This window comes from Nesoenas mayeri (genome assembly GCF_963082525.1).
Source record: "Nesoenas mayeri genome assembly, chromosome: 1".
Classification (NCBI taxonomy): Eukaryota; Metazoa; Chordata; class Aves; order Columbiformes; family Columbidae; genus Nesoenas; species Nesoenas mayeri.
The window spans coordinates 149,026,067-149,098,155 of NC_137541.1; the positions used below are offsets into that span (position 1 = coordinate 149,026,067).

A 72,089-nucleotide genomic window follows, 5' to 3' on the forward strand; every position below is an offset into this window, starting at 1 on the left:
TTCATTTTAGAATAAAACTGGCTTTACAATATTTGCCTCTTTTCTGTAATTTACTGGGAAAGCTACTTGTCAGCCTATCTGTCCATTTCCATTTGAGACTTCATTACAATTGTGGGCAGAACTGACAAGCACCTTCCTTGTTTCATGCCATCTGCAGTTAATCATCATTCACTCAATGCAATATGAAAAAACCAGCGCTCCGAAACAAACGAAAACAAATGTTTTATTTACAGGAAAAAATCTGTACACTGTGCATACATAAAAATATACAAAATCATAATAGAAAATATAAAAAGTGTCAAAATGTATACAAACACTGCTTAAAAATGTGACTCCTGTAAAATCTTAAGGTTTGTTATTAGAGTACACATTCATTTAAAAAAATCATCATAGAAAATAATTCTCAAAGCTATTAAAAAAGTACACAGTCTATATTTGTATAGTTCCATTGACTACATATTATAAGAGTGATGAGATGATATGGATAAATGTAAGGCTTTTACACACAACTCTTAATTCTAAAACAAAACTCTGAACCTGATCACTAAGCCAGAGATAAGAAATTTGCAGTGTCAAAATTAATTCAATGATGCAGGTATGCCCAGAGATGGCCTGCTTTACATTTGAAACATCTAAATCAGTTACCCTCCTTGTGAGAGAGAGGAAAGCTCCCAGAAAAGCTCCAGATACTTTCTAATGACAGCCTTCTGAATTACCTACTTCAAGAAACAATTTCATTTATTCAACATGCATCAACTTCAGAGAGCATAAAGGGAAAAATAGTAGCCATTTATTTTTGCAGTCAATGCATCTAATATTCCTTCCATGGTAGATCTGTGTCACTGCCCAAATGACATTTTCCATCCTTATAAACTGCTGAAGAAAAAGGAAATGAAAAAGAAAAACCTCGCTATGGATTGGCTTGGTCTACATGTTTTTTGAAACCGTTTAATTCAATCCATCTCTAAAATGACTGTTCTGTCTGCGCAACCACTGAGTGTAGACACTTGTCTTCATTTAAGAGAAAAAAATGTCTTGGTTTTGCTGACTTTGGCAAGAGATCTACAGCAACAAGTTCAGAATTTGGGTGCTCTCACCAAAGAAAGTGTCCTGACGAAAGGCATGCAATGATTTAGCTAAATTTGTAAAGAGAGAGTGTAAATTAGAGTGTGTAAACCACTCCCTCTCTCTCCAAAGGTATATACTTCCTATATCATTGTAATCTCACTGACTTCACCAGAGTTTCAGAAGTATAAAACTGCACAGCAAGGTAAAAAACAAGATGTAGTAGTTTAATCCAAGGAATGTCTGACTGAGCTGTGAGTTTATGCTCAGGTGAGCTTTAGAACTATAAAGTAATGGAACAATTAATACTTTTTAAGCAAAAAAATATTTTGGCTCAAAATGAGGCAAAATATTCCATTTGTTTTTTTCTTGAATAAACAGAAGAATACCTTGATTTAATCATCCAAAGGATGAATGCATAAAATGATAGAGCACCACAAGTCAGAAAAGCTACAGAATTCACATTGGAAAAAAGAGCGTAATGAAATTCAGCATAAACTCAGCACATTCTCTTAAGCTGCTGCTGCATTTCTGGTTTGTTTCAGCAAAGTGCAACTGTTGTCCACAGCACCAGGGCACAGAAATTAAGCTCAATAGCTTTTGAAGGCAACTTACTCCTACTTGTCAGTAAAACTCCATAAATTTAAAACCTCCATCACTGCAACGAGTGTGAAGGGAGCTCAGAGGTCCACTAGTGAAGCCATTTGCTTGGCTGATGATGCACTTCAAGAGCTGCGTTTGGGCAAATGTCTCATCTACAGTGCCATTCCCACTCTTTTAGAGTGTGACAGCCACAAGGGAGAGCTATGAAGCCATGCCTGTATCTTTTTCCTAATAACAACCCAGAATCTGGGTGGAAAAATGCATTTCCTTTCACATTGTCTGCATTTAATACATGTATCTAAAACCAGCACTCTCATGTGCTGTTATTATTATTATTAAAAGATACACAGGTCAGTGTTACCACACACATTTACTGAATGTGATTCTTGGTAACAATCTCTCTGCCCTTGTGAGGGATGGGGAAACGTCCATAAACACAAAAGTACTTGGTGGGCTCTTATAAAAGCCACCAACACCAATGCCACAGAGTGTAAGCAGTGGTCAGGGGAGCACTTCTGCAGGTCCTTTATGTTCCCTCGTTATTTCTGTCCCTTGCCCTCTTGCAGCAAGTGGAGGTGAGCCCTCAGATCAGGCACACTTGTGCCAAAAAGCGAAGGAGGACATGACAAGGTAAGGGAGTAAAATCTCTTTAAGCAGCCACAAGGTGTTTGAGCAGGCCGATCAGTGAAACATCACAGTGGAAACCAGTGCTGAGAAGCCACACAAGGAGATCCTTATTTTTTCAAAGAGGTGGGCATCACAAGTTGGTCCTCCTCTGAGAAAGCAAGTGTTTGCAGCACAGCTTTGTGGCATCTTCTGAGGTGATGGTGCTACAGCACTCACATTTGCACTTGCAGGAGGAGCAGTGACTGCCTTATGCATCAGGATACAGCAAAGAAAAAAATTCTGCTGGGAGGACTTCAATGTGCACAGTCCAGTATATTAAAAAACAGTTAATTTTATGACATCTTAGACCTGGTTCTGCATTGTTATTTAAATGATGTATTAAGTAGTTATGCTTAGCACTTGTTACATGAAACTTCATCATTTGCCTTGCTCTGTACAACAGCTATGTTGATTATTCTGACAAAGTACTGAGGGAAAAATACAACATAATCCTGCTCTGGGTAGTTGAGTAATACAGTTAGTATTTTTCTTCTTCATGAAAATCAAAGTTAAAGGTTAGTGGTTGCAGACCAGTCAAAGTGATATGTTGTTTTTTTTTTTTTTTCTTGTCAGAACTAGAGAATTTCCAGCTTATGGAAAAATAATATATTCACTAGTCCTAGAAAGCTAATCAGCTTCCTTCCTTTACAAACATGTGGTAGCTAAACCAGCATAGAGGAAGGAGAGACATGTTGAATGCACTGTTCAAACTTCATATGTTTTGCAAACAAGGTACCAAACATATGGAAAAATAATTAGTTCTATGTAAGTTATCTATTCTCCACAAGATTAAACAACAGTGTTATTAACTTTAAGAATAAATGTTCCTGCCATACATAACATTAAAAAGAAATCAGTATGTAATATATCCAGAGTCTAAGGCTAGTATGATTAAAACCTATTCATTTTGTTTTATGGACATAACTGTCCACATAATACAGAAGTATAGTTTTTAGATCATCTGGACATACTTTCTGTTAACAAAAGGAATCTTAAGAGGATCATAAAACACAAATTAAGAGACTACATGGGAAGAGAAGGCTATGTCCTATTAAGACACATATTCTTCACTTTTGAGGAAGGAAAATCATCAGACCCAAAGAGCAGAGTGACAGAAAAAGGATTCTGCGATTATACTTACATTACTATTGAAGAGAAAATAGTCATTACTATTGTGTGCACTCTGCAATTGCCTTTCTGTTGTTTAAGACAAAACACAAAAAGTAATTTCCACCACAATCATTCATGAATTCTTTCCAGTGCCTCTTCAAGCTGTCTGCCTTCTCGCTGAACAGACATGAGAAGGACATGGCTGCTTTTGTATACATACGTTCCTACTGAACTTACCCTAAGAGAAAGGGTATAGTTGTGTGAAAAAAAAGGCAAAACACTAACCTCCTGCCACTTGGAAAATCTGAAACTCAAGTATTGCCATGAAAAATAATGCTTTAAATGTGTTAGCAACCAGGCAGATTTTTAGAAGTGCCTTAGAGAATATTCTCATTCTGTGTTATGAAGAAAAATATCAAATTATCTCCATATGCAATCCGTAGTTATTTTTTTGCTGGCATTAGAGCTTCTCTGGAGTATAGTCTTTCAAACATTACATAAAAAATGCTGATATCCTCTTTTGTCAGAAAACTCCCTATACTCTCTTAATAGCAGTAACTTGTGAACAAGTGAGTTTGATTTGGATCCCAATGAAATGCCTGACAAATGATGTCTGTCATCCTGCACGCTATCTTTGCTTCAGAAAGGTGAACTCCCTCTGTGCTTGCTTTCAGTGTGATGTGCAAGTGCTGCACAGCCTCCTTTGGCTTTCTCTGGATCTTCTTCATCTGTGCAGACCAGGGGAAGGCATTGTTTCCACCTCACACCCTCTCAATAGGCCTCCCAGGGAGAGTTGTGTTGGTTTTTTTTTCTGAATGGGTTACGAGTATATTTGTTGTTCTCTAAAGAAATGAGACATTTCTCTTTTCCCTCTGCCCTACGCAGTCAGTGTGAGGGGTCTGGCATCAGAAGTACATCCAGTAGTTTAACAGTTTTGGCCGTGTGTACAGCCACCTCCATCTGCACTGATTTTGCAGCCACCATAAGGCCCCCTGTACAGTTCCAGGCCTGTAACTGAACCTTTGTATGAATGGGAATTAACGTCTAGCCTAGTCAATGACTGCACAGCTCAGAGTAATGATTACTTCATTCTTGGAGAGTGTGAAAATCCCATGGAGCCACGAGAAATGCTGCATTGTTCAACTGGCCGCTCTGTACATGAACAATAGAGGCTGTTTCACAATGCCAGGTTTGACAGTTAAATAAGTTCATTAAAAAAAATTACAGCCTAACATATGTGGCATAAGAGACCACCGACAAATTCTGACAGTCACACCCACAATACATTATATTTCTGCCTAAGTATGTCCTTTGCACCTTTCATGAACTAAGCCTTTTTATTTTCTTTAACTATTTGCAAAGCAGTAATAAATACTCAGGCTTAGAAAAGAAGTATTTCTCATGCCTGCTACTTAATTACAATTTATAGACTCAAGACTAGATTGGTCTAAGATACATTTTTCAAGTATTCTCTTCTTGTTTATAGTACGACAGTAGTACCTTATTGCACATTGTTTCTGAAGGACTCTCTTCTACAAGTGTGGGAAATTATTTCTTTTGGGGCACTTGACAGCTTTGAACCCTGGCAAAATGACTTTCCCCTTCCGATATAGATCATCCTGCAAACCTTTGTTCATCCTCTGCACCAGCAGCTTCTCGTAGAGCAGTGGGTGGTAGGCCCCTAAGGTACAGGCTGCATCGTAGTAGAGTTCATGGTAGTGACACAGGTCAGTCTGTCGGACAGAAGGGATGTATTCGTACACGTGCACCTCGTTACACATGGACATCATGATGAGGATACCTGGAGCAGAAAATGAAACTGAAAGTGAACCCCAAACTTCACCTTTCTCACAGAAATTTCCCTGCATTCAATCTGTTTTTCTTCCCTGCTTTCCTTTGCTGTTGCACACCTAAGCATTACTTCTGTAAAATCATTAAGAGAAGCAGTAGTTCCTTTTATGAGAGCAGCTTTCACTTGTCCCTGCTACATAAAGATTGTGAACCCTGTAGAGGTGACGGTGTAGGACATCACAAGGAAAGAGTAAAAAGCCTATAAAGGGCTTGCATACCACCGTCAGCCTTCTTGAGTGAGAAGACTGCTCTTCCTCACCTTGCCCCATTTACCCCATCCTGTCCACAAAACATCCCCCACAAGAATCAGGGGCCTAATGCAGCTGCATGCCATTTTTTTTGAGTCAACCGATCACTTCTCTTGGTTTTCTTGCATATTATCAATTCTTGCTGCTATTTTGCAAGACAGACCAGGTCTTTGCATTCACTTGCAGAATACAGAACACACAGATACACACAGAACAGTCGTTTGTTGTTTTTAAAGAGGTCTTCTTGGTACTTCTACCACTTCCACAGCTAAAACCTTATTTATGCTTATAAACATCTCAAGTGTGGGTGTCAAGAGGATGGGACCAGACTCTTTTCAGTGGTGCTCAATGACAGGATGAGCGGCAATGGGCACAGACTGAAACACAGGAGGTTCCATCTGAATATGAGGAGAAAGTTCTTTACTTTGAGGGTGCCAAAGCACTGGAACAGGCTGCCCAGAGAGGCTGTGGAGTCTCCTCCTCTGGAGACATTCAAAACCCATCTGGATTCACTCCTGTGCGATCTGCTCTGGGTGAACTTGCTTTAACAGGTGGGTTGATCTAGATGGTCTCCAGAGGTCACTTCCAACACCAACCATTCTGTGATTCTATGTAAACGCTGACCTGCCACGTGCAGGAAATAAAAAAAAAAAAAATCTAGATATGCCCATTCTATCCTCTGTGCTTTTGAACATTTGTGTCCTACAATATTTACATACATGCTAATCTTCAAGACCATGAAGAATTTGACTGATTTCCTTTTCTTTTTTGTACATCGTGGGAAGGAGAAACAAGAATAGAAAGATGGGCCAGTATCATCCACGTCAATGCCAGACTATCATCAGCACCATCAATAGCAGCTAAGGCCATATAAAAATTAATTTCCAGTTTAACGACAGAAAAAGGTTCCTAAGACGCTGTAACTCTCATCCCATGATCAAGGTAGACCAGGATAGATTCAGGAGAAAGATATGTGAGCTTATGTAAACTTTGTTTTTCTACAGCACAATTGTAAATGTGTACTAACAGAAGGTCTTCATAGCTTTGAAATGAGAGAAAACTTACTGTTGCGGCTGCACATTTTCAAAGGGACTAATACCAGATACTGATCATCAGCACAGTCTAAATTGCAATACTTTTACATCAATCACAGCTTTGGAAGCCTTTTCTGTTTCAGATAGCCATGTGAAAAGAAAATGACAAAGCAAGCCTTGGACACTAGTTTGTTGTTGTGATTTGTGTGGTGGTTTGTTTGTTTGGTTTTCTTTTTTAAGATTTCACTTAAAAGATAAAAACATATAGAAAATGTTTTGAAGCACTTGTTGTACTACTCATATGTCTATCCATTGAATATGACTGTCAGTTCTCCGAGGAGACAGCTATCTCATTCTGCTCACTTTGCACTTACAAATGAGAACTGATGTAATTGTTAGTTGTTTGTTTGTTTTTTTTTCTGTACAACAGCTTTGGAATAATAAAGCATCAAAGGTGTTCTGGGTAACTCTCACAAGTGAAATGAATTTACATTAAAAATTATTTTGGTTTGTTAATTAAGCAAAACCATTTTCTGAATTTTAGTTTGCAGTTTGGGAACAGGGAGATTTCAATGGCTTGTTAATGAAAAGAACCTTATGTTCTCCCTGCTGTGTATCATTAGATTATCAAAATGATTTTTTCCCTGCCTGACGTGTGAAGTAACTGAAAACCAATTACTTCTGTGATTAAATTTTCTTTTATCATAAATGAAAGGTTATGAAAATGTTCTAGATGGTTTTACAGCTTTACACTCTACGGAGTCTATAGCCTTCAAAAAGCTAAGTATATCAATTTCAAAGGAAAAGTCCCCAAATTTAAGTGAACTTTAGTCTTAAGCAGCAAGAAACAGGGATTCATGGTGAAAACACATTTAATCCCTATTTGAGCAAGAAGGACAAGCTTAATAAACCACGCTTCCTTGCCTCCAAGCTGTTATAAAGATGCTCTGAATTGTAGCCTGCCTAGCAACCAGGTCTAGAATTGTTTGTTTGTTGTTTCAGTTTTACAAATGCTTCCGCCAGCTTTTCCACTGCCAACCTCCTTCCTCCACTGATGGAGAGCCCACCAGCCACTCCAAGGTAACCGTTATCCAGCTGAATCAGAGGAAAGACGGTGGAAGCACGTGCAGTAAAGAAGCAAATCCAGAAACAGACAGTAAAATGACTTCTCTCCCGCACCCAGAGCCAAGCCTGGAGCCAGTTTCAAAAGCTGTACCACCAACGTGTTAGGAAAATTGGCTCTGACGGAAAGTACAAGCCTTAACCAGAGTGTGTTTCATTTCACTGCCACATTACCCAGCTGACCTTAAAATTAATAAAGGAAGTTGCCACTTGTGGGATGAGAAAAATGTCAAGAACAAATATTGGGACTCTCTTATAATTTCCTTAATAACATCACTGCAAATATGATTCAATAATGACAAAATTTTAAGCAACATCATCGACTTTCCAGTAAATTAGTTAACGGAGCACTTAGAAGTGGTAGAGTTTCAGTTCTTTGTGATCTGTGGATCAATGTCCTTCAGAATCAACCTAAAAGGCATGCTGGGGTATCTAGTTTAGCTCCTTGTCTTTCCTGCCTTATTCCATCCAGTCCATGTCTTGGGATTTCGCATTAGGTTGCTCACAAATAACCATAATTTTTGACAGTCCACTCAAGTTTTTGCTCATGCTGGACAATGATGTTTTGTGGGAGGAAAGACAGTGACTGGACAGGCCAGTTTCTGAGTGGTAACAGCTAATTTACAGAACATCTTTGTGTTCAAGTCTAGGGTAAACGAACTGAAAGATGAGCTAAGACAATGAGTAGTGATCACCACATACATAGGTGTCCCTGGGCTACAGAGACTTATCTGTCCTGGTGGAAATGGGAGCGCTCCTGAGACTTCCAGACCTGATGCACATTTTCAATGCCCAAACTGTACTCTGGGGAAAACTGGTGATCAGTGCCAAACCTTTTCTCCTTTTAGCACCTCTACCACTGCAGACCCCCAGCCAAAGAGGCCAACGGTGCAGTACAACCAGCATTCCCATCCCAACCACCTATGGATGAGATTCCAGGGCATGTAGCACTATACACTCAACCTACGCGAACCCAGGAAGGTTGGTTCCTCCACCTAGCTGTCACAGCCCCCAAGTTTTCCCTTGGAATGATCTGATCCTGGTGTTTAATTCAAAACCAGAAGGTGAGATATAGCACTGTATTAAAGACAGAGGGAAGGAGGAAAAAAAAAAAAAAAGCAGCTTTTTTTTTAAAAAGAAGCTGTTTTCTTTGTATGAATAGAGTTCTCACTAAAATAGGGAATAAATGGGTTCAGTTCTGTCCTGTGCCTTAGAGGATGTGAACCCTCCTTCACAGGGGACAGCCCTCATGTTGCAGTGAAAACTAAGTTCACAAAAGCCAGGAATCAACTGTCTTTGAAAGAACAGCAGCAGTTTAAACTGTGAGGACATTTACACCAGTCCATGTACTAGGATATATTCAGGTTTTATTCTCTTTACTTTCTAATGCCATGCCTGGCTTGTTTCCCTCAAGTCCCTAAAACACGGCTGTCAACAGAGCTCCCCAGGCTCTTTTAGGGCAGTATGCCCTAAAATGGCTCAGTAAAAACTTGATTAACTAGATTAATCCAATTAATCTACTAGCAGTATTACTACTGTGCCTAGGGGATTTGGTCAAGAACCCATAAAACTCCAGTACAAACCAGCAGAAATATTGCCAGTCTGAGTGATGATGTTGCCATGAGACCTGTGGAGGGGTCTAGAGAGAGCTGTACCAGGGTCTCCTCAGAGCAGGGACAACTTTGAAATTAAAGCAGGTTGTCTGTGGTCCTGTCCAGCCCAGTACTACCTCCAAGGCCAGAAATGGAACTGTTGAACCTTTTCAGAAGTTTACTGAAGCATGCAAAAATAATACCATAGCCATGAACCTGAAACCAGCAAGTAAGTGCGAAAATGACCATCAGACCTGTTCTCTTCCAGATCTGATACTTAAGCTTTAAAACTTTTAGATCTTAAATATCCAATATAAATTTCATAATAAGGAAAAAGTCAGGTTATCTGGCATGATTTTAGCTTTGACAAACATGAATTGGTGCAACCGTACATTCAAAATCACAACTGAAGATATTTCTGTATAGGCCACTCTAATTCTAATACTCTTGCTGGATTTTCAAAAATCCCATTTGAATTATAAATGTGAAAATGGAAAAATGCAAAATAATTCTGCTTGTGTGGAGAGAAGTTGTTTTATAGTAAATCATTCAAAGGTGTGTTTTATGAATGTTTTATAGCTGAATGGTAATGTTCCTGAATAATGCATTGGAACAAAAAAAAGGATTGTGAGCACAGAATATCCTTTTAAAAATATTTTAACATATATTATGCCAAAGAAACGATGTGGCTGTCAAAGAAACAGTCAACATTCAAGTTTGCTATAGAATTACAATATTAGATAATAATAAAGCACTATGTGTTTCAAAATATTACATATTAGTATTTCAAAATCCTTAGAAAGGTGTGTTACTTTTTCCTATTTGGCTGGTATCTATGGTGTCAGAAAGTGTTTGGTATGGTTTAAACTCAGTCCAATTGGCACAATAAACTCCTGAGGTTCTACAATCTGCGCTGAAAACATTTAAACCAGAATTAAATTAAGATTACATTCCTTGCATGGATGGCTTATACAAATGAACATATACTATGGATTCTACTTAAAAGGAGAAAATGTTTTTCAATTTGTTCTTGGCAATCTTAGTGACTCAAGAGGTTCTGAATTTCCAACATGCATCTTTTGTACAGTACAATTAGGCTTTGTGTTTAGCACACTAATTTAAAAAGAATGTTCTCTAGTTTACAAGTAAATAATATAGTTCAATATACCTGAATACAACAGATGCTTTATGAAAGCATTTAGAATAATAAGTGTAATTCAAACATTCAGCAAGAACTCAGCATCATTTTAACAAAATGTAAGAGATGCTGAAACATTTGAATACACATAATCTGATTGTTATAATGTGTCTCATTTCACACAGAACACAAATTTAGTTACAGAAAAGAATTTAGCTAGACACACTAATAAGTTTATGTTTGATAATCTGTGCACTTGAAAGCATTACAAATAAACATAAAGAATTTATAACATATAGTTTTCTATATGTTAGTCTACTTCTGTAGTCTCTCTTGACTGGATTTCAGGTACCACAGCAAAATCTTTTGCTCCTTGAAACTGGGCCAAATGTGCCTCAGTTATTCTTTGGAATATATACTAAAGGTAGCTTTGGCTTTTTAAAATACTACAGTTGCAAAGAAAAGAGTTCTTTTACCTTCGTTTAGTTCATGAACTATGGCAAATAGTAACCACAAGAAAACCAAATAGGAATTTAGCTGTCACCAAATGGCCCTGTGGCTAACCTTCATAAATTGTGCAATACTTGTCACCTTTGATGTATAGATACTCGCATTATATAGTAGACTTAGAAAATTACTTATTTATCACTTAACGCTGAATGCAAAAAGCTGTACATTAATCATAGTAATATATTCTGTAATATGAGAGTGCACTGGCAAATGCTGACCAGTAATATAATATAACTTTAATTGTGTTATTAAATTTTGGGTGATACACTAGAATAATCAAGAATTTTTTAATGTGATTTGGAGTTCGGTAAGAGAAGAGTTTGCACTTTTATCTCCATATTTCAGGAAGCAGGAGATGCTCAAATTTCAGAGTGCTTTTTATTAGAATAAGAATTTAAAGCTTACATATTTGGAGGTATTATTTATTTGTGTAATAATACTTGGATAAAACTGAGCTGGAAAAAGTAAGCACTATTCTGTTCCTTCACCAACTGCTGGAAAACAGCTGAGTCAGTAACAATAATAAAGGCAACCTCTTAATATTTCAAATAGTTTCTTTCAGTTCATACAAGTGTATTTTTTCTAAGCAGAGCTGGAGATCAGCTGCATTTTTCCATTCAACATCCCCTCTGAAGCCATTTTAAATTTAAGTTCTTAGTCATACAATGATGCATAGACATACAATGTTGCAGTGTAATGATAGTCTTGCTTGTACTATTGTCTCAATGCACGCAAATGAGGATTAAAATAATGTTATCAACTATTAATGACGCATAACTGTTAAATTTGTGATGTCGACTGTAAAGCCTCAAACAAGCCTTTCTTTCTCTCACAACAATAAAGTAATCTGGCCTTAGTTATCATTTTGTGTACAGTGGTTCCTGCATTACGCTAAAAGCTGCAACACTTAGCAAAGACTACCACCTACACTGCCAAGCTAAAATGTAAAAATCTACAGAGAACACATTTTGATTTGGGACTAAAACCAAAATCGAATACTGCAGTCAGAGCTTTCAACTAGCTTCTTAAAACAGACAAAAGCTGCTGGGTATATAAGGGTATAGAAATGTGCATTTCAAGTAAAACCACCTCAGAAGAGGTAAGCTACCAAAGAGTACTGACGGACTAGGGTTAAGTACAAATTCATGGCAAATCCAGTTAGTAAACAATAGAGAGAAGCAAAATCTTAATTGAAAAGCCTGTATATAATCAAGACATTATTAAAAAGTCCTCAGACTTTCCAAATGCTAATGCACCATCCCATGGACACAGAAAAGACTTATGGTCAGATGTAGGTCTGTGTGTCACATTGTTAAGGTGCAGTCTGGCACCGGTGATGGATGGGCTCCCACAAGCTGACACCCTCCTTAGAAGAAAACCAAAGACAGAAATATCTACAGGTTAGAACCTGATGGAGAGAAGTGGAGAAATTCTGTTCTTGGTGGATGATGATCTGTGTTGCGTTATATTAATCTCACCTGGTTTTAGACCTCTGTAGTGTATGTGTGTTGTATGTTACTATTTTAGAAGTGGGTGGAAGCAGTGACATATTTAACAGGCTTAAACCAGTAAGTGTATGTACACAAAATGCAATATTACTAAAGAACTCTAGACTTGTGATTTATTTTGAACGTAATCTGTAAAGCACAACCAGTCCTTCCAATTCTCTCCCCATCCTTTCCATTCCTCTGTATTTGGGACACACGCTCTACTTCCCTCACCCCAACCAACAGCTATTGCAGTGCTGTTTTCTCTGCTCAGCAACATGCCAGCACAGAGCTAATGTATCACAGATGCATAGATGTCCTGAGTAGGAAGTGACCCACAAGGATCATTGAGTCCAACTCCTGTCCCTGCATATGACAACCCCACAGTTCACACCATGTGTCTGATGGTGTTATCCGATCACTTATTGAACACTGTCAGGCTTGGGGCTGTGACACCTCCCTGGGGATCCTGTTCCAATGCTCACCACCCTCTGGGTGAAGAACCTTTTCCTAATGTCCAACCTAAACCTCTCCTGGCACATCTTCCTGCTGTTCCCTCGGGTTATGTCACTGGTCACCAGAGAGAAGAGATCTGTGCCTGCCCGTTTTTTATTCTATGTTACCCAGAACTCCACGCAGTGCTCCAGGTGAGGCCACACCAGTCTAGAGCAGAGCGGGACAATCACATCCTTCACTCCACTGGCAACGATGTGCTTGATGCACCCCAGGACATGGTTGTCCCTCTTGGCTGCCAGGGCACACTGCTGGGGTGCTTTATGTAGAGTTTTAGGGAATCAGTGGCTCCAGAAAAGAGTTATGGTGAGACAGGGCATCCCATGCCCCAAAGGAAGCACAAAAAATGTTCTTTGCCCTAGCTCCCAAGTGGTGGAGAAGCCAGGGAAAAAAAGATTCTACCTCTTCTCACTCATTCCCCTAAAGCCACAGGATGCAAGAGACTCCCTCTTCCACACAAATGACCCATTGGCCTCTTTTCCAAGAGACTTAATAATATTGTGACTTAAGTACTTTAATACAGCTATTAACAATGCTAAAAGATTCCCCTGACATCAATCATGGCTGAGGGATGGTGACTCACTGCTGCAGAAGAACACAGTGAGAACACATTCCACCAAGTATTCTTCCCTTTGGGAACACTCTTATAAATCGTGCTAAATGGTAGAAATAGATACAATTGCCACGTGAAAAATTTAAATACTGAAGAAACAGTCTAAGATCACCCTAAAACATTTCTGACATTCCTGAAAGGAAACAGTCTGATGTTTCCATGCTTTAATTCATATGTTTTTCCAATTTTGTAAACTGAGGCTAAAGAGGCTTGAAATTGAAGTGCTTCACTTGATCCAGAACCATTTTTTTACCTTTTCAATGTTACTGGCAGCAGCGATGTGAAGAATCGCTGCTTTTCCTCCACGAGTAACTGCAGGTCACAGAGAGCTGCCTGACTTTCTGATGGTGCAAATATGGACAAACCAGATTCTTGTGCAGAGCCCATATTGGGACTAATTGCAGAGCACTGCACACAGACCTCGAGTAAATTATTCTAATAAAGTGATTAGAATCACTCTGGTCCATGCTTTAAGAGCTTAGATTCAGGGATATAGGTCCCTCTGCCTGTGAAAATTCAAACCCTCTATTTAACAACAACTTATCTTCCTTCATATAGCTGTTTTCAGAACAATGGTATTAGCAGAGTGGCCATTTAATAAACCCTTTTCCCATATCTTCCTGCAATTAAGATGCTCACATTTTATAATGGTCATCATTTACCCATTTTTTTCTATTAATTTTACAGGAAATATTTTTGTAGATTTTATAGGAATAAGCTCAACATTCAGAATCTGCTTTTCACTCAGGTGCACTCAGTTGTGTCTGACAGATTCAGTTCCAACTGGGTATGTGCTGCCTATGTTGTTGAGAGATACCTAATCTGAAGACCAACATGACTTTTCAGACTTCTGTCAAGCTATATTATGTATTTTATGCTTTATCTTGCCCTTTTTGTCCAACTTCGACAATACACAGTCGCTGTTTCTGTGCTGTGTCCCAGTTTGTATTATGTTACATGTGCAATGCATGGACACCCATTCAATCAGGTTACTAAAATAGAAAGCCTCTCCCTACTAAAATATTTAAAACGCATCTATAAGAACAGTAGTTAGTTATCAAATGAGGTGGATATGATTCCAAATAATCTTGTCTTACTGCCTTTTAAAAAAAAAAAAAGCTAAAAATAGCATTACCAAAATCTCTAAGCATCTTTTTTTGAGAAAATAACAACATATATAAAATTCCCAGTAGAGGTAAAGGAGCCAAATTTGCATCTGTACATAGAAAGTATATTTATCTATAAAGCTTTTGTTGTTAATGTTTTTGCTTGTTTAATGATTAATATTTCCAAAGCATTCTCTGCTTGAAGGATATTGTTTGTCAGGAACATTTAGATTTGGGGTTGAAGATTATTGTTCTATTCTTATAATGACATCAACTCCATTTCTCCAAAGAAAGCTTTTGAAATGTTTCTTATATATGGTGGAAGTACAGATTGACAGCACAATGATCCTCTTCACTATTCTTATGATCAGCAGCTGTTAACCTATTTTTATCAAGAACTTCATTACTCCAATAAATGCTTTTGCAAAATGTGAATACTGCTGGTGAGATCATTCCACACGAGCAGTCTTCTCTGTCTGAATTTTTACAAGCAGGTTCCAAAAATCTCACTTCAAGAAGTAACCAGCTGCCAAGCCATCCTCCACCTATAAACAAGTCCTCCTCTTCTTTCCACTCATGCTCCAGGTAAGCACAACTCGCTCAAGTCATAGACAGGCATCTCCCAGACACCTTTATGTCATCCCTCTGAGAGCCACAGCACCCTCCCTAAGGGCTTTGGTGGGCTCCACAATATAATGGGATGCCACCTCTGTATATAGAGCCCAAGATAAATGCTCAGAACTGGCTTTCCCACGTCAGATGCAATCTCAGTTACCTTCACTTTCAGATTCTGATAAAAAAGAACGATATGAGCATTTTCTGCCTGCAGAAAATATGTAGACCGATGTGACAATGTCAAGGAGGAAATGATGGAGTTTCCAAAGTAGAAGATAGTACTTGGAGCTCTATTGCTCTCTGTGTCTCTAGAAGCATGAGCAAGGAAGAACCTGACTCTGCTTTAGACATTCACGATCAGGATCTGCCATGCATCAGAGAAGTCATTACGTTGTATGAAGTGTGGACACAGTGCCAAATTACCCCCAAAGAAATACTAAGGACCAAAAAAATACAGTGAAACTCTATTCATTCAAGTGTAAAAAGAAGGAGGATGCTTTGAGCACTTTCAGACTGAGCACTGGAAGCTGTGACAGCACATGGAAAATCCCATTCCTTGACCCATGTAGGCCTGTCAGACCACATCAGTGATTTCATCCTCTCTGTATGATCTGCTATATGTCTTCCCGTGCCTGATGCATCTCTGCTCTATGATCCCAATGAAGAACTTCAGAATCGAGTAGGTTCTCAATAGATAAATTGATATGGAATAATACAAATGTCTCACAGATGTATGTGTGTTTGATAAATCTGGTATGCATATTATGGATGTGAATGGCAAGAAAGCAGAATATTAAATTCACCCAACTATTTCATAGTTCTCATGCTGTGTGTTTAACTAGTCATTGTTTCTGTATAGAGCACTACAAACAAATATTACATGTATATGGACTTGCTCCTCATGCAGTGTACACATTCACAATTGCTTATTTATTTTTTGTAATCTAACATGTCTACTGGGCCCCTCTTTGATACACCTACCAATAAAACCTGAAGAAGGAGGGTTGGGCTGTATTTTCTCTTTAGTGTTCTCTTGAATGATGTCCCAGAGCTGCCATATAAACTTTGGATGGAGAATGTAAAACGGTTGGTTTGGATTCTTCCTGCGATGCTGTACGTAGGGAGTGAATAGATTGTAGTCTGGCTTCTTATACCACTGGGAGGAAAAAAGTAACCATTTTTATAATCTTATGGTACCCAATGTTTTGAACAGTACATGCAAAATAATGTGATCTAGTTACATTTGAGTTCTTGAAAACAAAAGCAAAGGCAACAAAGCAGCCTGCACTGGTGGATGTTCCTCCTGGAAAGCCAGTCCTCACTCTGGCTATTCTGCTTCTTTTCTTCATACAGAGACTCCCAATGAGCAACTCACTGCAGCAGGATGAGCCAACCTCATCTCCCACTCACAGGCCCATGTTAAACAAGGGGTTTAAAGAGCCTTGACACAAGACCTGAGCGAGGGGGTGAACCTTTATCTGGAAGTGTCCCCGTCCTTGCTGGCAGCACCAGCAGCACATGAAGGAGGCTGACTGCAGCCTGCGTAGGAGACAGGCAGCCTCTGGCATCTGTTGCTAAGGGAGTTCAGCAGATGAAGGTTTAACTTTCTGCTTTGCAGCCTTGCTCAGCTCCCAGCTCCCCTTGCCAAGAACCATCAGATCAGCTGGTCCACTGGAGCTGCAGCACCAGCCAAAGCAGAGCCTCCTCCAGTGACAACCAGATGGACATCTGCTGCTCTCAGCGAGGGGGCGGGCGGTGGGGCACAGATGGCTGTGGGGGAGTGGACACAAAGGGAAGACTGGTGAGGAGGAGGCCCGAGAAATGGGGAAGGCGCCAAGAGAGATTTTCATTAGGGTGTTTTATTTTGTCTGGGAAGGCGCAGGGCAAGGTGGGAAAAATGGATGTAATTCTTCACCTCCCCTGATAAAACCTCCTTCTGAAATCTAGTGACATTCTCTCCTTGGCAAATGCACAGAAAACTCACTGTTATGTGAAAACAGCAACATTTTATCAAATAGCCTTCACCATCCATCTATCCTAGCGTCTCAGAGCAGTCCATTTCAGCACAAGTGCTGGCTGCTAAAAAGCTTTTGTCCAATAAACCAATTTTGACCAACTCATGCAGAAATAGCAGACTTTGGGCTTCTTGTTGACAACTGAGAACTAGAAGACTGCAGCACTAAATACATTCATTTGCTCCAGCGCTTTCAGACTGATTAAGAAGAAAGGTCCAAACAAACATCTTACCACATTCAGATTTGCAGAGTAGGGGGCAGGGTCCCAGGCTACTAAGATAACATCTTTGTACAAGGAGCTGTCGACAAAGTGGTGGTTTGGATTGGTGAGAATCTGTAAACACAGACGCAAAGAATTGCACAGCGTTAAAAGCAAGTGCGATCCAGAAAAATGGCAAAATCCTCCTCTAAAATGAACAGTTCTCCCCACACGGCTGTTTATTCTACTTTAATTCTGGTTGATTTTAAGCATCTTGTTTTGCTAAAAAATTATATAAAAAGGAGCTTAGCCATAAACAGCACTCATGACAGTTTGAAGTAGCATTATGCTGTATTACTCTCCATCTGTGAGGGATAGGATGAGACCATAAGACCACTTGAGATGCTGCATAATTGTATATCAACACTACTGTGTACTCTGGAACATGAAAACAAAAGCTACGGTATTTCTGACTGCCCAGAGGATCCTCTGCTTGGAGGCAGAGCAGACATCTTTGAAAGGTCCCCAAGTATAATGTGGGGTTTTTTTTGTTGGGTTCTTTTTGGTCTTTTTTTTTTGTTTGTTTGTTGGTTTGGTTTGGTTTGCTTTGGTTTTGTTTTGCCCGTGTTTTTTTGTTCGTTTGTATTTTGTGGGTGTTTTGTTTGTTTATTTGTTTGTTTTCAGTCCTCTCTCCCTCCTTTTGGTTGCCTTCTCATTTCAACACCAAGACAATGTCATTTCAAATAACTCCAAAAAGGCAAATTAGACCCTGACTGTAAAAGTAGTCATACCTAGAAAAATACAGGCATGCAATAGGGCTATTTTTAAAGCAACTCGTATTGCTCTGATCTACTGCTCTCATTCAACTCCCTCCCATCTCCTGGTCCGCTGCCTGATCCACCTGCCCCACTGTAAGTTTCCTTTTCACTCCTGCTGGCTTATCCCTTCCCAGACCCTCCACATCTAACCAGATCACTCTGATCCCTGGTGCATCCAATGTCAGGAAGGATTGAGCTGAATGACTTCAGCATTGGTTGAAACAGCATAAATTTGGCTCCAGCTGTTAAACTAATCAACATTCCAGACAAATAAATTCATACTAATTTTCATTTCCCTTTAGGATCCAATGAGCCATATTTGATTATGCATATTTTTCTTCAGAAAAATAATATTGTTGCCATAGCAATATTTTTCCTACCATAAACTTTGAGCTTAATGACTTTCCATCAGCCTTCTACAATAAGAACAGAATTAGTTGTGCTGCCATTAGCATCCATAGCTCCATTTCTCAGAGTAGCTTTCTCCTGAGAACGTAAACTCCTTTTTTGAGAGTACAGAGTAAACAGACCAAAAGGTCAAGCTTTTAAAAGCTCGGTTCCATAGTTATCACACAAAGGAGCTCTTACTTGCCTTTCAGTAAGCAAGAGTCCATGGAGATGTTGTCCACACAAATTCCACTCTTAGTGAGCCTGCATTCATATGTATGAGATGAGTTTCTTCTGGAATAACAATATCTGTTGTGGCTACACTGGTTCCCTTCATGTCCTTTGGGCTTTCACAGCAGAGAACATGAAGGAAGACAAGGGCCACAGCAGCCTTTTCATCAGCTGAATGAAAGAATTTCCAATAGCTAGGAGAGAAGGAACCTGTAAACCTGTATGGGTAACCCATCTTCAGTATTGGTAGGGAAAGCAACCTTTATCAAGTGGGTTGGGCAGGTTTCTCTCCCAGGGAGGGGAAGGCCACTTTCTCAGTGGGTGGCCAAAGCATCACAGGTGGCTTCTGACCTCTTTGAAGGAGCAGAAAGGTGGTAAGAATATGAACATTTGTGAGGAAGCTGTGTGAGCTGACCTTGCCTGAATTTTAGCCATGTCTTGTGTTTTCTTGAGAGGCCTTGTGGAGACCAAACAACACAGTACACAGCAGAGAAGACCATGGGACCCTCTATCACTACCCCAGTGGGAGTGGTGTACTATAGCATCCCTGGGAGCCAGGAGGACCTCAGCCTGCTATGAGCAGCCGAGAGCTGCTAATTTATCCATTTAGTCTCTCTGAATTTGCTGAAGAGCTAATAAAGCTCAGATCGCTCCCTGAAGGCATTTCTCTCCTCCTACAGGGAGCCCAGTGAGACTGGTCAACTAAATAACATCTCAAAACCCTCCTTCTTGCCAGGCACAGGAGTTCAGGCACGGTCAGCAACCAGGAAGTTTGGGCTGACAGCAAAACAAAGAAGAGTCAAAAAAAGAAAAAAATAAATTAAATGAAATGAAGATCAATATCATTTGAAACCTTGATTTCAGCACTAAATCCAGAGTAAGAGAGTAGGATACTTCTGCTCTTTCCCTGAGCAAAAGAAAGGGGATATATTTGACCCAGATAACTTCAAAGATGTAGTCTGTCCTGCAGCCTCGCAAAGAGCTACAACATGAGTGTGAACTGTCCTCTCTGTGGTGGCAAAGAACATGAGCTTATACACACAGAGAACACACCACCCAAGATGGACTGTGCGTGGGTAGTCACCCAAAGAAACAGAAGAAAAAATGAATTAATAAGAATTTTGCTCTCATTCAGCAAGAATAAATATGTATAGAGCATGCTACATGACCAACCATACTACTGGTGTTGACTAATTGAACTCACCATTTCAAGATGTCATAAAACTTCACAGTAATTCTCTTGTTGCTTTTTGGCTGCATTTTGCAGAAAGGAAAGAGGCTTGGTTTGCCCAAGATCGGAGTTCAGGGTTTGTTTTTTTTTAAATTTAAAAACTACTCTTAACCATAAGGTGTCACTATAGCTCAATGCACAATTATTTGTTGACATCCATACACAGAAAATCCCATTTTCTGTTTCCATTCAGATGAGCAAACTCACCTTCTGTGTAATATCCAGTGTACGTTGAAAGTTTTAGCTAGTTCGTTCCAAATTTTTCAACAATGATGACTTGCCTGAAGTTATGTATTAAGACAACTTAGTTACCATTTCTTTCACCTTCCAGCAAGGAAATAATTGAGGAACTGGAGAATATGATAAAAGAGCTTTGGGATCCCCACAGCCTGGGCCTTGTGAAGACCCTGGAGGCAGTGTGGTGAAGGTCTTCTGTACTGACAGAAGCCTTTACAGATGTAGGACACATAAGAAACTTTACAAACTAATTCTTTGAAACAAGGATATCAAGTAACTACTGCAATCACTCTATGCTGATAGCAGTGTGAACATCGCTGTAAAGGAGAACTTCTACCTTCAATACACCAGGACTGTTAAACCACTAGCTGTTTCCCAGATTATCCAACATTTTCTCAGAAGTTATTAATTTAATGACATATTGTAGAGAAGTGACACTGACTTGAATTCACAAAAAGAAGATCATACCTGAGAGTTAATGATCCGCATGGTCGTTTTATTTCCAACATCTTTTTCATAGCCACGTGTTGGAGCAGAATTAAATCTTAGAACAGCATCGTGAGAATCTAGGAGCATAAATGAGGGGGTAATTTGTTTTTCTGAGTAATACAGAACACTAAAATAAACAAATGATCTAAACCAACATAAAACTTACACATTTCTCCTAATCTTCATATTCTAAGGATGATAAACATTCTACCATACACTAACAAAAATTCTCTTGCATCTGCCATACGTTATTAACGTTACTAAAATCCACTTGAAAAAAAGCTCAGAGTCATCAATTAATTTAGCTTGCAGTACTTAAATAGTTCTCTTAATTGGACAAAATTAGTGTGGGAATGTTATTAGTACACACAGTACACACAATTGCTCACTATTTCTATTGTAAAATGTACAAATTACTACATGCAAAAGCATGTTAATTGCAATGCTATCTAATTGCATATTTGAATGAACAACAATGCTCGACTATAAGCTTGTGCTCCACAGTATTTTACAATACCTGAAAATCTCAGCCTATCCTAAACTAATTAATCATACCATGTGCTTACTCTCAAAGTCAGTACAAGTCTTAAAAAGCCTCTGTAGAGAAGTCAGCCCATAGACTTGCTCACACACAGAAACCCAAGGATCCCTTGGTAGCAAAGATCTAACAGAGCTGAACCGTCAAAGTTTCCCGACGAGCTGTTGACCTCGAAGTCATGCAGAATAGAAAGCAGCTATAGGTCAAGTATGGGTCAAGGGTAAACACTATGAGCAAGCTGCTGCTGGATAAAACATAACCACCCTCTCAGTGCTTCTTTTAAGGGTATCTCAAAGCCCAAAAGTTGTAAGGGAGAGTAAGACATTATAGCTATCACCCATAAACACATTGTCCCTGCCAACAGTTCCCTATTTGGTGTACTTTTATCCATTCTACTGATGGAAGCAGAGAATATGATTCAGGCCAAAATGGCTGTGTAATGCCTTAACTCATAGGAAGTCTATACAGCTGTTTAGTCACTTAAAATATGGTTGTCTATAGCTCAAAAATGGATGAGGTAGAAGCTTCCAAGATGACCAACATGCTTCAATGGAATTCAGGCCTGATCCTATCAAATTTTGATCTTCTGTCCTTTCACACCTTTACTCCACACTTTTTGTATTCCAGACAAGAAAATGTTGTGTGACATGAAGCCAGCAGTCCAATCTCAGGCATACTTGCTTGCTTTAACATGTTGTGTCTGAAAAGAGATGTTTGCCAAATGTCCAGTAAGACAAACTCCTCAGAAGCTAAGGAGTGAAGGCTTTCTTCTGCGCCCCTATGTATTGATAGCCCCGGCCTCAACACCTAGCCTTCATTGGCCTAAACATTAAGCATCTTGACTGCACAGGAGCTAGAGGACATGAAGTCAAAAGAAGCCGCAAGTACTTCACATTTTTGGAGAAGGAAAACAAAGGTCCTTCATATTTGAAACCTGCTTCTGAATTTAAGAACATAAATTTGGACCCATATTCAACAACTTTTTTGACAATTTGTTGACTGAGAACTGGGAATCGTGTTGAGAAACGGGAATTGTATGGTTCACAATCTAATTGAGAGACAGTGTCCTGCATTTCCAACTTTACCCATGCTGGTTCTTCATATCAAGAGCAAAAATCTTTCCTTCACCATAAAATATATGATCAGGACACAGCCTAACACTGATAATAGATGTTTTTAAGTTAACTGATTTTAGTCTTATTAAGTATTTGGAGACCACCATTTAAAAGATATAAAAACTTTGAGGTTTTATCACTGATCTCTGTTACTTCCTGATGATGCCAAAATAATTGTGCATCCCATTAAACAACATGATCACAATGGCAATGTTTGCTCTATTGGCACAGTACTTCCATACCTAGTTTCATTCAAAAACAAGGGGAGGCAGGGTGGTGGGCAGGGAAGAGGAGGGCAAAAGACAGAAAACTCATTAATATTTCTGCCTGCATTTCTAACAGGAACACAGAAGAGGGAGCTAAAGGCCTTTGAAGAGAAAGGTCCTCTTAGTACTGCTTTCTTCAGACTTACTTTTTTCTTTTGGGAAGATAAACAGTAAAAGCCTTTTGCCTGCAGCAACTTCATCAACCAAGTCTTGTATAGCCCATGGCCCAAAAAACACAACTTGCGCATGGGGTGTTTTTCCCCACTCCCTAATGATGCTGCTTTTGCTCATTTTGCTCTGTGGATACGGAGGAGCTCAAGCATAGGTGCCAGGTTGACTCCACAGAGCAGCAACACCAGCTGCCCGTGGTGCTTCCCAACTGGCAGGTTGTCTCGCATTTTCAACACGGAGCTGGTAGCCCTGGTGCCAGCTCTGGGAGAAGACAGTCTTTCTCTACAGCTGTGCATGCACATGGAAAAAGAGCATCTTGAACAGTCTGATCTTCCTCTTCCCAGTCAGATTCTCATCAGTTTCTCAAGGAGGTGGAAGGGCACAGACAACAGCTCAGCTGTAACACATACAATTTGGATTCTGCAGGGGAAGTGTAACTTCTTCCCCATGGGAATAATACTAGAAACATATGCTGGAGCTCCCATTTTCCATTTTAAGTAGGAAGTGCTGGCACGGTGTCTCCAGTGTATTAGCACTTCCCAGGAGCCAGAGTGACCACTAAGACCCATAGGTTTGCACCAGGCCCCTCTGGGATGGCTGTAAGCACTCAGTCGCCCCCTGCCCCAGTTCTGGGCCAAATTCTCTGCTCAGTCACAAATACCTGCCCATGGCCTGGAAAATACTTAGAAAAAAAATTTCTGTGACTCCTGCTGCACCACACACTTTCCTGCACAACAGTTAGGAAGAGATGTGGAATTTCATTGTAGGTCTTATCAAAGAGCATCTGTTCTTGTACATCTGCTCTTCTCCAGTACAGCACCAATCTATACCAATGTAAACTGGGTGTACTTGGCAACACTGAGAGAAAATGATTTTGTTTCAGTCAAAGAAAACACACTGAGGAAGGGTGTAACAACGACTTCTGAATCAGTGAGGCTTCCTGTGAAATTGGGGGTTACCCTGGTGTGATTTTAGCCACAGGCCAGCTGGGCATCCGTGCTCTGCTGGAAGCCTATTAGAGTAGTTTGATAATGACAGCAGCTCTAATATATCCTAGAGATTTAAAGGAAATTCATCCGTGTCAAAGATGATACAGTGTGATGAAGCAGGTATTGCGATGTGAAGTCCTGGAAGATGGGAGGATTAATGAGTACACATCAAAAGGTTTTTACAGAGAGCTGAAGGAGATAACTCTTCTTGCTCCAGAAGCAAGTTTGAGACATACATTTCATCCTTCTTTCAGTGCTTGCAGCATACTGCACATGTACTACTAAAATGAAGAACTACTGAGGTGTTAATACGAGTGGTAGTACTTATTTTTGAAAGGAAAAAATAAAACTGACCTAGATTCGTTTTATGGCTCCACAATAATTTTCTGAATAGCTACTACAAAACTCCCACCTTGAAGTGTGGAATTCTGTGTGATGTTGACATCTCAGCACACGTGTAACCTCACTGACTCAGTGCAGCAGTAGAAAAATCAAAGGGAGGAGATACTTGAACTCATTAAAATTCAGTTTCAGAAAAGAGGTCAAGGGACTTGACCTCAGTGCATGAGGCTGCTCAAGGGTTTGAATTCTATATGTCTGTCAACTCCAAACATGCAGAAGATGAAAAGGATGGTGTACTTGGCATGGAGGCAAAGTTCAGTCTGGGATAGCAACAGCACAAGCAGTTTTTCTATGAGCCACTGTAAAACACAAACAGGTGCAACACAGCTATGCAAAATAAAACCAGAACATGGCTCTAATCCACTGAAGAAATAAACACACGCTGCAGCAAAATGTCAAATACGGCAGATCTGATGAAACCAGTGCCTCCTTTATACAACAAGCTGTAATACGATAAGAAGGCATCACTGTTTTCTTTAAATCAAATTATGACTTCGGGCCTGATTTTCCTTTCAGTTACACTGTCCTGAAATGGAACAGCTTCACTGAAGTCTGTAAGCTCACACTCAGGTAATGCTGGTGAGAGAGAACAACCAGGCTTTACAGACCCATGCTTGAGAAGAATGAACCTTTTGAAAGACAAACATGAACACATACACATACGTATACATACACATGAATAGATGCATTTCACCCACCTATTTCATTCCCTAGAGAGGAATTCAGTATTGCACCAGCAGACATAACGACAGCACAGCTCCCAAAGCCATGTGTATACAATTTGCCCAGTGGAATTTGGGGAACGTGCTTTTCCCATCCAAGAGTGGAGAAAGGAGCTTCCTTGCCATCTATTGTTTTCACATTCACCCTTTCTTTTAGCTCACAGAATAGCTGGTCTCCTGTCAATTTGGAGTTTCGTTTCCCCTTGAACCGCACCCCATGCTTATTGGTGCTCAAATAATCTTTCATTGCCTTCTGCAGTCGAGGGTTTAACATCTTGGAAGAGACATCCCCTTTCCAAAGCTTGTAAAGAAAGGATTTCGACATTGTGGAATATAACCCATCCCAGTCATCAGATTCATCAAGCATCTGGCTTCTCCTGTGCTTTGTGCTCCTTCTCTTCATTCTTCTCTGATGGCTCCAGTTGTTCTGTAAAATATTTGCTTTTGGATTATCCTCATCAGTTGAGATGAATTTTGCTATCTCTTGCAGGTGGTTGTGCGGTCGAGGCTGACCAGCAGCAAATAAATAATCATCATTCACTTGGTAGAAAGCACTTTTGGATTTTCTTCCTATCTGGGATGGAAAAAACTCATCTTCATTTCTAAAGGCATCTTCCAAATCAGTCCATTTCTTAATACTTCCAGTCCCCGATTTAAATGAACCTAAGAGATCTTCATTAAGAAGCACCTCATTCCCATCAATGGTTTCAGAGAATGATGGATCATGTATGGCTCCCATGATGACTCTCTGCTTGCCCTGAAGGGGCAGAAGCCTCTTAGTTTCAATGTAAGAAAAGGAACTAGGAACTGGTTCAGCAGTGTTGCTATCTGTAAAATAGATGAAAATCACCAGAAAAAGCAGACCCCATGCAAAGATGCCAAACAGCATGAGTTGTTTCCATTGCTTCAAGTTAGGTTTCATGGCAATGCCTTTACCAGCTCCTCTGTGCCTTGAAGTATTGGTGAAGGAAAATGAAACCTGGAAAGAACATGAAATATTAATCAAAAATGGTTCTAAAAATAGATACAATTCAGAAATATTTTAGCACGCTTTGATAGATGGTGCAGAATTAATCTCCAAGCTGTAGCGCAGAGGATTCAGAAGCAGAAACAAACTCCAGAGCCTGCAGACACTGTAGGAGTGACACGCTTTGGCTGTAACCACACAGTGACAGCTGCTAGCTACAAAAGAAGCTGGTGGCCAGTTTCTACAGTAACACTGGATCCTGCCTTCAGGGAGATCATGTGCCTGCCTGCTTCTGCTATACTGAGCGTAGCAGTAAGAGAACAAAAGCAAAACCCACGCCTGGCTGTATGCACAGTGGGGACAACATCAGCTGTCTTCTCGTCTGCTGTGGAAAGTCCTTATGCAGTGGGACTGCGAGCAAGCCTGTCCGCAAAGGGACCAGGCACGGAGCACAACTCTCAGCTGGCCAGCCCTCCTCTGCCCATGGCCCTGAAAGGATGGTGCTCTGTGGGTACCATCAAGGGGTAGCTGGGGAGAGCATCAAATCACAGGTTGGAGGGGCGACTTTTCCTCAGCTGGTATGAACTGGCACAGCAAGAGTGGGCCACATCATTTGCTGGGGAGCACAGCCCAGAATCAGACCTGAATAAGAGAGTGACTGTTGTACCTCTGCTATGAATGCTGCACACACACTGAGGTGGCACAGAGTTCTGCATGTCGAGGCATGAGGAGCATGCATTTTCCAAAAAGGGGGACGGCTGGCACAACTAACTAAATACATGCCTTTGGGATAATGATGGAGATTTACATAAAGGGGAAGCAGGGGGAGATGTCAGACCTAGACTCAGAAATGTGTGCTCTACTAATACCTGGGAATTTTGGACAGCTTGTGCATTAGTGGGGAGATGGTCCAACATGAAATGAAGTCTGACTGAGGGGGCTGTGTTCCAAGGAAAATACACTAACACACTGCTGGACCACCACGCATGCTATGTCCTTATACGAACTCACTTGCTTAATCAAGTGGTGTGGGTATCAGCGGCAAAGCTGGCTGAAGAAAGTCCGGCCCTACCTGATCACAAGCCTTATCATTCACCTTTCTGAACAATGGCCATTAAGTGCCAGTGAAGTGTAGCTCAGTATACTACTTAGTGATGTATCACTTACCGGATCTTGACTAAAAATAAGCCCTTTATTTTGGAGTGTTGTTTCTAACTCCATTTGTTTCAATCCCTACTTAATGGTGGGACATAAGAGCCACATGTACCAGGCAGCTGTGATCATAAAAGGGGACCAGGAGCAGGGGCAGGTTTAATTTCATTAACAGCCTGCGCCTCAGGAGCCACCATCTCATCACACCTTGTCCAAACAGCACTCACAGCTCTATACACCTCTGATAACACCCTGCCTGCTTATACTTGACCATCAGGGGGGAACAAAACCACACTCACCATACTCTATCACCTTTCTGCAAGCTGATAAACTACATCAAAGTTGAGCGCAAACTTTGGATTGAACCTGTAACTAAGGCTGTGTTTTCACATTGAAAAGAAACAGGCACTTACACTGGCCTAAAGTGTTCTCTGCTCTGTCCCTCATCCCTGCACCGTGTTCCTGCCACTGCCAACAGCCTTGTCTACACAGCTGGATCAGTAAAATGATATAACAGGGGATTAGGGGAAGTATATGGCACAGGGTTTTTTTTTGTTTTGGTTTATTTTTTTTTTAAACGGGATCATTCCTCTTATCCACTTCAGTGTGGTCACACATCCAGTTGTTTCAGCACAAACGAGGAGATTGCCTACCACAATGCAGAGGCGAGAACAAACCGCAGGTGGTATTAGTAGGGATACTTCAGGCTAGGATTTCTGCTGACCTCCTGGGAATGTGAGGCCACAGCATTACATTTCCAAACACAGTCTATTTTAACGAACAAGATAAATCCCAGAACATTAAAAAAAGCAAGCCAACTTTGGGACTCAAAGCAGTGTCCAAACAGAGAATAATCTCACACTTGGATGACCAAATTTCATTGCAAACACATTCATTTCGAGTACACTGAAAAAAAAAATCCAAGAGTGCGATAACCCTGTGCTCCACACACGTATGCCTTGGTTCACATAAACCACATGGAAAAAAGCTATTACTCCCACTGACCCATTTCCTACTTGCTCTCTGCTGCTCTTGCTGCAAGATTGCTCTCTGCAGAACCTCGACACTCCCCCCTACCCCATCCAATTTTAAATCACTACAGTCAATGTCCTGTGGGAGTCGACTTACAGTATGTGGCTGTTGTGCAACTTAGGTCTGCCCTGAAGTTATTGCAACCTGCCCACTCATCAGTGTTCAGATGGTTTGCATTTTTAAATCAGCATTCTTCACTCGTCTGAACTGCTTTCATCCCTTTTTATCATTTTCCCTGCTGTGTTTCCCCAGCACTTTTCAACACGTGGCTTCCAAACCACTGTGTAAGTTAGTCTTTGCTCAGTCAGATGTTTCTCCTGCTGAATATACATTTCTTACAGGATCTGCAAAGGAAGCATCTTGCAAAATCTTTTAAACAGACAAGCTTGCAGGAAGTCGAAGATACAAAGGAAGAGGTCACCAATATTTTTCACAGTCACATAGCAAGTCCAAACACAATTTAAACACAAACCATAGCAAAATCGCATGATTTCGTTTTTGTTTTTTTTTTTTCCCAGTTTTGTTGTGTCTTATAACCAGAAGTTGGTAAGAAAGAAAGGGTTTAGTCTTAATTCACGTGTGAGACGATGAAAGTTTCTAATTGTCTGTGATTGCATGTGTTTGGTGCAGCAGACTGCCTCAGCATGAAGAATTAGTATGGACTCCTAAATTTGGTATTCAGGTTACAATCTGAAAAAGGAATGAGTTGCATTATTAATTATTTTTAAATCAAAGCAAATTATTTTTTTTTCCCATAACACTTATAAGGTCATAAAAGCAACATTTTTATGAGTCAGCATGAACATGTGAGCATGCACATGATTACAGTTTTCATGTAGCAAAAAATTAGCTGTGAAAAACAAAAAAATCAGCATACAGCAATCTATTTGTCAACACTGCAAGCAAAAGGAAAGCCACCAGTGAGAATAAATCTGAAAAGTTTACACATTAACTACTGTAGAAGCTTATCTACAATCCCTTGTTGCAAGTGGGGCCTCAAAAAGGATACTCAAATCTCTTGAAGACGGGAGCTATGCAGGCAAATCTCTGTGCTGCTTTCATGTTTTTTGCTCACAAGAAAAGCCTTGTCCTCCAGCAGTACAGCTGAGCTGGAAGCAAATTCAAGGTCATTACTGTATTAGTTGCAAGAGGACCCCTAGAACCTCAGAGGATCTTGAAGGCTGTGCCTGGAAAGCTGCACTAAGTCCGGCGAAATATCAGTTTATCTTATCTCCCGCTGCACTAAACATCCAGTCCTCTCCCCCTCAGTCCCTGTGGCTCCTCACACCTCGCAGTCCCTGGCTTTAGGAATGTCTGGGAGGACAGGGCAGCCCCTCCAAGCATTCCTCATGGTCCCCCCACTGCACTGGCAGCAGACCCCTCTGCTGCTCATAGAGGAATCTCCCTCTGTACCATCTGGGGATGTGCTTAGGCTCATGCCCTGTGTTCCTGACAGAAGCACAATTCAACTGAAGAAAGAAAAACATTAGTATAGAAAAACAGAAATTATGATTGCAATGAGCTACACTGGCTAAATAAACAGGTGGTTTCATAGATGTAATTACTGAAGTCCACTGGATGCTTCAGGAAGAAACTTCCACCTCTTTCATCTATGCTCGTCTATACAGCTTTCAACCTGTCAAGGCAATTCTACACAAATTTCCAAATTATCATTAAAGTTGCTTATTGTCTCCAGCTTCACCACCCCTGCTGCAATAATCCTCCCTACTTACAATGAAACTGTTGGAGTCAAAGCTCCAGCTAAGGAGTACCAGAGGAATAAATCTGCACCTGGGGAAAGCCCCCAAGTCTTAACCCAACCCATGTTCCTGTTCAGTAGAGGTAATAGAGCTGTTTGCCGCAGTAGGTGATGATCTCATTTTGCTACGTCTCCTATCTGATGGGCTTTTCCAATCATTAACTGATCTAAGCTCCAAGTACTGTATGGAGAGGGGCTTTTCTCTTACCAAGCCAGAATATTTCCATGAAAGCCATGGAAAGCATGAGGTGAGGTACAAACCAGCGAGGTGGGCAGAAGAGGCAGACTTGTTTATTTGCTTAATAAAAGTACTAGCAGCAGCTATGAAAAAGAAAGGCAAACCCTAAGGGTATCTTTGAAGCATCCCAGGAAATAAAGCCAGCTCCTCAGTGGAAATTAAACGCCGATTTTCCAAAAGCAGCACCCATTTATGGGAAATTTCATTTCGCTACGCTAAGACGCAAGAATCCAATGTGTTGCCCCCACCCCTTATACAGCTCATTGTTTTGCAACAAGGAGCACTTTTAATTTTTCTAAAGTAGGCCTCCTGACTATTTCTTAAATGAGAAGAGATGGATGAGGGAGATTTTTTTATTATTATTATTCCTTTGAAACATTCCTCCCTTTCAACACTGTGTATTGTTAAATTAATTTGTACAGACCCCAGCAGCTCAGAGGTCAGGATGGTTCAAGTTGATGTTCTAAGCTGTGCACTGTTATGTTAAACAGGGTTTTTCTTGGCTGCAGCTTTTTAGTGAGAAGGTCACCTCGGGGTTATTTGGGGTAGCAAATGTTAGCTGTGGGCAACCGTTCCCAAAGGGCTGAGAATCAGACCAGGGTTTATTTGATGGAAAGCTTAGGCGGCATGAACAGATAGCAAATGCTCCTTTAGTTTGCTCCATCTCTTTGCTAATTCCAGGGTATTAAGAAACCCCTGGCATCGGGCAAGAGAGCTGGAGGCTGCATTTCCAGGGTGGGGAAACACACTCATCCTCTCATGTGGGAAGTGCCAAGTTGGTTTTAGCATTATCACATCATTTCTGCAGTGCAAGCCATACAGTAGGCAGCAACAGACAGGCAAGCCTGTGGGGAGTGGTGACTGCCAAAAGATGTATATTAGTCTGTTGATGGCCTGGGCGCTTGTCTTACTGGCTGTGATTAGGCCTCCTAATTAATGAATCTCTTTTGGACAACTTCCTTGTTAGTCCCAATAAATCTGGCTCCTTCCTTCAACATTATTTTCAGAGGAGTCAAGCTGCATTCAGTATTATTTGTGGCAACATAAGAGAATGTCTCCTGAAACAAAGAAGAAATACCCAAACAACTCAGAAGTAGGATTTTTTAATTTTTCTTTTTCTTTTTCTTTTTTTTTTCCAATACTGCACAGTGTCTTTTTAAGCTATATTTAGTTATCTTCTTAGGGAAGATTGCTTGGGAGGTTATGCAAATGATGGTATTGCTAACCTGAATCATCCGTTAAATATGAGCCAAGTGACCTAAGCCAGGGCATTTGGAAAGTGGAGTCTCAGGTTCTTTGCTTCTGGGGATGCAGGCAGCATGCTTGTTCTCAGGTTCTCTGATAGAAACTAGGATTTCACGTCAAAGGTGGTGGAGGTGGACCAGCTTTTTAAATTATTATTTATTTATTTTTACTAATGACCCATTTCCAGGATCTCAGGCTGGAAGAAAATTACTAAATACAGTGAAACTTGCAGTAAAATTCACTCAAGCTGGCAACCCGGCAGCTGGAGAAATGCTCAGTGGGGCTTCTGCCAAGGAACGCGTCCTAGATTATTCTGTAGGAGCACGGGGGCTTAGATGCATAAATCTTCAGGCTTCAGTGGGAGGTCAAAGCTATCTTCTCTGTATCTGATACCCACTCTCCACACTCCATCATCAAGTTCAAGCTGCCTGGCACTGAAGCCAGCTATCACTTTCCTACAGCCCACAGAGCCGCCTGCACAGCCCAGAGACCACATACAGGCTATGTGAGTGTGGGCTGACAGGAGGGAAGTAAAAATAACCGTACCAGCTCCTAGCCTTCAGATGCAGACTTTCCCATTGGCAATGGAAATGTTCATCACAGCATAAAGGGCCAGGGAAAACGTGGCTCTGCAGTGACTGACAGCACTTCTTAGGTCAACCTCCATCTACCCAAACTGCAGCATCTTTTCTCATGAGCCATGATGCCAGCTCTCACTCGGATATACACCGAGATTCAAAACTCCAGCCAGAATTTCCTCTCAAATTTTAAGACAACACCACCTCTTCATCTTTAATGGACTGGTTATGAGCCAACCATGGTTTTATCATAACTGAGGGTTTCTATACAAATGTACTACATTTCACTGCATGTGAAATCCAGAACAACTTCAGTGTAAACCACTTTCAGGTTCCTCAAATGAAACTACAAAGGGCAGGACTGTCACATAGTTGTGCTCAAAATAAGCAATTTTCACCACACAACTCAAATCAGCCCCTAAAGCTTCTCAAGGAGCCCCTCACATAACCACGCATGCAGCCTTACCTACTTCTGACCTCTTTTTTGCCATTTTTTCTTGCCGTACCTTTGCTGTGCTCTGGCACTGTTCACAGTGAGATGGAAAGGTTAAAGGCTGCTTCCAGTTGCAGCAAATGTCAGCAGTGCTTGGTTCCACCACAGGACATGGGTGCAGAAGCCAACTCTTTGGCCATAGTCCCTAGCATGTCCTCACACACAAGGAGTAGAGGAGCAGCTAAGATATCTTTTCTGCCCTTGCAGAATTATCAGCTGACTGTTTTGGGCAGTTTTTGGTCATATTTCAGCTGCCACAGCACTGTGTCTTGATCCAAGCACCAAGAAAAACAAGCAAATAAACGAACAGGTAAAACTGTTATTTACATCAGTATAAAACTTCTGCAAATACCCAGAGACAGTGCAAGTCACTTTTCCAAAGTGAAATTCATTGTGCCACTGGATAATCCCTGAAGGGTCCAGCTTTATACCAACACCATCCCAGCTGGCTACACTCTTCCACCTCAGCAGTTCCTCTACACTGGCAAAGCCTTGAGGATCAGGCCACAGAGCAGCCCGTGTTTTTTCTGCTCATCTCTGCTCCCCTTCATAAATGGCAAGTTGTAAAGGAACTGCAGATGATCCCAGGAGACCTGATCAGCATTAGGATCCTGGGAAGCCCAATGCTGAGTGTTTGCATGAGGCAGACAGGCTGAAAGGGCAAGCTGGCTGCAGATAAAAGCCAGATGCGGAAACAAGGTGATCAGACTGATGGCCACCACTTACTTGCGCATCCTCCGCTCATGCATAATCACCTTAGTAATGTATTTACGGTTATTGCTGAGGTGAGGTCAATAAGCAAAGTATGCTAACACAGGGAGGAAGAGGCGAGGACTGGGAGAGGCTGAGAAGAGACGGGGAGACACTGGGAAGGAAGCAGGACACCAGCTGCAGAGCAGAGCGAAGGGCAGGGGTGAGCAGCAGAGAATGAAGGGAATCCGTGCCCATGGCACTAGTGAAAGAGCAAAACAACACCTGCCAGAGTCAAGGACACCTCAGCACCAAGGGGGTGAGAAACGGCAGGAAAAACTTCCTCCCACCAGAACAATCACATACTTCCATGCAGGGAAACACCAGCTGGGCCCTACTCCTGCTGAGGGCAGGCTCTGGCACAGAGCTTCCTACCCTGTTTCTCCTAAGCAACTGATGAGAAAGAGGCCACCACACGCCTGGTGGGAGGTCTGGGTGAGCAGCAGGATCCATGCTATATCCTACCCCCTTATTCTGAGCAGCCCTTCCCAGGTCAATGTGCTGCTTTCCGCCATCCCTGTGCATGGGAAAGGGACCCTGGGGCACCAACTGCGCTCCTCACAGACAGAGCATGGTCCTTGCTCAAGCTCTTCCCACCCTATGCACCAGGACACTCTCGGATCGAGTTTTGCAATGGACTAACAGCCAAAATAGCTGCACCTATTTTCCTCTCTTCTACCCCGTGAACCATCACTTCACACTCCATGCAGACATTCTGCAAACTACAGGCACAGCTGGTGCCTGAGGACTCACAAAACGAGCAGGAGTGACAGCCCATCTTCAGCACAGCCTGGCTTTCTGTGGGATTGATCCTTCCCTGCCCATAGAATAAGGTTTGAATCTTTTTCCCCTGGCAAAAGCACACTTCAGGAGCAGCCCATGCCTATGTTCTGATGTCATGTGTAACTGAACATGATGGCAGGAATCTCTTAATGCCCTGAAACAAGACAGAGAAGTGCAGAGAAATGGATAGTCTACTCGTTGTCTAATAAAACACTAAAAAAAAATAATTCAGCCAACATACATAACAGTATTTGGTTCCTCTCCTTCTTTTTAAGGGAAAGCTTTTGATACCGTACTTGCAAAAACACATAATTCAAAAAAGGAAGGAAGTGCTTTGAGGGTTTTTTATTTAAAGCTTGACAGGATAAACGAATCATAGTCTCATTAAATCACACAAATCTCAGGCTGCACACAGACTAAACCACGAGAAATAGGACGTTAACAAATCCTCATGCAGTTCTACAGTTCCAGCACAACAGCTCATTTTATTTCTGCTCTTGGCAAGGTTAGAATAAAAGGCTTCTTTTCTTTGCTCCATAAATGTTTTTAGATGCTATATTACTTGAACTTAACACAGCAGTAATTGCACTGAAAAAGGGCAATCTGAATTGCTTCCTGAAAGAAGGGAATGTTTATACTAACACGCACATGAACAGAGAGCACAGTTACAAAAGGTCTGTTTCAATCCCATCACAAAAAAAACTTGACCAAACTTACAATCACTTCCAGACAAAAATGGTTGCAGAATTTTGATTTTCCACTCTAAAGCAAAAATGTTTCTGAGATATACTGATTATCTATATCTCAATATAGCAGTAAACTTTACATCCACAGAGCGTGTTTCTACTGTATGTTCCAATAAAGCAGGTCCTACAGGCACTGTGTTTTGCTTTGCTTTCTATTACTAACTTTTTTATTAGTCCATAGTTTGTCTTTTTACATTTGTTCCAGAAAGCAAACAAGCCCTTGTTTTAAAACTCTAAAGCAGAACAATGGTAAATAAATTGTTCCCTATTTCTCAGCTCTATCTCAGTGACAATTCTGATTTGTTTACGTTAGCAATGTCATTTTCTACATGCTCTCTTAAAATTATCTTTGTTAATGTCTCATTTCTATACATTCATATACATGCAGACAAAAACCATGCCTTCTATAGGCTTATCTGCTCTAGGCTAAAAGCTTGAATGAAAAGCTTCACCCTGGAAGAAGGCCTGCCAAACTGAAGGATGAAGTCAGTTGAGGCTTTGTTACATTACAAATACAATCCAAAATTTATGTTTCCTGGACTGGAACAATTTTTTCCCCTCTTTTTTGTATATTTTAATATTTAACATGACTATGCTGATAATAGGCCAATCTACACTAGCTAGGATGTTTTGTTTGGCTTCATAAAGCAAAATAAAGTGACATTAGTATTTTTTTTTCTTTTTCTCCTCCATTTTGGCAGTGTTTTATTCATGGCTTAGGGCAATATTAGTTCAAACTATGACTAGATCAACAGAAATCTCTTCTGTGGGCGATACAGCTGTTTGTAATCTGACACGAACCACTGGAACCTGAATCCTACCTGCCTGGAAATTTTGCAGAGAAACAGGATCTCTAAGAACTACCACCATGAAAACAGTATGAGAGCAGTGACAATTACATCACAGTTGTTGGATTCTTCCCCCTTTGTGCAGTCATTCGTGCCCATGTGCAGCACATAAGAAGTCCTCTCTCCCAGCGCTTGCCATTCACTCCCTACAAGTACAAATGACTTTACAAGGTGGGAGTTACCAGAAAAAAAACAAAAATAGGGTCTCTGAAAGCTCTGATATCATTAAAATAGTGAGAAACCAAGGTAAAAGAGAAGTAAGACAGAGCTGACTAGTTTGCAAGATTATGTGCATTATTTTTTTTTGTTATAAAAGTTGAAATGACAGGATAAGATTCTGAGCCCATCCTTACTGGATACAACTGTGGAATTACCATTTTATGCTAATTTTCACCATCATAAGAGACAACAGAATCTAAAACCTTGTATTTTGAGATGTACAGGCTAATAACAATGAAGCTGTGAAAGAGTAAATGCTTTTCTTACTAAGATACTTGGCAGAGGTTGTTGACATGCCTTTACCTCTAGAGGAAAGTCTCCATCTAAATACTCACTTTGAAGTCTGAAGCTAATCAGCATACATGTAACATATTCCCTTTCTTCAGTTCTTCAACAGGTGGGATTCTCAATTTTTTCATTACAATATTTGTCAGTAATTCAAATGCTGGCTATGTCTTTTTTTGGTTTCCAGCCAACAGGCAGTCCTTTGAAATATCACAGATTTCATTAAAAAGCCCTCCTTCTAAGCCTGCCTTTAAGTAGCCAAGATATGCAAACCCCCTGCCTGGCTTTTGCATGCTCTGCTTAGAAGATGCAGATGCATCTGCTTAGAAGATGCGGATGAAGCGCATCCTCTTGCCTGGCACAGAGCACAGGCGTCCTCTCAGAAAGATGTCAGATATGCCCAAAATCTCCTCTTCTCCCTCTCCCTCTCCTTCTCCTCTATTCCACACCTATGGGAACCGTCTCCCTCCTGCCTATGGCAAGGAGTAGCTGGGGTCTGCCCATGCCCCCCACCCCAGCATACCCCCCTGCTTGCTTTCCCAGGGAGGTGCTTCTCAGACAGTGCTTGCTTCTCTTCAAGTTCATGGCCTTCCCAGGAAATCTGAGTTTTCCCGCACTGTGGCACCATCTGCCATTTAGGAAGGCCATCAGCGACATTCAGGCCAACCATTTGGAGAGTCAGGAACAAAGTTTGTGAGGATGAAGATGATGTTTTATGTGGTTTTGCCCCTTGCCTAGCACAATACAGCCCCAATCCATGTCTGCAGCTCTTAAGTGCTAAAGGAACAGAGCAAGTAATAAAGTGAAGCCAATTCACCACCCTAAATCAATCAGAAGCAGGTTTTCTCTGCCAGCATAAAGAGAGACTGTTCTGAAAAAGAAATCTTTGTTTTAACATAGATTGATTCCTTAGCAACACCAATCCTGTCAAACCTATTCCGTCGATGGTGTTTAGCCCTGCTTCAATCCTGTTCAGACACCAAAACCAAAAAGAAATTAGTCTGACCTAAAAACTAATGCTTAACGTTTCTAACATTTTCATGATTCTTGCTTTTATTTCCTGACTCATCTATATTTCTAATTACTGTTTGTTAGTAGAGATGTTTTATTAACAGCTAAAACTGCTATAGCAGGTATGGGGTATACTACACAGGATGACAGTAAGCAAAGCAAAGTTTTCCTATTTTCTTCAGGTTGTTTCTTAACTGCTGGAGAAAAACACATTGAAGTCCATACTAAATTTGGGTACAAAAACGCAAAAATATATACTTGCAGCAATCATAAATTACACCAAGCAGTGATGGGACTCTTGTTCTGGTCTGCAGCTGCCTTCAGTCTACTCCAAACTTCTTGGATTTTTTGGTATCTGTGCAAAACCTTCTGTTTTCCTTGCCCTGCTGAGGCCAAAGAGTAAAATTCTTGTGAACCTCTATTTGGACATGAAGTAGTACAGCAAAGTGCTGGTAATCCACACTCACTGGTAGGAAACTTGCCACTAGTAGTAAACATACTGATCGCTAAACACAGTTTGGTGAATTGATGAAACAAAATTTACCAGTCCAATACAGCAGAACGAACTCTATATAGGAATATTTCCTTAATGCATTGTAACTTCTACTTTATTTTAATGCATTGTACAATTTCATAGCACTTCTAGCAACTATAGTGAAATGTATGGTATAAAAACGCCAAATATGAAATCTGGTATTACCTCAAGCAGTCCCTGGAGGGTCATGAGAGACACCAGGTTATTCCCAGGGAGGAATGACACAGCCCTGTGTGTTCCCATTACCCCAGTCCTGTGCTGCTACAAAGCTACAGTAGAAGCCTGCAGCATCTCACAATCCCGAATTGACATTTAAGTAGAGGAATACGAAGATTTTAAGATGAATTTACAAGCAGTGCTAGACTGGTTTACTTACAAACCACATTTATTCAAACATATCTTGTACCTCATGTTCTGCTTTTCCACTAAAGGGCCCAATTTTGTAACCCGCAACAGTCACACAAGCTCTAAGTTTTCAATTTCAGCCTAAGCTTTTCTTAAAAAAGCAGACAGACAATATGTTGCACCCCAAAAGCAATACTGTTTAAAGTTAGCTGGGGAGGCAGGAGCACCCCCACCAACAGCCCTGAGGTCCAGCTCTGGACGCAGAACCCCACTGACTGAATTTACACATGAGCGCTGACTGGCAGCACACAGCCCAAGTTCCTATTGCAAACCAGGTACCTGGATATCACCACATTTCAGTCTGAAGATGCTGTACTTCTACAGATTTTCCTTTCTTCTATTTTAACCACTTTTTGAGATTGCTAAGTCTCTCCAGATTGCTTCGAAAGCAGCATAAATTATTAACAGTGAACTAATTTATGATGAAATGGACTTATCATACTAGCTACTGATAATTTTTTTAAGCTTTAATTGTTCAAATTTGATACAGCTCTTTAAGAATCCTATGCAATGTGCTTTCACAATTCTCAATGGATAGTATTTATCTGACTTATTTACTAATTACTTCCAAATTACAAGTGTCCCTCAGGTCTGAATCATTTTTGATGAAAGAATGAGCAGACTTACATAGTTTTATACCATGAGGGAAGAGAAATTAAAGGAAAAGAATTTGCATGGCTCAGATAAAGGTAAGTTTCATTTCTTTAAAGTGTTTTCCAGCTTTATTACCGCATGCAGGTAACAGTTTTGTCTGTTAAATCCCCCACACCATCATCATGTCAAGATCTCTGCTTAGGTTTCCTCAGTAAATGGAAATGACCATCAAAACCTATGGCAAAAGCAGTACTTCAGACTGCTGATACTGTAAATGTCACTGTCTCCATAAAGAACCTGAGTATGGACAAGCACATGTAGAACAACCACATATTTTCAAGCCATTTAAACAGAACATGCCCAAGGGCATGCTGTAGAGAAGCCCATGTCTCTGTCAGTGGGTAACGTACACAGTTTCCTTTCCAGAAGTCAGAGAATCCAAGTTTATGTGAATTCTAATATATCACTTTTCTGCCAAGCACATTGTTCTAAGAAACAGGCACACTGGTGTCTTTAGTTTAAAATCAATTCCACTTGGCCTGGGCATCAGAGAATCAGTGAAAAAAATAGGCTTTTAGTATACAACATTTGCTTTCTAAAAGCACTTTATTGGAATATGTAACATTGTTAATATGATATATACTTTATGTACTCCATGTACGCTCTCAACAGCTACTATTTTTCCAGCATTTCAGCCAGTGACTGATAACTCCAGATGACAGTCCTGTGTTCCCTCCAGCATCACCATATCCCTATAACCACCTCCTGATTTCCAAGACCTCAGGAGAAGTAGCATCCCGATTCTGAACCACCTCCAAGACCTATGCACCAGTCACCACTGCTGTAAGTCTTGATCCAATCTGCCTTTATCCTAATGACACTTCTACTCAGCATACCTGTTTTTTCAAGTCACTTGACATTTTCCTGAGTGCTTCTCATACATGGGACTTGAAATTTTCTTCTTTTGTAACCTCACTTCAGCTGGAAGGAAAATGAGAGGAATCTTCGGCTTAAAATGGTAGTGCATTTCAAAGAACAAAAATATAACTGCTTTGTTTAGTGGATCTAAATAAAAAATTCAGTTTTGGTTTACAGCCCAAAACCGCAGTGGAACTGATGTGGTATCAAATATTACCTTCTGAGAAACTTGGGACAGTGGGGAAATAGACAATTCTTGTTGCTCTGCTGTTACTGACCACACTTCTGCTTTACAGCTGATTCTAAACAACTGGGGAGGCTGGGGGGGGGGGGGGAGGGGCGGGCAGGAAAACACCTATAAAGAGGCTCACTTTAATCCAGTGGTAAGGTAAGGAAGACTTCAAACTCTATTACACATACTTACTGGGTTTGTTCTGCACTTATAATGCAGTTTTGAGCTGTGAATCTCCAGTAGTGTCCATCCCACAGCTTTATTGTCTTTGTATAGCTGTATCATTGTCTGGCTGTTAATGTTCCTGCCTCGTTTACTTAAAATGTTAAAAGCCAGCAAATGTGGAAATAATATCAAGTATTTAATGAGAGGTATTTTAAGTGTTGTATCTCTTAACTATTCTTTAGAAAATAAGCAAGCAAATTCAGAAACAGAGTTAAAGTGGCACTATCAAAAAGCAAACTACTGTAGAAAGAGGACTTTACTTTCTTGAGCTGGAGCATATATCTACCTTAGCCATGGTGAACTCGGCAGTCAAGGCTATGAATTACTACTGGCTGCTTGACTGATTAGACATGGTCCTGGTATGCCTGAGACCTTCCAAACACAGCAGGGGATACTGCAGCAGTAGACAATACCATAATATTGCAGTATTAAAAGCTATGCAGTTTTCTATCCCTTCTCTCAGCTTGTGCAATGGGTTTATGAGACTCCTTGGAATATTTCATCTGCAAGCACGGGACGGAGTACTGCCAGTAGTAACTCAAAGCCTTGCAGCTCTGCAGTCTGAAGAGCACAGACACACTCTTTCTAGAAATGCCACAAAGATCAAAAGTCATTGAGGTGATCCCCTCCAGTGGGGCCCTGCTTACTGAAGAAATCATTCAGGGAGTCCCTGTGCAGACCACTACAGTACTGTGCAGTGATGCTTGAGCTAGCTCAGGAATCAAAAAATGCACCCTTGATTCTATGTATTTTGAACTGCATTTCCTCTTTGATGGCTATGGTTTCGATGCTGTCACCACCTGAAGAAACCTCGGGGCACTTTCAACTGCAACTAGTTATTGTTTTAAAAAAATAAAAAGCCTCTGCATCATACATGACAAAAGAAAAGTTCCATATATACAGTGGGCTCTAGCTGTGCCCTTATTTATCTCATGATGACCTTGCAAGAGCAACATATATTTCAATGACTGCAAGGCTTAATTATTTTAATTCTGTGGTCCAGGAGTTTTCAGCGGGGCTTCTCTACTGCTTGCAGATTTTGCAGACTGGAGCAGTATATCTGATCACTGGTTTAAGTAGCTGTGATCACATTACACCCACCCGGCACTCTTCTCATTGGCTGCCTACATAGTGGCAGATTGATTTTTAGCTGGCTCTGTTGGTCTTTTTAGTGCTCCTAATAATAAAACGCCTGAGCAAATAGAAAACCTTCTGATGGGTATTTCATGCAGACACCCTTTTTCTGAATTAACCCATGATAATCTACTGTATCTTGACAGACAACTGTACGTACCAGTACAGATGGCAAAACAGGACAAAGACAGTGCCTTGCACAGACATGGAATAACTCCTGGTCTCATGAGCTGCAGAACTCAGCAAGTGCTGCATAATCCTGCCTGTAAGAGTGTCATACCAAGCAGTGATCAGCAGCACCTTATCTCTTCCAGAAGCAGCATCACCTGACTTCTTCCGAGTCTCTCACAGTGCTTTTAAACTTCAGCCCCGGAAAGAAAAATAATAGTCAAGCATTGACTTCCAACACTCTCAGCCTCTGCCTCAGGGTGAGGACTCATTCCAGCTTGACATCTGTTCCAGCCCTGCTCACCCTGTCTATAAAGTAACTCAGTCAAATTAATTCAGTGTCTTTAAATACAGCATATTTAGAGACCTTCCCTCATTTGGCTGCATCTAACAATAGCAAGTATCTGCAATGGCATGCTTTGGTCTTCACGTCACCCAGAAACCAGCACTCAGGGTGGAGGGAAGGGCTAGTGCATAACTAGGTCTCACTCCTATTCGGAATCAAGTCACAGCCAAAGTGACCCTAACTTGAGAAATAAAAAGCATTTCCAGGCCCACAAACATTTTCTCTGTATTTTCTAAGCTCTATCTGAAATTTCATAATTTTGGCAGCTACACATTTCAAGCTACAGATGTTTAGACACAATGAAGAGCAGCTCAAGAGCACACACAGAGAACACTGATCCAAATCTTAGGCTATCGCCACCTTCACGGCTTTCTACAGCAGGAGCTGCCACTAGGGAAACCCTGAATGATGAGATGGCCATCAACCAGAATAATTTTTTGCCTGGAGGTGAGAGTATAACTAGGCCAACAGAGATGCTCTCTTTGACCAAGCAGAGAGGGAGAAGCTGTATTAAGCAGTGAGATTTCAAACCAGACAGCCCAAAAAGCTCTCCAGTGATAGTCAGGTGGGAGTAAGACCTGAACTTCTTGGGTGGATATAGTGCTAATGCTTCTGTCCTACCACATATGCCTGTACGCAGCCATACACAATCTTGCAGCAAGTTATACTTCTCTGAATTTATTCTTTATTTTTTTTTAAAAAAAAGGCAAAAATACAATCAGCCTGAACAAGAAATAGCAGTGAACAATTAAGATGGAATGAATATCAACTATCCGGAAATATTTGTAATGGAAAGATTAGCTTTCTATAACAAACTCCAGTTTTAACCTTCATAACTTCAACAAAGTAAAACCCAGCCACTTGAAATTTCACAGTCATGGTCTTGTGCCAAGGAAAGCTTCTCTGGAAAGTTTGAGGTAGATTGGCCAAGGCATCCTGGAGATACGAGAGTTCCAGAAAAGTGAGGTGTTCTCCATTTCTTGGACTCCATCCTAATTTTTTTTGGCTCATAATAACCTCAAAATGGTTGGCTTAGACATTCTGAATTTGCTTGGCTACTACCAGTGCCTTTGACTAGTTGCAGGCTATTTTATTACTAAATGTGGGTTTGTGCAAATTCTGAGTGCTGCGGTTGTTAACACCACATGTTGGCTTGTATATACCATAGGCAAGCCAGTCTGGCCTGCTGCAGGGTCCTCCGGCACCCCATCAGCTGTGCTCAGGAAGCAGCACCAAAGCCCATGACCCTTCCCTTAGGTCTGACTGGGTATAAGAACTTGGCTGGACTTGACAGTCTCCATGGGGGAGCTGCATTAGGCCAAAGAGCAATGGCTCCAGGGTGCTTTCAAGCCTTGCCAATACCAAAGTGCCTCTCTGGTAAAGGTAAGCACACACCCAGCTGTGATGGTTTCCTCCCCAGTCTTATTGTCATCCTCCTACTACTGCTTCAATCCATACTTAGCCTTACTCCCTGATGTGCACAAAACTTTTCCCAGGGAACACACACATAACTCCCAAGTACCCCCTCCTCTGTGGATTACTGATCCAATCTATTTTCCATTTCCATAGTGATGGAAAACTCCATGCTAGGGTCAGGGTGCTTCTACTGCAGCCTGTTCCCTCTCACTGCTCCACTCCTTTGGTCTCCAAGGCCCTCTTCTAGATTGGGAGCCTTGTGCACACAGACACAACATAACTCATTAGACTTCTGGGCAGGAAAACCCAGGAGGGAAAGATCTCAGCCCTCAAGAAGCGTATTTCCCCTGACCCAGCTAAAAGCTTTGATAAACCCTGGAATGCTGTGGATAACAAAGTTGTTCCTGGTGGGGACTGCTCTGCTCATAATCTTGATTTTGATAACGGACACTATGGCAACCTCATGGATCTCATGACACAGCCTTCAGCATGGTCAACTACTTTAAGCAATTCTCCTTAATCTTTGATATTTCCCTTGACAATGACTGTCACCTGCCGAGTTTCCAGGAAAACAAGCGGTGCACAGCTGATCAGTGGTGGAAAACATTAGGACATTAAAAACATTTCCTGATGAAGTATGTTTCTACACAGAAAATGCCTCAGTTACTGGAAGACCTATTTTTCTTGAGATGCACACATGCATGACTCCTATTCACAGGAGCTATGTGAGTGCATCCAAAGTACAATAGGCTAGAAAGTGTCTACATTTACCAAACATCGATCCCACACAGAAGTGTTTTTTGAGAATGACACGTTCTTTGATCTACTGCATCTTACTTTCGCTTTTCAGAAACAAAAGATTTCTCCATGACCACGTCACCTAGATTTAAAAATAAAAATGGTGACATGAGCACAAGAAAAATCCTTCACTGCCCTTTGGGAAGGGGTCCTACCCCCCTCTACCTCACTGGCCATGGTGTGAGCTAATGAAAAGAGCATGAGGAGAATCTGCCTGCACGCTCCTCCCTCTCTCAATCCACAGTGGGCCAGTCACACTCTGACCCTAACTTAACACTTGGGCTGTAAACTTACTTAACACTTGGAGAAGAATTTATTTTTTCAAACATACTGATGGCAGCATATGGCCCATCGACAGGTTTATTATTCTAAGACACTTTTTCCACCAGGTTATAGGCTTTTTTATAAACATATGTTTCAGCACATAATAAAATCCCTAAGAACTGTTGCTGAAACATAATCACCACGCAAGCACAGAAACTACTTTTCAAGGTTTGTCAAGATAATGAAAGAAACAATCTTTTAAGGGACGTACAGTTTTCTAAATGTCTTTTAAATCTAAGGGTACTGAGAGTTATTCATGTTAAACAAAGCCAACCAAACAAAAGCAAAAAAAAAAGAAAATAGAAGAAAAAAGTGAGTTCTCTTTGTTAATGCCACATTATTCTCCATTTTGTCAAAGTAAGCATTTTTATACTTAGTAAAACCTCTCCTTTCGCTAAGTAGACCTTTAAATCAGAACATGTATTTTATGGGTGAATGATAAGCTTCTGAAATAGAGGTGGCAAATTATAAAGAAAATGTCAACACAACTACAGTCACACAAACTCATAAACGTAAAACCACCCTTGATATTCTGTGTTCTTCAGTAGTACTAATAAAAGGTCTGTGTATGGAGTCAAGGTAGTTAGACCATGGCCTCGCATTTGCAAGACTATATCCAAGTTAAATATCTAAAAACATATCACTGCTTGATTTTCCCACAAAGCACATCTGTGTTCTTAAGAAATAACACTTCTTGTCTATGCATTTATAATGCTATTTCTATGGAAGCGCCACAGTCTTCAGAAACAAAAAATTACACGGTTTACACTGCTGTCTTCAAAAAATTCCTGTGCTCCTCTTATTCTTAATGCTTCCTCTATAACACCTCATGATGTATTTAGCCCTGATGGCCTTTTTTGTAAAACGAGCCTCTTCAATACATCAAAATATGACCCAACTCACATATGTTTCCTAAAAGCTGCTTCCTACCACCCAAGTTTATTGTCTCCTGTTGAAAGGAGCCTGCAGCTGGAATACAAACTAGGACTCACAAGGGTCTAGATCCAAAGCCCACTTAAAGGCAGTGCAAGATCTTTCCCTGATTTTATGGGACTAGGTATCAGGCCTGTAGTTCACTGAAGACACTAGAGGCCTTCCTGATAATGGTACAATGATACAAATCATTAGATAGGCCTTAATCATGAGAAAAAAAATTTGCAACCACTTTGAACACTTCTTTGGCATTTAGGGTATTTTGGGGAAGAAAAAGCAGTTCTGGGTTTCCCCACCACAATCACATTCCCCACAAAACACAGAAGTTTTAAGACACTGGAAAAAAAAATGTGACCAGCAGATTTGATGCTTAAAGGAAAAAAATCCCTAATTTTATCAGAGGCCTACTGTTATAATTGGCATGCGTGAGCTTGCATTCAAAGAAAACTCATTTGTTAAAATTAATCACCAAGTTCTCAGCCAATTTGTCAGTAACTACCGTCAAGTCTGGACATGATTAGCTTCACTGGGAGATACAGTATGCCCTCTATAATGCTTCCACAGGAGGAAATGCTAAACCCAGTGAAGCCTCTGAACATTCTGCAGGCAACTTCAAAAGGAGCCAGGACCTCACGGATGCTGCTGCATGCTCTACTTTTTGCTGCTTTTACAGATTAAGCCCTTCTAGGAGACACAGGCCAACAACTCCAATAATAAAACGTGCTCTTTCACCACCAGCAGACAGAGCAGGATGAGCAATCACAGGTCCCTATGCTCTGTTTGGAAACACTTGGCTGGCTGGATCAGTTTGGGTCTATGATGAGGCGTGATGTGCTTGTTAGCCACTCTAATGAGTCTTTCGACGAAGGGGCTGGCTCTGCTTATCTAATTGCGGTGGCTGCTCCTGCGATGTGGAAACCTGTCTAATAGAAACCACATTTCACAGGTGACTAAACAGCCATCAGATGGTAACAGCTTTCATTTGTTACTGACCTCCATTTCCCACCGCAGTGAAATGGGAGAATGGCCCGATACCGTGTTACCAGTCAAACACGTCCTGCTCTCTGTGGTGAGTTATAAAATACCCACAACATTTTTCAGATTTGCAACGCATTGTGTTGAAACAGCACTTTGAATTAGCATCTTCTTACCTAGGAATCAGCCTCATAGAATGATGTCAAATTCTGCACTACTCAGTTAGGCAAAGACTGAGGGCATTTTGGACCATGACGGTAGAGCAAATCACTACATTTTTATACACAGAAGGTATTTACTTAGGTCCTTATTCCTCAAAAAGAACATCATGGGCAGAAGAGACATGGTATTTCATAGAGACAGGATCAGAGTCTTTGCTGAGGGACAGACAAGACAATGATCGGACCAAAAGTAGTCCTTACGGCAATGGACTCCACTACCAAAATGAAATACAGAACTTAGTATAGCAGAGCTACTTTAAACTGAGGATCCCAGAAACATCCCTCATTAAACTTTACATCCTCTGGACCTTTTGGCTCCATCCATGACATAATGGATTCACAAAGTTGCAGAACAAACCACCCCATCTCACTAAGTCCTCTGCATCTGATGGGTCCCCTATCTTCCACCCAGACAGGTTTATGTCACAAGGGAAGAAGAAACTCTTTCCACAGTTAACAGGTATTTGGTTCACATGATTTTGTGTTCAGTCCCCAGAGAGCACTTGCAGTCACTTCACAACCCTAGCTATAAAATGCCCTAATCTCATATAGTATTTATACAATCTAATACAATAAACAGTGGATTGTACAAAACCTGTGGTGAATACTACTCTGATGACAACTGCAGAGCTATGCAATGAATAACATTTACTTTTCATTTACATTTAGATTTCTGAAGTGCAACCTTCCAGAAAGCACAATGCAATAAGCACACACACGTCTCCAGTGAAATGTCACAGCAATCCAGGCCACCACATCCCAGAGCTCAGCTCTACTCCACTTCCCCAGCTCCCACCCAACCTCTGGCCTGGAAGATCTGGCATCTCCAAAGCAACTGGTGTCAGAGCGGGCTTTGAAGGCCTGTAGACAAACAGACTCTGTCAGAGCATCTGCCAGGAGCAAGTTCCCAAGGTCAAGGACCCTAGTCAAGAACACTGGCAACAGCTCCCTGTCATTTAACTCTTCAAGTGTTTATCCTCCTGAAAGTAGACAATCTTTGAAAAATGTATACAACAAACACAATTATTTGGGCATGCTCTGCCATCCAGGCCAACTATTGAAGGTCTGTTTCTAGTCTACGTAAAATTTGCAGACTAAATAGAAATAAATCTGAATCTCTTTTCAAAGTTGCTTTTCTCATAGTGTTACTGATAAAGAAAATCAGTTTTCTATGCTTGCACCATAGACGAGACTGGATCTACAATGCAATGTTTGTAAGACCCATAACAAATATCAGGGTTTTTTACATTATTCTCAGGTGTAATATGGTAGATGTAGTCACCTTTTCATATAATCTTGTACCCTAAATATGACACCATGAGTTTTAATAAATTCCATTTATTATAGAACTAATATATACAATGAAGCACATGAAGCAGGGGTTACTGTATCTGAACCCTTTACTATAAATTCTTCGTGGCACAGATTTCATCCCATGCCCCTGCTTTTACATTCTTAAAATAATTTTCAAGACAAATAATATCACTTGACTTAACTTCAGTAAGCTTTTTAAACTTTCAGGAAAAAAAAAAATAATTGCAACTTTCCCATTTGTGTCATGGTTTGGTGGCTACCTACATATGAATGACGGAGTTTTACAGAAGATCAAAACATACGGCATATGAAGAGATGCAGAACAATTGCTCTGCATTAACACCAGCAAAATCACAAAGCAACTGCTTTCAGTTATGCGAATTGAAAATGTAGTGGCACGACTGCAAATGAGAGCCTAAAAAGTGCAAAGTTCAAGAAAAAGCCACGCATACAGCTGCTCCAAAAATAACTGTGGTCAGATAAAAGTCTGAAAGCAATTATTTGGGCCAAATATTGTACACAGACCACTGCACTAAGCTTCTATCATTAAATAAGACAAAAGTTCAGATGGTGCCCAATAAACCACTTACTCTATTAATTATATTCAAGTGTGGCAGTCTAACACTTGGTAATAACTAATAACAAGGAAAATAATTTAAAGAAAAGTATCTGATGTTATATATTTCTTGCTTTTTCATTCATCAGTACCAATGTTACTAGCCAGCCTTTCTAACACACTTCAAACGCATGGAAGGGATACTGCTTAGTGTCAGGAAGAGCTATTTAAGGGTTGTAAACCTTTACTCTGAGGAAGCCAACAGTCTTACTTGACAAAAATTATTTCTGCACTACGAAAGCAGCAGTAAAGCCAGAATTTCCATTCTTTGAATCAAGTCCCACGCCTTTGTTCCAAAGTTACGGTGTCATGGGGTCGCCCAATTTTTTTGTAGCAGCAACAGCACCGCAGCAGACCTTTGCAGATCCACAGATTTCCCACTAAACCTATTCCCCGGATTTATCTGCCTTCACACGAATCACACAGCATTTGTATACATCTGAGATTTTAACAGTATTTGCAGCAATTTCTTATTAAGACAATTAATATTAGAAAGTTATTTAATATATTTTTGCTTCTTTTAATGCCATTAGTAGCTAAACACACACAAAATGAGCCGACACCATATGCCTAAGTACTTCTCTGTAGACCACCAGCCAGTCACTTAGCAAATACAGAGAAGTTCCCAAAACACAGTCTGAAAATCACTGCAGAGGCATTTGCATATAATTTCTAATGGACCAGTAGCATTCCAGCAATTTATGTAAAATCCAGCATGCTCCACTAGTATATGCAGTAACTACCATACACAGCATCAATTCACAATGGAATTGTTAGGATGCTACCAACAACTGGATGCAGTTTTATCTCATTTCATTAATCTGAAATAGAAAAAAAAAAAAACAACTTCTGTCAGATTACTGCTACAGACTGCTGCTACAAAATTAATTTCTATTTTGCTTTCTTAATTTTAAAGCAGGAAATGGTATCTCCAGATTTTGCTTATGCACAGTTCTTATGTTTAATCAAAGAGGGCATATAACAGACAATAATTTTGCAGATTTCAAAGACAGAGATAAGGTGAATTTTATCCACAGTGTCCTTCCACTGGGATGTTTACATAAGCAATCCTAACATCCCTTTAAATTACTTTTATAGAGTTTTTATAACACTCTCTCTATTGTTTGGCCTTTCTTTTCCTTTCTTCAGTAGAAAATACATCACAAAACACTTATGTAGAGGTCTGTAACTTTGCAACAAACCTCTAAAATTTGTATACATACTCCACCTCTGAATGTGCAGTGTGGACAATGCTGGGAAATCCTGTCCTCTGCCCAGATGAACTGTAGAAGAAAGAGTTCTCTGACTACCACATCAGGAGTTGTGGAGGTCCTAGCCTCCATAACAGCACTTTTGCCTACAAAGAGTTCAAAGTCATCACTTAAAAGATCTCAAATCCAACACTTTCACAGCAAATGGCAAGTGGAACCCTGCCTGCTTCAGCAGAGGTGTCTGCCAGGACACGCCTTTGTTAATCAGCTGCAGAATCAGTGCCAAATATCCTTGGGTTTGAATACACAGGCAGGACCTCACCTCCAGACTCTATCACAGCTTCTCATTCAGCAACAGCTTTGCCCAATAGCGCAGCTTTCAGTCTTAGCAAGACACAAAATCAGCAGGCAACAACCAAAGGATTTCCAGTCAGACAGTATTTTAATCTGAAAGCACATCTGAAGGAAAAATACCTCTTAACTAAAAAATAATAAAAACCCCTGTTAAAAAAAAAATAAGAACAACAAAACCGCAAGGGCTTCATCTTTAAATGGAAAAAATGTAGCAATTCTTTCCCCATATCCAAAAGCCCCATGCTATCAAAACCAGCTGAATTACTTTTGCATGAGTTTTCCAACAACAACAAAAAAAAGGATATATACATATATATGTATTAAAATTACCTGGATGCAGACACCACGCCTGGAAAGTTTCATTGCAAAGGGTTAAAGTTCAGAAAGTTTGCAAGACTGAAAAAGGAAAATCAGATTGAAAAACAAGCAAAAACCTTAACCTTGAGGTTTGCTGCTGCCTCCTGCCTATCACTTAGCATTTCTCTCCACATGAAGAAATTAGATGACTAAATCTTGCTCCAACAGTTATCAACTAAATTACTTGAACGAGTAACCTAATCAAAATTTTTCTAGTACCAACTGAAACACATTACCATGACAGAATAAACTACAAATGGCAGCTGAGTATTAGAGACGATAATGTTCCTGATAAAATATAAAAGCAGTTCACAAAAGTGATCCACTGTGCTTATTAAAATTAGATTCGCAGAGACCTCTTTATTCCTTTGAGAATATAGATTTTTACATGCTAATACGACTGCCTAACTATTTATAAGCGCGATCGGCAAAAGCAAATATAGAACTAATAGAATAGCCTTGAAAAGCAACTCCCAAAAAAGGTCTCATTTAAATTCCTGGAAAGCACTACTTCTCTAAACACATACTATTCAGGCTCTTTGAGCAAGCGAACCCTACTAAAAACACACCCTGCACACACCCCCCGCCTGAAAACTGTTAAGCCAAGAAGCTACTAAGCCATGCCACTGAGAATCCATATGGCTTCACGTATAGGATTTTCCTGCCAGCAAACGCTGCACCGTAGAAACCCTCCCCCAGCCCCCCCAACCATCCCCCCCCCCCCCCCCCCCAAAATAAAAGTGCTTTCCGTCCGGGGGTGTCCTTACGTACCGCCGGGGCGCTCAGGGCTCTATAGGGTGCCTGTCCCCCGAGGTGCAGCAGCCGGGGCGGTGCAGGCGCTCCGCCTCGCCGCTTCCCACGAGGTGCCTCCTCTCCCCCCACATGCTGGTGGCCGCCGCACGGCACAAAGCGCAGGGCTCGGGCAGCCGCCGGGGGCGGGCGGCACCCCGGCTCCCGCCGGATCGCAGCGGCACCGGCGCCGGGAGGTGACACGGGCAGCGGGCGGCTCGCAGCGGCGCGGCACGGAACGGCACGGAACGAAACGGCACCGCCCCCGCCCCCCCTTCCCGGGAGCCGCCGCACTCCTCTCGGAAGCCACCGCCCGCCGGGGCCGCCCCCGCCGCTGGCCGCACAGGGCCGAGCGACCCCCGCGCCGCCGCCCGGCCCCTCCTGGGATTGGGGGTGCCCCCGCCCCCGTTACCTCGCGGGCGGAGCCGGGCGCTACGGCGGCGGGGTTGGAGGTTGCGCTGGCTGCTGGGCAGAGGGGGTCGCTTGCCTGGGGCCGGGACCGGAGCTGCGGCGGGGCGGACATACCGGGGTTGCCCCGGGGCCGTGCCGCGCTGCCCCGGCTCATTGTTCGGGAAGGGCATCGGCGGGCGGGGCGGCCCCGGCGGGAGGGGCGGGCGCTACGGCGGGAGGGGGCCACCCCGGAGCTGGGGATAGAGCCGCACCTCTCCCGGCGTGGGCAGGAGGCTGGGGGCATCGCTGCATCTTCCCCGCGTGGGAGGAGAGCGTGGGGCTAAGGGCAGCGGGGCACCTTCCCCGGCGCTGGCCGGGGACAAGGGGGATGCGCGGGGATGGGGGGGCCGAGCTGCGCCTTCCCCAGCGTTGGCGGGCTATGGCTGGAGGGCTGTGCTGCACCTTGGGGGGTGTGCACTGGAGAAGTTCAAAGAGGGAGGAGGCCGAGCCCGCAGGTTTCCCGCCTCGCCGACCCCGGCCTGCCGAGCACGGAAAGCGCCTCGGGGCTCCGGCAGCGCGGCGGCGGCCGAGCTCTGGTAGCGGGGCCGGGCGGGCAAGGGAGGTCTCCGTGTGGCCGGTCCGAAAAGTTGAAGGCGTGGTCCTTTATTCAGCCCACCCCCGTGAGCCGGGATGGTGGGACTGTTGCACCCACGCGGCGTGGAAACGCCGTAGCCAGCTTTGGCTTTTTAAGATTAGGCTCCGTTAATTAAGGAAATATTTTAAGCTTAAAGGTCTCCTGAGAAGGAACACATTAACTCGCTCGTAAAGCGGGTAGAAAAACAATGCGATACGGGGCTGTTAGATCAACGAGCACAAAGGGAAAGAGAGATCAAATAGATGCTAAAGGTAAATGCTCCCTCACGCCGCTGGACCCAAACGACGCTTGTCGCCGCTACCGTTTTTCCAGGGTCTCTCCAGCGGTACAAAGAGAAATGTTTGCCGTGCAATAGTTGCTATCCTTTCCCAGCTTGCTGAAGAGCTAAAAATATCTTAAAGCGTATTTTACTGTTTGTGTTCAGATTGAATAGTAGTTTACTTTGCAAATAGCCTAAGTAAGTCTTCGCTTACAAATAATCAGTACAATGATAAGTAGCCTTTATTGTGCTGAACCTATGCTCGAAGTATCTGTGTAAATGCATCTGGGACTGAAGCTTCTTTGTGCTCATATTTGTAAGGTGCAAGATGCTCGGAACAACATGCCTGCAAAAGGTATGCCTTCGAAGCTATGAAGCAAGTGGGAACATAGAAAAAAAAAAAACCCCTACTACTAAAGTAGAAAAGATGCACTTTTCTAAATTAAGAGGTAACATCTTGGAAACAGAAGGAGAATGACAAGGATGTGAAAGACAAAATAAAAAACGGGTTAACAGCTTAAAAAATATGATTGTTGAAGTAGCACTCCATGCCAAAAGCAAATAGTGATTGTAAATCCCAGAGAAGTTAATGCACTTCTTCCATTTAAGTTTCATGAATTGCAAATACATTAATGAATAAAAATAACCTTTTTTTTTTTTTTTCCCCTTAGCCTAGGACATCATGAAAACAAATTTCAAACCTAGAGTTAATTTCTTCAGAAATATAGAAATCCTCTGTTTTCAATATGATATGATGCAAATGGATTTTCTTACATACGTCTGATAAAGGCAAAAAAATGCTATTGTAAGGGACTGTGATGTAGATATATCCACAGATTGGTTCTGTGGGCACACTGCTGCTTGAGGGATAGTCTTATATAGCATTGATTCAAAAATCTAAATTTATAAACATAATATGAAATTAAGGGACAGCTATTTTGCCAGTAATTTTTTGCCGAGACTTGCTACAGTTGTTGATAAAATGGTGTGCTGGTTCATACAATAAACCATAAGCATGTGTTTTTAGAAACAAAGTGAAAGGTAGATACTGGTTGCTCATTTTTTAATTTATTTAATTGGTTTTAAAGTAGGGATCTAAATTTGTAGAACTCTACAGACTTTCCCATCTGTTACTACTTTAAAATGTGCTGTTCTTTGGTAGGCTCATTTTTAATATACCAGTGAAACAAGAGTTTCAATTTGGACTAGAATGTAAATGAATAGCATAAATTAAGTTAATATTACAGGGAAGCTGGTAGTATTTAGATATTCTACATGGGAATCTGGGATAGTTTAAACAGTATTGGAAGAGATTCTCACCCAAAGACCCCTCTCTTGCAGCAAAAGACTTCCAGAATGGGCGGTTGGATTGGTGACAAATAACGCTGAGCACAATTTTTCTTGACTGCAGTGCGAGTCATCCCTACACATCTAAATGTAAAATTTATCTACAGAAGGCAGGTGGAATTAGTCTGAAATCCAATAAAGTTTGCTTCTGCCTTTGACATTCTGCTTTGGCTTAGACTCTCAACTCCAAAATGAAGATCTCTGCATCCTGTAGTTCTGACCATTGGCCTTATTCTGCCTTCAGTTTCAGTGGTGTAATAAAGAACTGCTTGCCCGGAAAGCAGGAAAGTGAATTGGGGTAAAGTCTGTGAGATCACCATCAGTCCTCCGTGATGTCAGCACAGCCTGGGGAAAGGTTTGAGATCAGAGGACAAAGTGATTGCTGGCAAGTCCAGAATAGTAAAGAATTTACTTTCACATGTTCCCAGCTTGAAGAATTTGTCTTTTATATAAATTGATAACAATAGGGTGAAGTTACACACAATTGCTGTTGCTTTGTTATTGAGTTTGACTACTGGTATAGGTGCATCTATCACTTTGTTTTGTTACAGTGTTAGAGCAGTGCATATAAATAAAGGAGATAAATAACCTAATTTACTATGAGCAGGAATCACAGTATATTAAAAAACTGTGACAGAGAGAAAGCTTTTGCCTCTCCTGGAAAAGTTTTATAACAGATCTTTGTAGTCATCATTTAAACTGGCAGGGTACGATACGCAAAGATTCTTAAAGCCCTGGCACAAACTCATTCAACCTTTTCAATGTATTTCCTTGGCTAATACGACTCCACTGATGTGAAAGGGAATTTTTCCATTAACTCTACCAAAGCTGAGTTTCACCCATGTAATTGCAATTGTGTTTCAGAACTACTCTGGTTTTGAACAAGAGGTGCTCGTAAGGTTACGTTTGTAAGCCCTGGGTACCCACAGATCACGCATCTCCCACTTCTCATGATTCCCCAAGATAGTTTCCTGCTATTAGCCCTGGAGGGGACACATTAGGTGGGTTACTGCTCCCTTTCTGCAAACCCTAAGGCAGCTTGGGGTTGCGTGCCGTCCTTGTTTAGGGCAGGGAAGGAAGGAGCCTGCTGCAGCACCTCAGGAGGAGGTGAATCTCCAAGCTCTTCAGCAGGGCTCCCTCCACATAAGGCTCCTCTGGCTGGGCATTCCCATCCGGCTGCACCCAGAGGGACCCACAGTCATCACATGCTGTGTTTCTCATTAGTGCTGACCTGCCTTTTGTTTCTAATCATCAAGCAGGTTTTTAATAAGCTGGAGATATTGCTGTTGGCTTCTGCTCACCTCAGATGCATTTCGGTGTTTTAGCTGTTCAGGTGGAGACATGGATTTAGGATTGGATCATATAACAGAGCTCAATTAGCAACTCTCCCTTAGGAGAGAGTGTGGCCTGGTTTCTTTTTCTCATATCGTCTCGTGGCAGGTGATTGGTAGAACTGCCTCCTCTCCAAAGCAAGCTGTTTCTTTGCCCTTCAGAAGCAGCCTGATGAAATCCTCCCTGACACGGTGGTGATGTGGTTTATTAGTTTCAGATGCATATGTACATTTGGCTGGGCTCGCAAGTCTTGTCACATCCTGGTTGACAGGTACTGATGTGCGTACAAGGCATTTCTAGGAATTTCTTTTGTTTCCACAGAACAGACGGGGTGGAGGGAAAGAAGGGAAGAGTGTCTGCCATCATGGCACAGATCATCTCTGAAGGAAATGTGCATCCTGTTGCCTGTGCATCTGATGAGCCAGCCCAGTTGCAGGCCACTGGTCGTAGTGGCTCAGCAAGGTGCGGTAGGAAATGCAATGGGTGTAAATTTGAAGCTGGCTGCCAAGTGTGAGCTGCACCATTTCTGAAGCAGCTCTGGGATTCAAAGATATGAGGGACACAGAGTCTTTCTAGTTTTCTCTGCTCTTGAGGGAAAGTGCTAACTTACTGCTCTCCGGACCTGTATTAATAAATAATTCTTATCCTTCAGTACTGGCTCAGATATGGAAGATGGTAAGCAGAGTCACCGCCTATTCTTTGCTTTCGTCTCCTTCATATTTGCCTTAGAAAGGAAGCATGGACTTCCATGTCCACAGCATGGACTTTCAACCAAACCATGGTCACCTGTCTGTTTACTCCATTGCTTGCACATGCAAAACACCTTTGCGACTTCTCCTTGTCAAGGAGCCAGATTCATAAAAAAACTGTGAAGAGCTGAAATGAAAAGACGAAGGTCTCTGATTTATGCCAATTGTCACATTGCTGAAGAAGTCATCCCCATTCTTTGAAAAAGGTGAACTTCAGGTGCATCTATAAAAGAAATGGGTAGCAGGGTGAGGACTTACAATGTGAGCAGGGCAGGGAGCTCCTTTCTGTCCCCTCTCGTGCTCTGTCCCACCGACCTCTGTTGATGTCTTCCAGCCAGTGTTTCTGTGGTGCTACACAAATGTCACAGGCAAGAGTCAGACAGTAGAAATCATAAACATTGCAAAACTCCATCCTTAACATTAGCAAGATCATAAAGCCCTCATAAGCAGAAGCTTGTAGCATCCTAAGGACCTGAGCAGTAAAACATTCCTAAAAGCTGGTTTCTTTGACGTGCTCAAACAATGATCTCATTCTCTTGTCTGCTGGAGCTCTGAAAGTTTCTATCCATTTCGCCTCCTGTTATTTATTACTATTAGTAGCACTCATTGAGTGCTATGTGCCTTGACTCCTTGTCCACTTCCTTTCAATGGAAGCTGAGGATGCTAAAGTAATTTACAGCCTTTAGGCAATTTTTATTAAAAGTCAGTCAGTGAAAACTTCACTGGACTTCAAAACCTGGGTATTCCATATGTGTAAATAAATGTCTAGAGATAGATGAGTTTTGAGCAAATTTTATACACAAAATTACTTAGAATTAATCTCTGCCTGCACTCTGCTTGATGGTGATTTATGGAGGCATTATTGATGAGCTGCAGTAGGTTAGCTCTTTGGCTGAAAAGGTTAACTGAAATAAACATGGTTTTATATAACAGGTTTTCAGGGAAAAATATGTTCTGCTTATGCTGAATCATCGAGGCAGCAGAATGGAGAAAAGAATTGGTTTGGGAAGGACAGCTTTCTCAATATACAGTGGGGTACTTCCTTCCAAAGAAATACATATTTGCTGAGGCAATGTTATTAGCAGTGAGGCAAATACCTATTCAGTCTCCGAAACCCTTGCAGGCAGATGACAGCCCTTTCTGCCCAGCCTGCCTGCTGCACGGTGTGCCTGCTGAGAGGCAGCCTGACGTGTGCAGGGGCCAGGACAGCGTGCAAGGGCAGAATTCGAGTTCAGAGAAGGGCAACAAGGCTGGTGAAAGGTCTGGAGCGCAAATCTGATGAGGAGCAGCTGAGGGAACTGGGGCTGTTTAGCCTGGAGGAAAGGAAGCTGAGGGGAGACCTTATAGCTCTCTGCAACCACCTGAAAGGAGATTGTAGCATGGAGGAGGTTGGTCTCTTCTCCCAAGTAACAAGTGATGGGCTGAGAGGAAATGGCCTCAAGTTGTGCCAGAGGAGGTTTAGATTGGATATTAGGAAATTTTTTTTCATGGAAATGGTTATCAATCATTGGAACAGGCTGCCCAGGGAAGCGGTTGAGTCACCATCCCTGGAGGTGTTTAAAAGACGTATAGATGAGGTTCTTAGGGACACGGTTTAGTGGCAGTGTTAGGTTAATGGTTGGACTCAATGATCTTGAGGGTCTTTTCCAACCAAAATGTTTCTATTATTCTAATGAATCCCTGCAGGCCAGGCAGCACATGGCACCACAGCAAGTTGGGCACTGGCATGGATGAGGAGGGGCTTCTCCTGTTTTGCTGTTGCTTCCCTTTCTCTGACCTCTTGCTGACCTCTGGGATGGTTTGATTTATAGCCTCTGTACCTGAATGAATCTAGAGGATCCTTCAGGCTGTCCTCATCACCATGGCCAGCCTCCACCTTCATAGATCAAGGGCTTATTGGATGTAACTGAAAGGTCCAAATATTGCACTCCATTATACTGTTTGATTGACAAGCTCTCAAAAATTCATCCTCAGTGTCTGCCTTCACTTCAGGTGTCCTTCCTAGTGTCATCTAGCCACTAAACATGGGCACTGGCTGTTCAAGGGCAACGTGCAATGTTACCCGAGGCAGAGAAGTGTCTCTTGCCTCAGATGCAATGGAAGGCACGATTCACATCCTGAAGTGGGATTGTGACTTTGCAGAAGTCACATACACTGGTTTCACCTGGTTAGAAACCACTCAAGAAAGGTAGTTTTCTGACAGGAATTACTTTATACTTTGAAAATGGGTCATCATTTTCTTGATTTAAAATGCAAGGGAGCTTTCCCAGGAGTAGCTTGGTTGCTGGTTATTCATTGCTCCAGAGCTAGTTATTGCTAGTACACTGTTTCCTGCAACTTTGTAGCTGAACTGGGAAATGCTGCCTTGCTTTCTACTCTACATAGCCTAAAAAAACCCCAGGGCTCAAACTACGCTGCAAGGCAGTGCAGATAGATGAGAGTAGCAACACTGTTCTCATCACACATACTTTGCAAATGCCTTAAGACAAATAAAAAAATATGAACAGTGCTGTGATTTAATAGCTATAGGCCAAGTATCATACTTAGAATATGCAAATACATTTTTTAAGACAGTTGAAACCACAATTAAAGTACAAGGGGTTTAGCTAATTACTGCCACAGAGTGAGTTAGCAATTTTTACCCTCTACTCTTAGTAGGAAGAGTTGTCAAAACCTGTTCCTGTCTTGCTTTGGTATATTCAGATCAGAACTTCACAGTGCAAACAGTGCAAACATTACCTGGTTTGTTTAATTAATAAAGGCAGGAGTTCTGACAATCTGGGAAAACAACTTTTAGGCTGTTTGATTTTGTGTTCCTCACCTTTTTACACGCACAGAAGATACCATACGATTTTATTCTACTTTGCAAGGCTCTCGAATGTGTTGCAGTTACATCTGCAAGGATGTTAAATATGTTACTGAAATTGGTTAAATAGAAGATATTACATGAAAAATGGGAAAGTAAATAGAGGCATACAGGAAAAGCTGTGTTTTGAAATGGTGTCACTTTTCTGCAAGGAACAGGCATTGAAAAGACAACTTTAATTAAAGTCTTTATTTTCCAGCACATTTCACAGTTTAAAGATAGTAAATAGTAAGCAGTGTTTCACACTTGGTGATAAAATTTACTCTTTCTCTGAAAAAAAAAACCTAATTAAGACCGTTTTGTGCAGGGAACATTCTGCTCCTATGTATGGCACTGGGTATAAATAGGAACAGGATTGTCCTCCTGTCAGGAGGTAGGTGGCATTTGGGCACCTGTCACCACAGCTGTAAGCAGACACCTCTTTTCCTGTTTCTCTTGCATGAGCTGAAGTTGCCCCCATCCCCATCTCATCCAGGTCTTCTTCCTGCACAGAAGTGAACTTCACTGTTTATCAGTTTTCTATGCTCTTGTTAAAGGAAATTGACGCCTTTCTCTTTTTTCCTCTCTTCTGAAGCTGCTTCTTTTATCTTCCAAACTTTTCTGCAGTTTTCTTGCTGTGCCAGTACCCTTCTCAAATTTGTACTTTGCTCCCAGATGGAACTCTGTTTATGACAAGGGATAGGAAAAAGTGTTAAAATCTTACTGAAACAGTGGGAGGCCAATGTTTGAGAAGCATTGTTTTATTTTTCCTGTTGTTTATAAGGAAATGGCTCAGGTGGAGGCAGTTGTTCCAGTGTATAAGGCAGCTTCCATCTCCCAGACATGTATTTTAGCCACACAGGAAAGGTGGCAAAGAGTTGGGAAAAGGGAATTAATGTTAGCCTTGGCTGGAAAATAGCCTTCTGGTTTGAAAAAAAGAGAATGAAAGGAAAAGAAAATGTCTAGACTTTGTTCTTCATTGAGGTGAAACAGAAGCCTTTTGAATAAGGTCAAGGGAAAACAAGCTTCTAGAAGAGCCAGTCATGAGCATACTTCTCTGAGGTGTAGAAGATTTCAGGTGTATGTTCCTATTCTTTCTCACCAGCAGCAGACACTTGAAAACCATATCCCAGTTGGATGTCCCATGGCTTCTGGCTTGCCTCTAGTAAATACTTCTCTTTCCCTCTGGATTTTGAACAAGAGTCTTGAACGGAGAATGGAAATTTCGTTGAAACTAATGTGTTTCTACTTTCATTAGATTGCAATTTTCTGGAAAAAATAACTATTTGAAAAATTGTTGGCAAGATCGACCGAGCATATATAGCTCTCAGAATAGAGGGGATGCTAAAGAGAAACATTTGAGTCCAAACTGTTCTCAGCTTCAGTGGTAAAATATGGATGCAGCTGAGGGCAACGTGCCCTTTGATTTACCAGGGAAATAAAGCATTTCTCCAAACAACTGAATTGAATATTTTGTCCCTTTTAGTACGGTATGATTACACAACACTGTTTATTTATTTATTTATTTATTTTTAATCTCATCTATCATTCACAGCTCAGATTTCTAGAGTGATTTCACCAAGTCAGTTTACTGTATGATGCAAAAGGAAAGTCAAGTTAATTTCGCGCTCTACCCACCTCAGTCTGATTAACACAAATTAAATTTTGTGCTAATGAGACTGAGTGTGTGACTATAATTGGAAAGCCTTGAGTTCCTCTGACTGCAGGGAAAGTTCTGTTTTTCCCTGCATCATGAAAATTTGAATCATAACATCTGGGAAATTTGCAACAATCAATGGTATCAATTTGGGGCCTCCATATAAAGTTTATTCTGTTTCTCATCAGGGGTCCTGAATACAGCTCTATATCAGATTGCAGCCCTTGGACCCTTTGGCCCATCTGCCCACCAGAGGAAGACTAAAAGAGCAGTGACACACTCCTAATAAGGGGGAACTGCTGAACATCTGTGTTTCTCCATTACTTCGGAATTCTCTTGGGCTAATAACTGGCTGATATACCTTAAATAACTGGAGAATTATTTGAGTCTGTTACCAAAGTTTGAAAGGTTCCAGTCAGTGGGAAGTGTTGCTAAGGTCAGGATCATTCACCAGCCATTTGGAGAAAGAGGAAAAAAACCACCTGGAAGTGAGAGCTAAAAGACTGGCTAGAAGGGAATGGAAGGCAAGGCTTTGATCTAAAGATAAAGCAAGCTTCAGAGTAGTAAGGAAAGAGTATGGTGAATGTAAATTTGAATTTATAGTCCGATTCTATTTAGATCTATGTATTTCTTGTATTTGTTAAAGCAAAGAGTAATGGTTTTCTTCATTTCCAGAAATACCCTCTTGCTCCAACTGTCATCTGATCCCAGAAGAAGAAAATCATATACTCAAAGTAAAAGTACAGCAGGTAGAATTTGGGAAATGGATGACTCTTAAGTTCTGGGACTGTGAGAGATCCTGGCATCAATGAAGTCATGCACCTGTGTAAAAGCAAGGTGCAACTGTAAGAGCATGAAGTGTACCTGAGTACCTCGCAATGGAAATGATGCAGGAGCACACTGATATTTAAATAATGTAGAAGAACATAAAACCTGTTGGAATACAGAGAAGCCTCATGAGTGTCAAACAGGATGGAAGTAGTTGTAAATATACCTGCATTATAAGTGGAGCATCTACACTTCCCAATGGGAACTCTTGGGGATGTATATCATCCATGTGCTACTTCCCTTAGCAAAAGGAACATCGTGATTGCACAGGAAGTTTATTAAGCATGAAACAAATCAGCAACCTCTTTAAAAAGCAAAATCTTTTACAGCATACCATTCTAAAGCAAGATTTGGGAGTCAGAAATGTCACCACACACCAGAGAGCTGTTCAGCTGATGTTTTGAAGTCAAGCCCTGCTCTCTAACCCTGGGATCAAAGGCAATTTGCTATTATTTTCTATGGAGAAAATATCAAACTCAGAGGCAAGATGAAACACCCAACTGGAAGAACTGTGGCACCGCTGTTGTGTGCCTCTATCAGATCTGAATTTAGTTTTAGTAATATAAAATGGGCTTCTCCTATTTGTCCTCTGTCTCTCTGACAAACAGCCTTATAAAGTAAACATTCACAAAGCAGAAAGAACAGATTGTACATGGCTAGAACAACAACATGTTTTTGGTCTGACTATTCCATAATATATGAAAATAAGAGTAAAAAAGAACTGCAAATAAGACAAGGATCTGACCACAAGCTAGCCTACTTTTATGTCATTTCTGTTGCAAAATGAAGGAATGGAACCTGGGCTTGTGTAGCAAATAGCCCTAAATTTCTTCCCTCCCTGCTGCTGTGGGAATATAATTTAGCCAGGGAGTATTGTCTGTATGTGACATCATCTTGAAACAACAGCTTTAAAAATTGAGACGGGTAATATTCCCCAGTAATTATATTCCACATCTGTAAAGTGTAGACATTGCACTGTGGATAAATAGAGCAAGCTTTGGCAAGGGGCTTCCTGAATATCTGCAACCAAGTTTCTCATATACAGTTTTCTCATTATTTTGTGCAATGGGAGCAGATTGGTCTCTAGCAGTGGATGGGGAAAGGAAGGATTTTAACGAGGTATGAGTGTGAAACAAAGGAAGGGGGCTCCCCATCCCAGTACTCTGCACCGTCACCCACCTTTGTGGAAGTCAACTGAAAACCTGGTGTCTGAACTTATATGCCTGGTGTGCTACCACTAATAGAGGCATCTTTTTTTTTAATCTTTTGGTTTGTTTATTTGGTTTTGGATTTGGTTTGTTTATTTGGTTTTGGGGTTTGTTTGTTTGGTTTTGGTTTGGTTTGATTTGTGTGTGAGTGTGTTTGTTTTGGTTTGTTTTTTGTTTGTTTGTTTGTTTGTTAACTCTAAGTATTCTTATTTTTGGAAATAAAATCCATTCACCCTGGTATCAAGGATGGTGTTGCAATACCAGAAGTTGTGGATTGACAAATTGGTGTCTGTGAAGCCCTTGCTTTAAGACTAAGGTTTGGCTGCAGCAGGACAAAGGCACAGAGAAAACTCTTCAAGAGCTAAAGATCTCACCTGAACCATGGGAGACCCTTAGAGTATAGATTTTTCTTTTTTTTTCCTGGTAGATAGAATAAAATAGGACCTCAAGTACAGTGCAGTGTCCTACTGTTGATCTCAGTGGTTGCTGTTATTCAGCAGGTGATGTTGTCTCAGAGGCTGCCAACCCCTGCCAAGTGTGTGCTCTCTCCCACAGCCACGCTGGCTCGAGAGGAGCCTCCAACTCACACATCTCTGCTCTTTTCCTAGTACTCCCACTCCAACCTCATACTCTTCATGTTATAGCCAGAGGATGAAGCAAAGACAGACATCAACCCACTTAGGCTGTGGTATCTTTTTGAGTGGTGTGATTGGCCTCAACAGATAAGTCACAAATTTTCCTGTCATTGTGGCTGGCTCTTGCTATATAGTCAGCTTGAATGTTACCGAGGGGTTTTTGAACTGGGGATGTGACTGGGCTTTTAACAGTCTGTGGTGCAAGGGAATGTGCATTAAGCCATTGAGAATATTTCATCACAAAGAAGCTTTTGAAAGAAAGCGTCATATACACCTGCCGAGAAGCATCTCAAATAATTGAGTTGATGATAGTGGAACAACTGAAGTGTTTGTGAGAGAGTGACACCACATCCAGCACACAGAGGACTAGCATCATAATTAATTAATGTTTATAGACATTTCCTTAGCACAGATGCTATGCTTTTCTGTTCTTCATCCTTTGACAGGGGAATGCAGGGAAGGTGAAAATAAACAGTCAAACACTCTGTCATTTTTGTCATGTCTTCCCTCTTTTTAATGCCTCATACAATTGGTGGTTTCAAGGTCACTTTATTTACTGATGATTCTCTGTCACAAGCAATACCAATTTTGTGCTGAAATGAATCAAAATACGTTTATTGTAGCACCCCCTCTGGATCTCTTAGATACTCCAATTTCCTAACAGTGGTAAAATAAGATGTATTAAATTAATATAAAATTAAAATTTGCTCAGAGTACGTATTTTAGACCCCTGGTGTTTAATGACAAGCCACATCAGTCAAATAGGAATAAAAATATTTATAGATTGGGTTTTTCAGATGGTTTTGCAATACAGCCAGCCTGAGTAACGTATGATGAGATTCCACAATCACTTTTCTCCCACACACATATTGATGGAAACGCTCACAGCTGAATACAATTGCATACATCTCTTTTTCAATCTGTGCGTAGGTTATTACTGTAGAGGTGGAAGAGCTGCATACATAAACCACTCACTGCCCTACCTGCAGTAACAAAGCCACAAGTCATTGCTTGGGTGCATCCATCTGAATTTTTATTAGTCACTTCATTTTGATGGAGGTGGATTCCTGCCAGTATCCCATTGAAAGCCAGTCTTCAACTGATCTTAGTGTTACCAAGACTTCTGAAAGGTAAGGTAAAAACTTGGCAAGAGAAACTGCCATCCCTAATATCTTTCAAAGTTAAACACACAACAACAGTACAAATCTTGCTGCCAATTTCTTAGTGTTATCCTAAGCTGAAAGAACAAGATGAAAATCTTTTACTCTGATGATGCACTTATTCCTTTCTTAGCTGTCTGGAGCATGATACAGATTTCCATCATGTTGTATCCTGGCAGCCTTACGTTCTCAGGTTTTTAGGACAGGAATGGCAGTTTTATACAACCTGAAAATCGAGTCCATATGTGTTGTGCATGCAGTGCGCTTATGGACACAGTTAACATGAGGATTAGCAGTTTTGTCCTTTATCAAAAGATCTCTGGTTGACATCTGTGTAAGGTCTGAGAGCTGTGACTGTCTATATGCTTTTGCAAGCATTGTTCTGACTGATACACTGGAATTCTGCTTGGGTTTGGCAGTGGAACTTCATCCTCGGAATAATCTCTACCAGAACTAATGTCACCTTACTGACAAGGTGGCATCAGTTCTGGTGTGGTCTTTCCTTAATCTCCTTCTTCACTAACAAAGCATCTATGTTTTTTTTGCTACCTATGCATTCTTTTGCATTGCTTCAATTTTCTTTTACCCTGGCAGCATAACTTCTTGTGACAGCCACCAACTGGCTTTGTGAGTTCTCATTCATTTGCTGCAGACTCTCCCTTCACTTACAGTATATAACCTCCACATAAGATACATACACTGCCAGCTATGTTTTGATTTGAAATGGATTTTAGCAGCACTTGTACCATCCCAATAGTTTTAGCAGTGCGTTTTGCCTAGTTTCAGTCAACCTGAATTAATTCCTTTTGAATTTATCTCAAAGGTTGCCTAGTATTGTATTAATTTCATCCCTATCAATAAACACAGAATCCACCATTAAGAAACCTGTCATAAGCCATTCTGCGGGTTCAATTGGGATCTTGTATCAAGTCATTAAATTCACAGCTTGCCAATACTACATTAGCTTTTTGGAGAGAACAGTTTATGTATCCAGCTAACATCTAGCCAAGCACTATCTTTGTTGCTCCCTCTCCTTTCTATTCAGGTTAATGACTAAATTTGTAGTTCCTTCTCGATTGTGGGCTCCAGTGAAATCCAAGCCAAACTTTGTCTGTTGCTTGAGGTCCTACTGCTTGTTCAAAGACCTGCCTTTCTGTCCTTCACCTACAGTAGGCACGGCCTCCAGAGCACACAGGAGTGTCCCATCCTGTCCTTTGGCTCGAGTTAAGCCCTGTCACAGGTGTCACTGGACTGAGATACGCCAATTACAGTTTTGCGGAATGCGGATTATGGCAGTGTGAAGTGCTCTGAAATGTGTTGTTGGAAAGTACATATATGGCACTGGTGTTAGAACTATTTTCCTATTTGCATTGTTATATCTAGGTATAGTAAAAAAGGACAATGAGGTCAACACAGAGCAGTAACAATTACAGTCTAACAAGAGATGATATTTTAAAGTTCTTTCCCAATTGTACAGCTCATTTTTGTGACAAAGCACTGTCTCAGCATCATTAACAATTTTTGCTTCTGGATATATCCTGTAGGCAGCAGCTGTGCCTTTAAAAAAATGATCCAGTGAGAAGAACAGCACCATTTTCCTGCTGATCTGCTCATCTTCCAAGCATATCTATTGAAAATAAACATATTAGGAATAACTGAGCAGACCTCATGAAGTGATTTTCAATAGTGGCATGGGGTGACTCCCAATAATGTCACAAATTAAGCATATGGTAATTATTAACCTCTTACTATAAGCTTTCAGATGTGAACTAAAAAAGAAACAGAAAAACAAGGTTTTGTTCTGGCCAATAATTATAAGTTCAACAGCATATTAGAACATTAGCATATTAATTACATGGTAGTCAACATAACAACAACACAAATCATAATGTGTTGCGAATTACTAACCTTGGATGACATTTTGAAAGGGGCCTTCATGCGTTGAGAACCAAAGCCATGATAATGTGGGCATCTATATCTCAGTGAAATTTGCTGAAGAAATTTTGAAAATGCTATTCCAAACTTCCCTTGCCTTAAAAGAACCCTTGATCTTGATATTATATTTTTATTATTATTATTAATGCTGTAATTTTAACTAAGATTATTAGCTGGTTTCTCCTGAGCTTTTAAATGTATAAAGCTATCTATCTCAGACTGCAAAGCCCTACAGAAATTCCCAGAGGTGGCACTGTCTTGTGACATGGTCCATCCAACTCCAAATCCCTTGGGAAGCTCAGTTTGATGCCTGACATGTCTAAGCCATTGGGTACAGTTTCACCACTAGATGGGAGCATCGGTTATTTAGCCTTTGCTTTGAAGTGATGTTCTTCCAGCCTTGGAAAATCTTATCCCCTCTTGCTATAGTTGCAAACTGGCAGGAGGCCTGAACCTCCCCCATTGCTGTGTAGCACACTCAAGAAACACTGGCTAACCCTGGTCCCTAGAGGACATCCCTCCCACCATTCAACATGGTACCTGCTGTCTAGGATTGGAAGCACTCAGTTACTCTTCGAGTCTTGAGGGACTTGCTGGGAACTGCAAGAATGTTTCAGCAAGCTCGTTTTGTGACTTTTTCTGGCCCAAAAAAACAGTGGTGGAGTTGCTGTGTTTTCAGACAGATGCACAGAAATAAAGGGAAACTTTACAGGCTAGCCCTGCTGCAGGACATCTTTTCCCAACCCTGCAGCTGCCAGGATGCTTCTGCAGCTCTTTTAGATGAGATCAAATGCTTAAACAAGATGGTGGTCCAGTGCATGTCCCTCACCAAAAGGATCTCCACCTAGGGGCATGTCTCTCTGCCTGTGCCACTGACCTGAGGGGGTATCACAGTATCACAGTATGTTTGGGATTGGAAGGGACCTCAACAGATCATCTAGTCCAATCCCCCTGCTGGAGCAGGAATGCCTAGGTGAGGTCACACAGGAACATGTCCAGGCGGGTTTTGAATGTCTCCAGAGAAGGAGACTCCACAACCCCCCTGGGCAGCCTGTTCCAGTGTTCTGGCACCCTCACTGAGAAGAAGTTGTTTCTCAAATTTAAGTGGAACCTCTTGTGTTCCAGCTTGATCCCATTACCCCTTGTCCTATCATTGTTTGCCACCGAGAAGAGCCTGGCTCATTCCTCATGGCCCTCACCCTTTATATATTTATAAACATTAATAAGGTCACCCCTCAGTCTCCTCTTCTCCAAACTAGAGAGAACCAGCTCCCTCAGCCTTTCCTCATAAGGGAGGAAAGGAAACCTCTTTTTTTTTCAGCTGAGAACTGCATTGTCTTCACATGTATGTAACTGGCAGCCACACTTCACAAAAGCTTAACCAAGAGAAATAATGCATGTGGACCATTACAGACTTGGGAATGAGACTGAATATGAATCCAGCCAAAGGGGTGCTGGGTGGTAAAGGGTTCAGCTGTGTGCCTGCTGCTTGGGTATGTGAAGCATATAAAGAAACAGGATCTGTGGCAGTCAGCCCATCAGCTCCCTTCCAAGCAGCCATTATTGTCTGAGAAGAAAATCTGGGAAGGCACATGTGGCCAAGATCTTCTTGGGAAAGGCACAGATTCAATTCAGCACTTACATGAGAGACAACCCAGAGATTCCAGCAACTGGAATGAGATCCCAAACCAAGGAAACACAGGGCTTCAGGATCAGGCTCTGAGCCTGATGGCAAAGTGGGGATGAGCATTGGGAGAGATGCAGCAACTGGAGGGCTGCGGTGTGGAGGTGAGCAACTGGACTTTACAAATCAGAGAGGAGAGTCGGTTGCTGCAGGTGGAAGGACACCAAGATAATGAAGAGCCCCAAGGCAGCCACTGACTGTCATCATTGAGCTTTGAGAGGAGAGATGTGCCACCCAGGAAACAGCTGGTAGCATTGGACTGCTGGAGCAATGTAAGCATGAGGCATGGGCTGCACTTAGGAAGCATGAGATGTGGCTACATCAGGGGAATGTTGCGTTTCTCCAAGCACCCCTCACTTCCAGCCTCACAAAAAGAAGACAGTCTTAGTCCCTGTGGCTAGGAAGAACCTCTTGAAAGAAGGGATGTTGCTATGCCTTCAAGACCCTGAAAACAAAAGGCAAAAAGGAAGCACAAAACTTGGGAAAAGGTACTTTTAACACAACTGTGATTTTCTCTGGGTGTGACAATTTTTCATGCCTAAAGTTGATGTTACCACAGGTACCCTTCTGCTGGGCTGTGCCAGAGGCCTGAGCTAGAAATGTCTCATTATCCTTGACTGTACTGATTTGAGTCTCGTAGCTGTGTCCTGTCACTTTGCTTTTCTGAGGCGTTACATAGAGCCATGTTCTTCATCGGCAGCCAGTAGCAGAGATGAAGACACACTCTGAAGTCTAGGATGTGTGAGAAATTTTATTTCATCCTCATTAGCACTCACTGAGGCTCAGGATGCCTCCCAGGTTGTAGTGCACACAGCCCAGACTTACTAGTCCTGCAGGAGCTCATAGCCCTGTTTGGGAATTTGGGAGTCCACACTACACAAACAGTAAAATGGCATCACTGTTTATTGCTGGATGAAGCATACCTGATTAGAGCATGATGAACTCCTGAGCCCAAAAGCATACCAGTTTTCTGTAATGCACAGATACTGCGTTGAAAACACTAGTTTTTCTCAAAATCATTCAACGTGTCTGCAGCCCCAGAGGAGATTACAGTTTATTGACCAAATGAGTAGCAAAATGACTGGGCATCACATTCCATCAGACTTATGCAGGTTCAGCTAGGAGTAAAAATCTGTCTTCAGGTTGGTTCCTCCACAAGACTTTGTGCTGTGACTAACACCATGATCAGATTTCATTGGCAAATCAAGTAGAAAGCAAAGTAAGGAGCAGAGAACTCATTTAAAATCACAGCTGAAATAATACCAAACGTAAGTGAAAAAAATTACTGACAAAGTTAATTGCTTTTCTTCCATATTAAAATAGTTCCAAGTTTGTTCCAGTGCGAGTCACTTGCAAAGACTCTAGGGCATTAAAATTAAGCTTTCTTCTTTTGATTTAGTCCAGCAATTAGCTGCATGAAAAACTCAGGCGGAGACACCAGCTAGAAGAAAGTCAGAACAGTCAAAGATATGGGATCTTGCAAAGCTCTCACAGGCAGTACACTGACAATTAAGTTTCTCACTAATCCCCACGATGCATGTGTTCTTATAAGCCTATGGAAATTTTGTTTGATTTTTTTTTCCTAAATTAGGAGTTTATTTCTCCAGATTTTCATTAACCTTTCCTTTCCTTTCCTTTCCTTTCCTTTCCTTTCCTTTCCTTTCCTTTCCTTTCCTTTCCTTTCCTTTCCTTTCCTTTCCTTTCCTTTCCTTTCCTTTCCTTTCCTTTCCTTTCCTTTCTTTCCTTCCCTTCCCTTCCCTTTCCTTCCCTTCCCTTCCCTTCCCTTCCCTTTCCTTCCCTTCCCTTCCCTTCCCTTCCCTTCCCTTCCCTTCCCTTCCCTTCCCTTCCCTTCCCTTCCCTTCCCTTCCCTTCCCTTCCCTTCCCTTCCCTTCCCTTCCCTTCTCTTTCCTCTCCTCTCCTCTCCTCTCCTCTCCTCTCCTCTCCTCTCCTCTCCTCTCCTCTCCTCTCCTCTCCTCTCCTCTCCTCTCCTCTCTTTTCTTTTTCTCTTCACAGTTAACCTGCTATGTTTGAATTCAGTTTTTCTACAAAGTGAAAAGCAGCTTAAGCAGCTATAATAAGTTTAGGACTGAAAATGATCAGGCATGCACAATTTGGGACTGTAAATCTTTTGTACTGGGACTTGCTTTCAGCATCTGGATGGAACTTTATGGATATCACAATGAAATTACAAATTATAGCACATGGACCAAATTCCACCTTATTTATAAATAATCCATGTTCACTCAAATTAATAAGATTGCATAGTTAATATAGCTACTTCTTTATAAATAAGGGGCTAGTCTGGATTCTACTTATCCAAAAACTCCCTAAAACACATTGGTTTGTTTTAAAGCATTCAAATCTCTAACTTCTTAAAATGCAAGTCATGGGATTGATAAATATGCTTGGCTCAGGAGGAAAAATATCACTTTTACAAGAGGCATATTAGCATTAAGTATGGAATTTAAAAGCCCATAGAAATGTTAGCTTGACAGAGGAAGATGTAGTATCCACTCTCTTCCTCTCAGGCTTGGTAACTTCATTAGTGTTCAACTCACAGTGTGTAGATTGCCTCTTTCAACATTCACACTTTTATTCTTTGAAAGGGTAGTCTTTCTTTATAAAAAGACTTTTAAAAAAGTCTTTCTTTATAAGCAAATGTTCAAATATGGCATGCAATGCTCCTGGCCAGTACAGGCTCTATAAGAGCATTTAAAGAAGCAACTCTTGTTTCTTTCTGACTTTTGCTGATTGCTCTGCTAAGTCAGTATCCACAGTTCAGTGGCTTGGAAATATTCCAGAAAAGTATCTTTGTCCAGCATTGGAAAATTGTATTGTCTGACGCTTCAAGAGTTCACAGGAGAGGGTCAGCTTTGCCAAATCTCCCAATTCACTCTGAAATAGATAAAATCACCTATAGAGATTTGTTGCTTCATGCTTGAAAAAGATATAATGAAGGCAAAATGTCAAAGTGAAACCAAATATTTCAATTAATTTATAGATGAATGCTTTTGGATAATTTGCTTGGGTTATTGTTTCAAACAAGTAGTTGAAATTGAATTTTTTTAAACCTCATTTTGGACAGAAAAAGTGTTCTTTATGTTAAAACCTCTTTTAGAGCCAAATGTGTATGGAGATTTTCCTCCATCCCAGAGCAAACTGGCCACAGGGAAATCGAAGGAATGTGGCCAGACCTTGTGGTGGAGAACTATTCCTTTGAACCTTAGAAAACAAATTCACATTTAAAAATGAACAAATTAAATTGCTCAGGTAACCTTAAAAAGAAAGCTAATTAAGAGAACTATACAGAGAAAAAGAAATGTAGGGATACCCTTATCTTCTTCAATGGAAATGAATAAGAATAATCAGTGTATGAGAGAAGTCATCTAAGTTTGCCATATAACTCAAATGAGCTTGCCAAGTCCCATCTGAAAGAGAGCTCTGGTCCAGCCTTGTGCTGAAAGCAGGCTCTCTTGATTATTAGGTTACCTAGGGCTCTGTCAGGCAAAGCCTTGAGTATTTCCATCGAAAGGCATTCCACCACTTCTGTGGATAACCTAGTCCAGTGTTTGTCTCATAGTGAAGAGTTTTTTTCATATATCCAGACAACATTTCCCTTGAAGCAACTCCATGCATCTTTGTGAGGGGTGTACCTCCATCTTCTCTGTAATTGCATTTCAGGTATTGGAAGACTGTGACTACATCCCCCCAGGGCCTTTCCTCCTCTGGAATGAGCAAACCAAATTTCTTCAACTTTTCTTCATGTCAGGTTCTGCAATATTCTCATCATCTTCATGCCCCCTCTCTGGATCCTCTTCAGTTTTTTAGTGTTTCTCTGGAACTGAGGCGACCAAAGCAGGGCACAGTGTTCCAGTTGTGACCTAATAAGTGCCAAGTACTGTAGGACAATCACTGTCCTTGATCTGCTGGCTGTACTCTTGCCAATGCAGCCACAGATATGGCTTACTGCAAGGGCAGACTCCTGGCTCATGTTTGATTTTCTCTCCGTTAGAATCCCCAGCTCCTTTTCAGAAGAGCTGAATGTCCCCTACCTGTATTCTCAAACTTGAACAGCAATTGTTGATATTGATGAAGGAGTTGTAGTTAGTAATTTCATAACATACCCTAAAATGATAACACAAGCTCTGCTAATTGCAGTTTGGACCCCTTTACCACAACAAAGGGCACTTTCCATTTTCACATCTTTCTGCATCAGCTGTCTTTCCAACATAGCCCTTTTGCTGATCAGAGTTATTTTGGCACCATACGAGGTAAAAAAAAGAAAGGGTCCATGTGGTTGCTGGACAGGATGGGATTAATAGTCCTACATAGTTCCTGTCTGAAATATGAA

General features: G+C 41.4%; 1 protein-coding gene across 2 annotated transcripts; it reads right to left on the reverse strand.

Annotated features, from left to right (window-relative positions):
• Positions 1 to 4,976: 4,976 nt before the first annotated feature.
• On the reverse strand, positions 4,977 to 51,577 carry ST6GAL2 (ST6 beta-galactoside alpha-2,6-sialyltransferase 2; the record flags this gene model as incomplete). Of its 2 annotated transcripts, none has more annotated exons than XM_080355557.1 (6): positions 4,977 to 5,245; positions 16,255 to 16,429; positions 17,521 to 17,622; positions 20,860 to 20,957; positions 25,060 to 26,062; positions 51,467 to 51,577. In XM_080355557.1, the coding sequence occupies 6 exons, from the start codon at positions 51,575 to 51,577 to the stop codon at positions 4,977 to 4,979; spliced, it is 1,758 nt and encodes a 585-aa protein (XP_080211683.1). The 2 variants fall into 2 exon arrangements, with proteins under 2 accessions (XP_080211683.1, XP_080211684.1); XM_080355558.1 differs by lacking the exon at positions 51,467 to 51,577 and adding an exon at positions 50,239 to 50,271.
• Between the last annotated feature and the right edge of the window lie 20,512 nt (positions 51,578 to 72,089).